Source organism: Sphaerodactylus townsendi, linkage group LG06 (genome assembly GCF_021028975.2).
Source record: "Sphaerodactylus townsendi isolate TG3544 linkage group LG06, MPM_Stown_v2.3, whole genome shotgun sequence".
Lineage (NCBI taxonomy): Eukaryota > Metazoa > Chordata > Lepidosauria > Squamata > Sphaerodactylidae > Sphaerodactylus > Sphaerodactylus townsendi.
This window is the reverse complement of record NC_059430.1, coordinates 59,800,442-59,872,530: the sequence shown is the minus strand read 5'-3', so window position 1 is coordinate 59,872,530 and position 72,089 is coordinate 59,800,442. Positions and strand designations below refer to the sequence as shown.

Sequence of the window (72,089 nt, the reverse complement as noted above, 5' to 3'; positions counted from 1 at the left end):
AGGCACCCACCAGCGGCCTCCACTGGGCCTGATGGGGTCTGGCCGAGGGGCATCAGGTGGCAGAGCAGCCTTGTGAGACAGGGCCAAGGGGAGGGGTGTGGGGGTGATTTGTCGCCCCCCACATGACCCCCTGGCATGCACCCAGGGGCACGTGACCCCCCATGTCCCTATGAGCTCTCTGCCCCAGATGTGACTTAACAGTAGAAAAAGTGGTCAGACAAAAACTGAAACCTGATTTGCTTTTAAAACTCTTACTTGATATGATATGATTAAGCAATACTAAGAATTCAATAATTTTAGCATATATCTTCACAGTAATAGGGTTAACTTTTTCATGACTGTATTGTTTTTCTATTTTGCTCAATAAAAAGAATATTTTCTTATCTCAATACAAGAAAATGTTTCTACAGGTGTTCTGTCTGGTTTGCTGGTTAATTGTTCAAAGAACCAAAATCAACCCACTTGCTCTTTTGTATTATCAAAATTAAAAGTTATTAAATTCTGGAGAACTCTGCCACTAAACAGTTTTGCACAGGCAAAACCTTTAAAAGTATTTAGTGCAAGTCTTCCAAGAGGATGCTGTGGGGGGAACCTCTTGTTACAAAGGGATGTAGATGTTTTAATAAATAAATATAAAATCAATAAGTCTGTAATGACAGAAAGCATCTGAGCAAGATTTCTAGATCTTTCAGGCTTCTGCAGGGGCAGAGCTAGGAGGAGGGGTGACCAGGGCAAGTGTGAGCTCCACACCCCAGCCCTGCATCCAACCCCACCCGTCCTGCTTCCGCACAGGCATGCGCCCGGGGCGTTGCGCCCCACCCATCCCCATTGGCGCTGTGCCACTGGGCTTCTGTCATTGTTGGTGTGCATGTGTGAAATGCAGAAAGGTACTTCTTAATTTACCTGTGCCATTTACCTATTGTCAATCACAGCAATGTTGACTAAACAAGTCTTTTTTAAAAAGCCCAATCCAGCAATTAAGATTTCTGACTTAATTGAGTCCATGCAGCAATGTTAATTTGCAGTCACATTTCAACTTTTCTTTGCTTTATAATACTTACATAACATCAGTTCTCATGACTAGAAATAGTGATTTAGTGCTTAGTTATTAGTCTCACCATCCATTCATCTCTCCATCCATAAAAAGCAGTATAAGTTAAACAGTATAAGCTTCACAAGTGAAGGGTGTCAAGTGTGAATACAAACAGCAAGTTGTACTTCTGAAATTTCACTGAAGTTGCTCTTTTACAAGTGGGCACAATTGCTATGGCTGTGCCATTGTTAGTAGGGGTGTAATACTTTTTATATATTTCAGTGGAAACTGCTATTTGTTCTGCCGCACAAAAGACAACAATATAAAAGTGTTACCATACCACCCTGGCATAGTGTGGAGAGTACCTATTCACAGGTATCCCTGCCCAAGTGCCAGCCTAAAGAGTGATGCTGGCATTGCAGAGATGGGGCGTCCGTTCTCTGGCAATAGCCAGGTCTACCTACAAGAAGCTTCCAGGAATTGTTTTTCTATTCTCACGCTCTCAGTTTGTTTACCATATCAGCACATTTTCAGCTCCACAGCCAAAGAAAAATGTATCCTCAACATGATACAGTAGTCCTGCTGAACGGATACTCATTTCCAGCCACAAGAAGATTCCTGATGTCATTGCCTCCCCTGACTATCTTAACCCAGATACTCCCTTCTGTAACTAACTTCTTCTGACCACCTTACAATACACTGTTCCTCAAACAATCCATCCGGGCAACTTCCAGAGGTTGTCCTAACATCTACCAAAAGGTTGTCCTGACACTCCCAGAGGTGGATCTTCACCCTATAAATATCCTACTCCCAAAAGGGCCAATTGCCCAGTGCCATTGACATCTTTCCATCTTTGTCACTGTGTCCAATATGTTGCCTCCTGGAATCAAATGCTGGCCATTTGGCTCTGAACCCTCGATCTTCTTCAGGTCACTATCAGGTCATATTGCTCATATATCCCATACCCCTTTTCTATTTGAAATCTATTTTCCAACCTATCTATATCTTAGGAACTCAGTGTGTGCATGTTTGCACACACAGTGATTATAAACCCCTTATCCCTGCAATAAAGATTGTGAAATTTGCATTATATCCTTCTCTGTTGATTTTCTTCTAAGAGCTAATCTCCATATACACTGGTAGTAAAAATTCCTTACCTGGCCTCTCACAACATTAATAAGCAGTCTGCTCTAAGCTAATATTCCCCACTATATTGAGATACTCTGTCTCCACTCTGGGTAACAAAAGCATGGCACAGAATGACAGATTTGATTCAAAATTCTGAAGGAAATTCTTGAATGTAGTGAAAAAGGTGGCTTTGCACAGTCATTCTGCATCAAGAGTTTCTTGCCAGTGGTCTCTAGTGTTAAGGGCTTTTGATGGGATTCTCTACTAAACTATTGTCATTCACAGCAATGATGACTAAGCAAGTCTTTTTTTAAAAAAGCCCAATCCATCATGCAAACTAAGACTTCCCATCTATGAATAGGTGAGAAATGCAGTCATCGTTCAGTCCAACCACCAGTGACATTTTAGAAGAAACCAAGCTTGGTAAAGAATTTCCAGACTCTCGCTGAATTTTAGCAGCAGAGCAAGCTTGACAAGCTCAAACTGCTCTGCATTTTAGATGCTCTGCAATTGAATATAAGTGTAATTGTACACATCTGATCATTTGTGCCCCTGCTTTCTCTACTTCTAGAATATTTGCACAGAGTTCCGTGCCAGTGTGAATGTACACATGTAGGCTCATTCATACAACTAGAAAACCCCCACAAAAAAAACACCCCTGACGTTAGAGATGGTATCAAAGCTGACGGGTTCAGCTCAGTGCAAGATAGGGCTTACCGTTTATAAATTCACTTTAACCTGGGTTCAAACAGTTGCATCAATGAACATAGCCTACAATAAATACACTAGGAACAAGCAGAGTTTATACTGTAGTCAATTGCCTCTAGATGCTGTGATGTATTCCAGGGGTCTTCATATGAGCAAGCTTCTCTATCACACTGCCCTTCCATTAAAGAGAATGGCAAAACCTTCATAGGGTACAAAGATTCCCAACAATATATAATTAGGAGTGTTTAAAAGTTTGGGACTTTTTGGTTTTAAAAAAGACAGCTAAGTGGGACATGATAGGGATTTATAAAATTATGCAGAGGACAGAGAAAGTTTAGAGTCTGCTCCTTCTCTCATAATGCTAGAACTTGGGGGCATCAAAACCTTATGAAGTTAGTAAACATTCAGGACAAATACCCACCGAGGACATAATGCTGATCATAAACACAGAAGGCTTCAAAAAGGAATTGGCCAGATTCATGGGGAATAGATCCATCAGAGGCCCCTAGCCATGGTGACTAAAGTGAAGCTCCACTTTCACAGGCAGCAAACCTGTGGACACTAGCAGGGATGTAGCTACAGAAAATGGTTCCTATGGAAAACATTGCTTCTGGCCCCAGCTGCAGAGAGTGAGTACTTCCTTTTTTTACCCCAAGGGAGAGTTGCAAGTTTGCAACATGCGGCTCAGCAAGATGCTGCTGCTACAGAACCTGATTGCTCTGCTAAATGCTCTGGAAGGAGCCCCCCTGCCCTATGGTTCCTCAGGGAGAAAGCGAGGCTCTGCTGTGCCTTCATTGCCTACAGGGACTCTCAGAGGTGCTTGCTCCCCTCCCAGCCCATCCCCATGAAGGGACCAAAGCAATGAGTTGTGATGGCCTGAACAACAGGGTGTGCAGGGAGTCATCCTTGCCTGGATGAGTTCTGTCTCTGCCGCAGGATGGAAGGCCCTTGCCCCAGTGGGCTCAACTGCCAGCCTGCCCACTGGCCTATGTTGTCTCTGCCATTTCCATGCTGTTCTTGTGGCTGTCTCCTCCTCCTTTGCCCCTATAGGCTGCTCACCTGTTGGACTCCACACCTTCATGCTCCACAGCAGCCCACCTGGCCACTTAGAGCCCCTCTGGTGAGCCATTGGCGTGAAGGCAGGGCAGGCACCATCACCAAGAACAGGTTGAGCTTGCCACCCCCAACACATGGAGGCTCTCCTATTTTCACTGGCAACTCTGATCAGCCAGAGGACTTTCAAGAAGGAGTTTCATCCTGTCCACTAGGCCTTGCTGCCTCAGCACAGGTGTCAGCATCTGTTGGGTATTTGGAGTGCTAATGCCATTCCTATCACATCCTGGACAGACCTGCTTCAGCCCTGAGTGCCCCTGCAGATCACCCTGCCTTCCCAGCAGCAGTGCAGACCACAGCACCCCCTTCAAGGGGCACCTAGGGCAACCGCCATGCCTGCCCTACCCTAAATATACCTCTGAACACAAGCACAAAGAGGCAACATCAGAGGATAATCTTGGTCTCTATGTCACATTTGTTGCCTTCCAGGGCAACAAGTTGACTGAACTGTGCAACAAGATGCACCACTGATGGACCACTGGTCAGATCTGGAAGGGCACCTCATCTTTGAGATACTCTCTCCTTTGAAGCTCTCCTGGCCCTTACTTTTCCTTTATGCACCAGTCAAAATTATTTCTTTATCCATGCTTTTAACTAAGTAATTATTTTTAGCTGTTTTACGATATGCACCTAGCTGGAGGACTGTTTTATCAATACCATTTTTAGATTTCTGTAGTTTATGCATCTTTAGACCTTGGTTTGCTATGTTTGAGATTTATTTTCATTGTTTTATTGCATTCCTGGTTTTGTTTTCTTCTTATGAACTTTTTTGAGCAGGTTCAGTAAACACCTGTTTTCCAAACAAATGTTTATAATCCAAATGATGATATTGCAAAACTGTGTTTCCCCTCATGTCCACTTCTTTTTCTAAACATCTAATTTGTGTGTTAAGGGGGGGGGGTCTGATTTTGAAGTCAACTGTAGAGCCAGCTTGTTAGTGTAGACTGGAAAAGTACTACAGATGTGAAGGTAATGAAGCCCCTTTGATTCTCTCCCATACATGAACAGGTTTTAACTGTCAGTCTTCGGAGTGTTGAAGCTTTCATGGGCAGAATCAACTGACTGTTGTGGATTTTCTGGGCTGTGTGGTTGTGGTCCGGCATCTATGGTTGGCGTCTGGGATCTGGGAAGGAGCTGATTTGAAGCACAGTAGGAATGCTGGCACTGGCAGCAGGTGAGACAAAGACTGCACTGATGCAGCCGTTGGTCTGTGGAGTGGAAGAAAGCTCAAGAGCATTACATTACTTTACTTTGACTTGTTAGCCATCTTTGATTTTTCTTTTGACAAAGAAAGGTAGGATATAAACATAATAAATACAAGTTCTGAAGTAAAATATAAACATATAACACTAAGTTAGGAACAAATTGAATATGTTATAAATATGGGCCATTCATTTGAGACTGAATAACATATTCCACATTTTGAACACGAAATAAAACAAGATACGGTATTTCTTTTAGAATAACATGCTTCCTGCTCCTGGGTCAAAGGCCAAATATTACTGTGCATTTCCTCTCATTTGAGCATGCAGCTGAATGAATCCATTATTCCAAACAATATGCAAATATAGATCAGAAAGCACCATTGCTTACCTTTTCCGTTGACGCAGCATGTTGCGGTTTCTCATTGGCGAAGAGTTTCCCTTGAAAGAAAAGGGTTTGCTTCCCAGTTGATTAACAATGGACTATTTTGCGGTTTATTGCTGTCACCTTTTGTATCACTTGGAAATAATGGTTTGTAACCCTAGAACATTATGCAGAAAAAATTATGTTTTCTTGACTGGTACATTTTAGAAATAGTAACTTGGTTCTGTGTCTGTGGTTAGGCATTAAAAAAAATTATGACAAATGCAAATCTGTTTCTTCTTTTTTTTCTTTCAGGAGGGCAGAAAATGAGAAAATCACTCGCATTTCGTAGTATTACAATACTTGTGCTGTTAGGTGTCACTATCAACCCTGAGGTTCCAGGATTTCCAAAAGGGAAAGGGAAAGAGAAAAAGCCCACTGCATTTACCCATCTTTTCCTTTCACAAGTGGTAACAGAAACCCTATGCAATTTTCTGCCTCATATCCTGAGATGCTGTACAGTGACTCAACAGCTGTCACTGCTGTTTTTTGACAATCACCACTGCTCATGAAAATCAAAAGAAAGAGACAAATAATTAACAATTACTTCTTATTAGTACCTCTTAGTTGTGACGAGACCGTTCACAATCGTTAAGAAAAATTAATCAGCATGAATAGAGGCCTAAGCAAGGGTGTTGAAAGCCTCTGAACATTAGGCAGCAATGTTTAGCTGTTCGTGTATAGAATGCAATCATTTTCCGACTTTTTTAAAATGATAGCAGTGCGTTTCAGTTCACTTACATTTAATCCTGAACGCTTAGTTCCTCAGTCGTAATGCTGGAAGTTGTCTTGATCCTCCATTGGAAATATTAAGTTTGGGGACAATCCAGTCTATCTTGCAGTCTCTTTGCTCAAATCATAAAGGTGTGCATGTACATTGGGGTGGGGGCTTCCTCAATTTTCCACACATACTGTTGTGTGAGTGCATCATCCAGACAAAAAAAAAGGACTAGTTTGTGTCTGCAATGTTAAATAAAATGTCTTTTAAAATGCCAGCTTAGGCCCCTTCCGCACACGCAAAATAATGTGTTTTCAAACCACTTTCACAACTGTTTGCAAGTGGATTTTGCTATTCCGCACAGCTTCAAAGAGCACTGAAAGCAGTTTGAAAGTGCATTATTCTGCATGTGCGGAATGAGCCTTAGGCCCTTTCCGCACGGGCCATTTACAGCGCCCTAGGAACGACAAAAACACTGTCCCTGGGGAGCTGTTCGCATGGGGGGCGCAGCTGCATTGCAACCGCGCCACCCTCGCTCCCCCCTAGCAGCGCGAAACTGCCATTTTCCCACCTCGCTTCCCAAGCGAGGTTTTTGGAAAACAGCGGCCGCACGGCAGCGACTGGAAGGTGCCATCCCCCCCTTTCCCAATTGACGTACCTTCCCTTGACCTTCTGGCGCGTCGCCTGGGCCTGGGGCACGCCCCCCTGCCGTGCGACTCCAGAGCGGTCGCGCAGGGCAGGGGGTCGTGTCCCCTGGCCTGGACGATGCGCCGGAAGGTCACAGGGAACGTACATCGATCGGGCGACAGCACAGCACTGCGCCGTCTTCCCTGCCTTTAACCGGGACCATTCATGCGAACGGTCCCGGGGGGGTGTCAGCGTTGTAAACGCCGACGCACCCCCCCAGCGCAGCTGTGCAGAAACGTTTCTAGAAATCCATAGAAATTTTCTCAAGAAAGATGTTCTCATGGCTATTGCTATGGGGTAGATCAACTGTGGGAGTCAAAGGAAAGAAGGCATAGGAAAGAAGTGCTTAGTTCTGAATACTAGTTCTGAATACTCTGAACCAAACCAGGTAAGATGGAATCACTTCTGCGATAAGAGCTCCTGGCAGTTTTTAAAATCTAGTTAGGAGGTCTACAGAACACTAATGCAATAGTCTTGTTCCTTCCTCTTTCCAGTTACTGCTGCTTTGAAGAAGGACTGATCAGTTGTTCCCAGGTACTGCAGTTCTCAAAGATAGTTCAGTTCTTCCAGCTAACAAATTAAGCTCTTTCTGTTCTATCTTTTTCAGCTTCAAAGCTTGTAATAAAAGTTTTGCCCTTCAGAAAAGACGACCTTCAGTACTTCTCAATCAACTCTTTTTTGTTCTTTTAGCTAGTCCAGTCCTTCTTTAGACCACCTTTTAGTATTATGGTGCTCATTTCAACAGCATCTTTGGGGGGTTTTCAGTTTGCCTTTATTCACCATGGCTATACTCTGTTCCACAAAAAGATAATAGTAGGATTGTATATTCATCTGCCATGTGCTGGATTGTTGTAGAATGCTCCACCTGGGTTCTAGTGCCTACATAGCCATGATCCATGCACCCCTCAATTCAAAAGTAACAATACATTTGGTATTCAATTTAATTATACAATGTTATACAACATTGCCACCCAACTCAGTTACACAACTTTACTCGCTTGCCACACTGATGGTGCCTGAACACCTGCCCATCCGCAGTGAGCCTGGTTTCCATGCCAGTGCAAGAGCACCAGGCTGTAAATCTACCATACTTTGATCCCTTTTGCTGGTCATGACCAGCTGGGGCTAGAGGTACAGAACCCCCCGTGGTGTGGAAAACTGCATAATTTTTTTTACAAGGCAGCTTTTTCCTGGTGGAAGCAAGCAGTGGAGCTGCAGGTTTTTCTGGCAGCCTGTGTGTGGCAGCTGCTATGTGTCTTCTTTGGGTCTGCTCTAGAGGAAACAGCAGGCAGATGGCAGCATTGGCGGTGACGACCCCTTGATAACAGCAGATATGGGGGCTTTTCATCAGCAGTCCCCCTTGTAGTATCAAGGCCTGCTTTGGGGAGTGCTTTGTCAATGTGGAAGGGACAACTGTAACAGTGAGGAAAGTTCTCTCCCGAGGTAGACATGAGCCATTTGGTTAAGAAAATGTATGACGCAGTTTGCAAAAGGCAAGTATTGGTGATAGTCATTCAATGAACTATAAATGCTCTTGTATCAAAGCACCATATTCAATAATGCACAAAATAATGGTTTTGACAAAGGCAGCACATAAAACTGAATGATAATTCTCATATTCGTTAAGGACTATATTCTAATGCAGAAACATACAATTTTCTCGACAGCTGCACCACAACTGACCACACTATTAACTTTCTGTGGAACAGAGTATAGTAGTTATTGCTGCATATTCTCCATGAATATATTTAAGCTCCTTTTAAAGTAATCTAATTCCCATTTGGACTGGGATATTTAATTCTCTCTTTGCTTACAATGTCACAGTGGCTATTTGCCACTTCTCCCACAAGTCATGTATGCAAAACAATCAATGTGAACAACCTATCCATCTTACATAACTTGCAAAGTTTATCCTCCACTGGTTGATCTGAAGATCAGGCCTAGCAAAACTGTTAAAAGCTGTCCTTTTAAATGAAAGGAAAATAATAAGATCCACCAGACTGCTTTGGACACCGACATGAAGGGAATCAAAACAAAGCTTGTTCTCAATCCTGCTGTTACTTGCCCAAATAAGAAAGTAAGCCATTCTTCCTGTAGGAAGCACTGTAGCACCTGTCCTAAGGAGTCATTCTGATAACTCTACTAATAGCTTTGGTAAGTGGGACAGCAGTGGAAGGTATGCAAAGCTTAGACCAGAGGCGTGGGGGGAATGGCAGCCGGGACAACCCCTGCTCTGGGTGCCCCCCCCCCACGCCCCCACCCATGTGCCTCCCTCCACCACTACCCCCGTGCCCCATTTGCCTTAGCTGGTGGGAGCCTGCCACAGGCTGACCCTTGGCCCAGCCCCATCAGGCTACTCCTTCAGCTGGCAGAGCCTCCACCAGCTGAAGGAGCAGCCTGGTGGGACAGGGCCAGGGGGAGGCCCCCCACATGACCAGCTAGCATACACTCAGTGACATGTGACTTAGACACATGGCCTCTGGATTAGACACATTGCCAACTACAGCTTTCTTTACAGGAGATTGTAAAGGAGGATGGTTTTAGCCTTCCATGTGCAAAGCACTGAGTCTTGATCACTCCCAATATGAATAAAATATTTTTTTAATTTTTACATTTAAAAGTTACATTTTGAAAAGACCCAGATCTCTATTTTTTAGCAAAACTATGTTATATAGAAGCTGAAAGATGATGATACCAGCTTTACTGACATTCATGATTGCTCTTTGTTTCTTTAAGGCAGTGGTGGTGAACCTATGGCATGAGTGCCAGAGGTGGCATCAGAGCCCTCTCTGTGGGCACAGACAAACAGAGTCTCCCCCCACCTCCCACACACACACATCTAGGCTGGCCTGGGCCACTGGGCTCAATTATTAGCATTAAACCTAAGACCTAGTTTTGGGGAAGCAATGTAGGTAACCCTGTCAAGTGCTGTTAAACCCCACTGATTTTCATGCGAAGAACTAAAGCGTGATCCTTTACCTGGGAGTAAGCTCGGTTGCTGGCAATGGGGTTTGCTTCTGAGTAAACCCTCTTAGGGTCGTGATTCACCCGTTGGAAGAGCTGCACGGTTGCTTCAAAGCAAAGCCACCGACTACCACCAAGCTTACTCCCAAGTAACACACACCACAGAGACAACCTTTTTTTCTAAACGAAAATTTTCAGGTTAAATTGCCGTGTTGGCACTTTGCGAGAAATAAGTGGGTTTTGGGTTGCAGTTTGGGCACTCGGTCTTGAAAAGGTTCGCCACCACTGCTTTAAGGCATTTCTGCTAGATTGACCTGGTTCCCAAATAGTTATAGCAGGATCTTTCTACAGATCCTGTACATGGAGATTCTGTACATGGAGAAAAACTTCTAATGAGAGCAGATTATGCTGTTAGCAAAATAAGCAGTCTGATTTAATATGGTGCAGATTATATGTTTGGTTTAAGAATTAGGAAAATGTTGCGGCACCTGAAATGCTAGCAGATTTATTGCAGTCTTGTGACACATGATACCTGGTGAAAGTGAAGGTTGCCATCTAGCGGGATAGGGGGGAACTGCATGAGTTTGTTATTGGAATCTGAAGTAATTTAGTCGCTTGTGCTTCATTGTGTTTTCCCAGTTATTTCTATTGCTTGAATCTTTTAATGATTGATACTAATTGTTTATAACATCTCTAACAATGAACACAGACGACTGGAGGAAAAATACAGTTAAGCAAATCTTACTGGTTTGAACTGGGAGGATTTTTCTTCTTTCCACAGATTCAAGTGAAGTTTGAACGCCCTGAAACAGCCATGTAATGACATCAGAAATCCATTTTCATATTCCAGGCCTGGAATGGCTATAGTAAGAGAACACCAGTCTGGAAATCATCTGGATGGCACTCTTAGGTGAGAAAGAAAATACTAGTAATACATGAAGCCTACTTATATATAAGAATGCCCAAATTGGGATGCTGTGTGGTTTCCAGGCTGTATGGGCTGGAAACCACACAGCACCCCAGTGATTCCAGCCGTGAAAGCCTTCGACAATACAATGCCTAAATTCCTGCACGTTTGAATCATGGTGTAATTGCCAGCAATTAATATGTCATCTTTTTGTTGATTATTGGATTGCCAAGCTATTTTGGGGAGTTCACTGGGTGGCTATACACTGGAGGAGGAGGAGGAGGAGGAGGAGGAGGAGGAGGAGGAGGAGTTTGGATTTAGATCCCCCCTTTCTCTCCTGCAGGAGACTCAAAGGGGCTTACAATCTCCTTGCCCTTCCCCCCTCACAACATACACCCTGTGAGGTAGGTGGGGCTGAGAGAGCTCTGAGAAGCTGTGACTAGCCCAAGGTCACCCAGCTGGCGTGTGTGGGAGTGCACAGGCTAATCTGAATTCCCCAGATAAGCCTCCACAGCTCAGAGCTGGGAATCAAACCTGGTTCCTCCAGATTAGATACATGAGCTCTTAACCTCCTACGCCACTGCTGCTCCTAACACATAACTGCTACTCCTAACACACTGCTGCTCCTAACACACAACAGCATCCATGCTTGCACATTATAGAATTTGATGCATTGTTCTTACTGCTGCACAGGCATAATTCTTTTCTGTGTGATCAAAATTAAATATGGCATGACTATCTTGCATAATAAATTGGTTTTTAAAGGAAACATGCCTTTCACTGTTCTCATTAATGGTTTCCCATTATAGTTGCCAACATGTGTAGTTTACATAGTGTGTGTGTGTGTGTGTGTGTGTGAATACATGGTTTTGCAAAGGACCATAGTGATTAAGAACAGGTGGACTCTAATATGGAGAACTGGGTTTGATTCCCTACTCCTTCACATGAGTAGCAGACTCTTATCCTGCCTTCTGCCTTATTTGCCTCATCCAAATACATATCCAAGTTATTCCACCCTTTACCATCTCCTTTATCTGTTAATAAATCTTTAATATGTTTAAGTTTTAAATCTGCCTCAAGTATTTATTTTAGAGTGCCTTAATGAGAGGTGTGCCTGGAAAGGAATAAAGTCAACGGGCATACTTCACCTTCTGGGTGAGTTACAGGGCTATGGGGATGTGATTTCAACCAAAATCTATCATTATTCTGAAGCACCTCAGTCCCTGAAGGGAAAAAGGTGGGGGGGAAACTGACAGGACAAGTCAGTGAATAGTTCCCTGCCTGAAGAAGATAAGAAGGGGGGGGTGCCCGTCACAGCTGTTTTTAAAAGATGGTCTTCATTGTATGTTTTATATATTGTTCTTAATATGTGGCATGAACATTTCAAATGAAAGGTGCAGAAAAGAACTACCTTTCATAAATGAGCAAATAAACTTGCTTCATGTTAGATTACAGAAGTATCTAGTTCCATCTACAAATGTGTCAGTTTCCTTCAGTTACAAATTGTTTTGGTCAATTGAGCTGCACAAATGTATATTGTGAGAAGCTGCAATATTGTCACTTTTAGTATAGGAGGAAGTGAGATTCATCTCTCTACTCTTGTCAAATTATTGTATTCAATCAATGCCATTTCTTCAAGAATATCAGCCTCTCTAATTACAGAGTTTGGGTTACTTTTTCACAGTAGGATAAAAACACCCCTCTGCTAATTGCATGCTGAACCACAAACTAATGTGACATGTACCATTATGTTGATGGAGTCGTATTTTAGTTTGCTATTCTTTCAACTATAAAAAAATAGGGTGAATGGGTTTCTAGATTTCAAGTGATTTCTAGATTTGTGTGATTTCTAGATTTCATGTGACAGAGTTATGTATTGACATCTGAATAAAAATGATAAATACACGAATTCCAAATGCGGAAAAGTTAATACATTTATATAGCTCTTTTGTCAATTAGCAGTGGATAAACTAGGATCCCCATGGGACAGAGCGAAAGCTGCAATACTGCAGTCAAAGCTCTGCTCATGAACTGAACTTGATCCTGATGAAAATCAGTTTCAGAGAGCCAGCTCCAGGTTGACTTAGTCTTCCATCTTTCCAAAGTTAGTAAAATTGTGCCGGGGGTCAAGTGTAGATGACTGAAAAAGGCAATGGCAAACCACCCCATAAAAATAGTCTGCATAGTAAATGTTGGTCACCCCTTAGGTCAGTAATGACCTGGTGCTTGCACAAGGGACTACTTTTACCTTTATAGTAAATAAAAACAGCAGCCCCTCTTAAAAGAGATTTTGCTTGCATCATTTACACAACCCCATCTTTTTTTACTTGTGCAATTGTTATAAGAAGACCTCGATCCCTCTCCAGAGGAGAGAGCTAAATCCTATGGTGGAAGCAGCACAGGCTTTCACCAGTGGAAATGTCATCCCTGGAGCATTTACCCCCATGGAGGGTCAAAATTGCTGACAGGCACCCACTGCCAGCCTCCCCCAACACTTGGATGCGTGCAGGATGCTGCGCCAGAGTTCAGGGTCTATGCTGCTGCCGGCCAGGGGTGTGGCTGGGGGAGGAGCCAACATTAGTTGGCTTCCTCCAGGCTATTCACCTGTTTATACCAGCAGTGGCCAATTTGGACTTATGCAATCTTTTTGTGTCATGGAAGTCTATGTAGCCCGATAGATGCTTCTTGGCAGCAGGGAAGCTGTTTCAGCTTGCAAGCCTCCCCATGCCACCAAGAAGCCTCTCTGGGAGTGAAGCGGCAGCAAAGTCATTGTACAGCCACCACCTGTCTTGCTCCTTGGATGGGGCTGTTTGTCACCTTTCCCCTACTAGCTTTCTTTGTTTCTGATCTCAGTTTAACATCGAAGAAGAAGAAGAAGAAGAAGAAGAAGAAGAAGAAGAAGAAGAAGAAGAAGAAGAAGAAGAAGAAGAAGAAGAAGAAGAAGCAGGAGGAGGAGGAGGAGGAGGAGGAGGAGTATGGATTTATATCCTCCCTTTCTCTCCCGCAGGAGACTCAAAGGGGCTTACAATCTCCTTGCCCTTCCCACCTCACAACAAACATCCTGTGAGGTGGGTGAGGCTGAGAGAGCTCCGAGAATCTGTGACTAGCCCAAGGTCACCCAGCTGGCGTGTGTGGGAGTGTACAGGCTAATCTGAATTCCCCAGATAAGCCTCCACAGCTCAGGGGGCAGAGCTGGGAATCAAACGCGGTTCCTCCAGATTAGATACACAAGCTCTTAACCTCCTATGCCACTGCTGCTCCTTACCTATTATTACAGTGCTGAACCAGCAGAGAATTCATATTTAACTTGATTTCCACATTCTCCAAACTAATTGAGTTGATGATGTTATGGAGATAAAATAGCAGGGTCTCCAAAAGGTTCTTACTTTTCTCTGGGTGACAGCAGGGCTGCATTCTACTTGTATATTTTTTACTTCATATCATTATAAAATGTCCGGCATGCCTGAGGGGCAGCCTCCTTCTCTGGGAATCCCTGTGTCCTTCTTTCAACTGTGGTCATGGACAACAGTCCCTTTACTGAAATGAAAATTCAAATAAGTTGCTAGATCAACAGCCACAAAGATACTTGCCACAAAAGACCAGTTTGTATCTGCAGGAAAGTGAGTTCAGGCTTCCTCAAAAGAACCTATGTGATATCCTCACTGGCCATTAATCCTGGGATAGTCACCTGAAATATCCAGGTTCCCTCGAGATCTCCTCACAGCCGAACCGTGAAACACAGATCAGTCCCATTTCTGGCGCTCCTCCCCCCCTCTCCCCATTATCACGGGATTTTCCTGGACCTGCTTGTATATGCACCTTTTTGAAAAAACACTCCAATGGTAGTTAATAGATGGGCTACACATTTCAGGGTCCCTAACTTTGGCCCCCACAAACCAAACTTCACCAAACCTGGGTGGAATCATTGGGAGGGTCTCCTACTGATACCACCCAGGTTTTGTGAAATTTGGTCCAGAGGGTCCAGAGCTATGTACTCCCAAAAGGGGTGCCCCCATCCCCCATTGTTTCCAATGGGAGCTAATAGGAGATGGGGGCTACACATTTGAGGGTCCATAACTTTGGCCCCCATGAACCAAACTTCACCAAACCTGGGTGGTATCATCAGGAGGGTCTCACAAAGATACTCTGAAATTTTGATGTTGCTAGCTCATCAATTGCACCCCTGACAGCAGGCAACCCACCCACCCACCCCCCAAGGGGCAGGCCTAGATGTCTTCACTAAAAACATGCTGCAGTGAGGATGTTGGAACCTGGATGAAAAGATGCTGATTCTTTTGAAACTTGGTTGTATCTAAATTAAATTTTCAGTGTGAATTCGGCCCTATTTTCAATTGCAATCAAATGTATTTGTTTGTTCTTAAATTTCATTTGGTAGTGCAATAAAGAAAATATAATGCATTGAAGCAGCATCAGCCAGCTGAAGAGAGGTTCCCCAATGGCAAGGAAAAGGGGCCCCAGCAGAGACGTTGCCCCTTGCCACTGCAGTGGTTGTAGTAGTGCACTGCCGACCCAGCAGTGCCGTAGTAGAACGTTGGGACGCCAACGGACCTGCGGCCTTGCCGGTCGCATCGCACCCCCACTCCTCATCCCCCCATGAGTCACGGGTCATGAACTGTCTGGCTCAATCACCGGGCGCAGGGACAATGGTCTTGCCCCCAGGTGAGGATTAGGCTCAGACGCGTACGCTCCTCTCCGCACGTAGCCAGATGAGATCATGCATCACATGATGATCTCCCGGCCTCCCGCTCTCCCGGGAACTCCCGCAGTCCTCCCTCCTACACTGATAGAGTAACAATAAAAGGTGCCAGGAACCGGCAGACGGGAGATTCGCTAGGAACACGGACCTCCGGTCTCCCGCTGCTGGCGATCTCCACCAGATGTTATCTCCGCGTCTCGTCTCGTTCTTACGCTGACCGCGTGGGTCGACTACAGTGGTGATACAGGTAGTGGCAATGGAAGCCGCAGATGGAGGGTAGATGTGCGGAGGCCTGGGGAAGATAGCTGCAAACAGGCAAGCCAGCCGCCAAGCGGCCCAATGCCATGGCACAACTCAGAAATGGGCAAGTGGGCTCTCAGGCTGGGAGACCAAACTGCAGTCTGTTAGGACCTGAGGGATGTCCTGAGAGCCAATAGGTGCCTGGAAGCAGGCCTTGGCCTACTGGAGGGCCGCTTGGCAGCTGGCTTGCCTGTTTGCAGCTGCCAGCTATCTTCCCCAGTAACAAGGCAATAAGGAGCAGCTCCAGGGAGGCAGGGGTATCCCCGTTGTCACTTGGAGCTTCCAGGACTGGCTTGCTGGTGGTGAGTGGAGCCATTGTGGGGAAGTCCAGGCAGGCGGCAGGGGCCAGCCTTCATGGGGTTTTCCCACTTTTTTGTTTACCCAGGGATTTTCTTCCTGCAAAATCTCCCTAACTCAGCCAATATGCCATTTTGCCCACCTACTTCTTCCTTCTTGTTTTTTTTTTTGCTATTTTTGTTCTAGTGTTTTGTTGCTAGACCATGACAATTTTATGGTAATTTCAAAAGGTCTATTGCTCCAGCAATAAACTTTGAGCATTAAAGTTTTAAAAAGCCCTTCTGATCATTTAGAAATGGTGGCCCTAAGAGTGGGAGGAACTGCTGTGGTGTGGGTGGGGAAAGGCTGGGTGGAGTTAGAAAACCCAAAGAAAACCTAATGCATATGGTTCTCCTTCACTTTCTCTGAGAAAGGTGAGAAAAAGTCACACATATTACATTTCCTAAATGTGAGATAGGCCTACATGTCTTCAGTGGAAATATGCTGCAGTGAGGAAATTGAAACCTCAATGAAAAGTTGCAGTTTATTTTCAAACTTGGTTTGATCCATATTGAATTTCCTTGTGGGATTCTTTGATCTGAGGGTGGGGTGACTGCTGAAGAGCAGGAAATGTATGTGTTACCAAAGGAAATGTACACTCAATGCAAAGGAGACCATACATGTAAATAATTCCTAAACCTCTGGACATTTGGCTTTAGTATAAGGGAAAAGCTCTTTGTCAGGCTTGAGAAGCCAAGCAGGTGTGACTGAGTAGGTAGACACTAGTATCTGGTGAAAAGTTCTGTCCTTGGAAGCAGAAGCACATAACATGTAGTTTTTAGTTGATTTTCTGTATGAATTAAGGCATCTGATTTATGTTGCATTTTTAATCAGTAAAGGATGGTTGGAGATAACCAGAGAGATTGTAATATTATGGACTGTTTCAATAAAATCAAATTTAATGAATAATAATAATGAGAGATGAGAATGCCATGAGTTGGGATTACCTTTGGGCCTTTGTTATGTGGTTTTACAAAGATATAGATGAAGTCTTATTTTCATTCCATTTCTACAAAACAATTTAACTTGAATAAAAGTTGGCATTGAAGTGTTGCCATTTCATTCAGGTGAAGACCAAGTACTGGCAGGGTATCAACGTAGATGAGATAAACCATGTGGAAAGTCTGTGGCTGCAAGGCAGGTTATAAGTGTTTTAAATAAATAAGAAAGAGCTCAGACTGTGTCAGCAGATCCATGGGACAGTTTCAATCCCATACAAAGCAAAGGGTAGTGAGCCTGATAGTTGGTGAGAGAAGAGAAGCTTCCATTCCAGTTCTCTCCCCGAGGTCTTCCTCCAGTTATGCTCTTTGTATTTCAGCCAAATTCTGATACTGGAAGGAAGCTTGCGGAGAAGAAATTATAGGTAGGCAAAAGAATCTGCTAAGAAAGCTACAGGAATGTAACTGGTTGTCCAAGGGAGGGTTCAGCCATTTGCCTTTTGCTATAGGGAGTATTTATGCATCACTTTTGTCATTGTTCTATGGCAATTATTCACAACTGGATTTCCCTGTGTGCACAAAACAATCCAAGAGATGAAATGGTGTGTACTCTCATGTCTTTAATGTGATTGGGGTCAACCAGTTTTTAAATTTAAAAAATCTGCCACCATCATATCTTGGTTAGTCTTAAGAGAATTAGGAAAGTGAACAAGAGAAAGACGCCTGTGAATCACCACCAGGCGCAGTTGCTGCTCGGGGTGGGGGAAAGCAAGATCAGCTGATGCCACCCTGGTAGGGGCGGAAGAGGAAGGAGAACCATACTAGAAAAGGGCTAGCGTCACCGGAAGAAAAGAGGGACGCGCCGAGACTTTAAAATGGCTCGTCTTCCTTTGTCCGGGTCATGTGCTCGCCGGCTGATGATTTGCCCACCCACCTCTCCCTATTTTCTATGTTAATGCATGATTATTTTGTCATAGCCTAGATATTTGGCAGTTTGGCGCATGGGTATGACTCTGGAAGGGCAAGGAGAAGGAAGCTAGGGAGCTACGCCTTCCCCTCGAGAACGGCAACAGCGGCAAGAGGCGACCGCCCCTGCTGAATTGGGCCGAAGGGGAACATTTCTGGCCAGGAGCATCCGCCCGGCAGATCCCCACAGTGGAATGAAGCTTGGGACGGGGCACCCGCCCTGCTGAGCTGTAGCATGTACCCGTATGACCAGATCCAGACCCACGCTTAGCCTCACTCTTTTGCTCAATAAAATGGCTATGGCCAATTTATTACCCCAGCAATTGAGTAGTGTGTATTATTGGTAAAGGGCCTCGCACAAAAGAGATCCACCTTCGGACAGCAACAAGGACATGAGGAAATATTTAGATTAAGGAAATGTCTCCTGGAGCAGATCAGATTGGCCATTGTTGCATGCACTACTTACCTCGAGACTGTGAAGTATTCGATTCTCTATCTTTGCTTTGCAGTGGGATTTTCTTGTTTATGTCATTATTTTTTCCCTGTAGTTTTTTGTTTACATAGGTTACCCTCCTGTGGCGTGTCCCTATCTGAGCAGATTCACCATTTTACCCTCCTGCCCCATCATTGTTTCCATGTAATTTCAATTGGGGAGGTTGCCTGCCACCTTGTTGTTGTTGTTGTTGTTGTTGTTGTTGTTGTTGTTGTTGTTGTTGTTGTTGTTGTTGTTGTTGTTGTTGCCGCCATCTTTGGTGTAGTATTAGTTTGCAGACCTGACACAATTAAACGGGACGGGCAATAAGAAAAAGTGGTGAGCAATAAAAACTTGTCTTGCATATGTTAGGGTGGGGAAGGAAGGAAGGAAGGAAGGAAGGAAGGAAGGAAGGAAGGAAGGAAGGAAGGAAGGAAGGAAGGAAGGAAGGAAGGAAGGAAGGAAGGAAGGAAGGAAGGAAGGAAGGGAGGGAGGGAGGGAGGGAGGGAGGGAGGGAAGGAACGAAGGAACGAAGGAACGAAGGAACGAAGGAACGAAGGAACGAAGGAACAAAGGTGGCAGCAGCTGGGGAGGGGAGAGAGAAGGAAGGCTGGCAAGAGCTTCATTAACGAACCCAGCCTTGTCAATTTCACTGGGTTCAGCACTTCAGTGGCAGACCTTTACCATGAACATTTTTTTAAAAAAGAAGCCCTTCTAATGGTTCTGAAATAGTAGCCTGAAGAGTGGGCCTTCCACTGGGGTGTGGGAGGGCAGGGGAAAGCAAGAAAATCCAAGGAAAGCTTAACATGATCTTTTTTGCTTTCCCTACAAAAGGAGAAAAAATATCACATTTAAAGAGCTTTCAGAAACCATTGGAATTTTCTGATCTGAGGCTGGGGTGACTACCAATAAGGGAAAACATGTATAACTGAGAATCAAACCACAGGCAATGTTAACTCAAAGCAAAGGAAACCAAAATGTGTACAAATGTGCCTTGTCTGATGCAGACACCCCACCACCTGGGATCTAAGGAACAACAGTTCTGCAACATTTTGGCTGCAGAGGTTTATTAGAGCAATAGAGAAGAAACAAGATAGCAAGTACCTGTGAATCAGGGAACAAGAGCTGGTGTTGCTGCCCAACCCTTCCAGCACTTCACTGGACTTCAATACATCAAAAATATCTATCTTGCCATACACTACCTCCATGTTCGTGCTGCTCCATCATTCTTTTTCTGTAATCAAAAAATCATAATGTCCACAGAGTGGGACATAGTGGGATAAAAATATGATGGATAGATTAATATTTTCAATAAATAAAAAGTTAACTTGTTCTCCCTGCTATTCAACCAGATTATCCACTTCACTCTTCATCTGGCATAAAAATTCATTCCTATTCTTCTGACAGTTTCTACATTCAGCAGAATTATACTATGAAGCTTTTTCTTCATGTAGGACTGCAAGTGCAGGGGAAAGTACTTTTGAATATTTACTGAAACAAAACGAAGAAAATAAACCAAGCACCTTTCCACACATGCAAAATAAACAGAAAACCTCAGTCTTGCCCTGTCCACAATGTTTGCAGAGCCATTTTAATTATTTATTTGAGTAAGCAAATTCAAACAGGCAACTCCCTCCAAACTGTTTTAACAAACTTGCAGTCTTAAGAGGTGCAGTCCAGAAAATGTATTACCAATTCTATTAAATATATAAATGGGTTCACATGTGCTAAAGTCTTCCAGATCCTGAAACAAAATGAAGAAATATCAGAACTGTCACTCACTTGAGAACTTCAGAAATGTCATAATAATGAAGGGGTTTTTTTATGCTGCCACCTACTCAGCAGGATGTGGGATTTCTGTTCCATCCATTGACCTTGTCTGCATCTCAAAACTGAAGTGTGTACTTTTTTAAAAAAAAACCTTGTTCAAGTGAGGAGCAAGAAAGTATAGCAGGAAACCATGCATGCAATGTGTTCGTACCATCATTTTCTGCTCTTCAATGCTTTAAAAAGGTGGCTTAACCCAGGGCAAGACTTGTTGAGGATAAATCCATGCTGACTTCCCGGGATAACGAAGTTGTCTTTCACACAGAGGCGAAGTAAGGGGAAACTGCACCTGGGGCGCACGCACGCCCTGTGCCCCCGCTGCGGCGGCACCCCCCACGCCATGCCCCGGAACGCCTCTGCCATGTCCTTGCCATGGCCCAGCCATATCTCCACAGTGGCTCCACCCGGGCGTGTGCCCCCCTCACTCCGCTGGTGCTACACCACTGCCTTCATATGCTCACAGACTGACCTCTTTAAAATCTGCTCCAGCATCTTTGCTGGGACTGAAGTCAGACTGACTAACCTGTAGTTTCCTGGACCATCCCTCCTCCCTTTTTTGAACACTGGGATAACAGAGATATGCTCTTCACTCCACTTGCCTCCATTTCTTGAACATTTTTTTTTCTTTTGTGGGTCATCATGGAGTTCTCTGTTTATTCACATTGGCTTCTTGGATCTCCAACCATCTTGTTGAAATAGTGATTACATGAATATGCAAAAGCTCTTCTTTTAGGAGATCCCACCCATCACTTGCTCCATTTCCTTCAAGCATTCTTGACAGTAGAATTTTTCATCATGCTTCTGAGTTTATCAAAGTCTGCTCTGCTAAAATCTAACATATACAAACAGTAAAAGGAATTCTAGCATCACACAGTCACTTCCCGTAAAGTTCCCCACCACCTTCATCTCATCTACTAATTCTTGCCTATTGGTTAATATTAAATCTAGTGTGGGTGAGCCCTTCATGGCTTCCTCGATCATTTGAGAAAAGAAGTTGTTGACCAGGTAGGTCAGGAAGAGAGCCAGAATAGTGTAGTGGTTAAAAGCGGCGAACTCTAATCTGAAGAATCAGATTCCTTACAAGAGAGAAAAACGGGGTAGAAAAACCAACTCTTCTTCTACTACTACGGATGCTTGGCAGAGTTTGTTGCCCAGCATGCATCAGGGAAATTGAAGACACCCATAACTATAAGGCAATGTCACTTGAATGCACTGTCAGGCTGCTCAAGGAGGTCAGCATCCACCTCCCCCCACTGGCCAGATGGTCTGTAACAGACTCCAACCACAATACTGTTTGTCCTTCCTTCCCTGAACCTCAACCAAATACTTTCTACTGCGCTGTCAACAGCCTCTTCCAGTATTTTCTGACAAGCAAACCCTCTCCTTGCATACAGCACAACTTCATCTCTTCTTTGACCCTTTTGGTTTTTCTTGAACAACTCATATCCATCCACTATTACATTCCGCTAATGAGAATGAGCTAATGAGGAAGGAGCTATTGTTAACAGAATATGACCTATTGTATGTATATTTTACTATGTATGTTAATATATTTAGAGGGACATTTATGATGATGCATTAAACATTGCAAAAAAAAATTATGTGATGGCATTTATCAGTTGTGGGTCTGTCATGTTGTATAAGCACTTGTTTCCCCTTTGGCTGTGCTACAAATGGCATGCTTGACTAGAGGGACCCTTGGTTTCATCCAGCAACACTTATGTTTTTACCCAGAGGTCTGTGGGGCATAGTTTCTCTTCACTCCGCTTTTGAAGCTCCCCCGAATCTCCAGGAATTTTCAAAGATGGATTTGGCAGCTCTAAATGTAGTATGCATTCTGACCACATGTGTGATTCCTACAGTTTCACCTTTAAGCCAGTGCAACAACAACAAAAACCCCTTTTTGGTTATAAGGTTTTCAAGGCTGATCTCAGGAAAACATGGAGCCAAAAGTGATAACTCTAACTGAAAGACATAGCAAAGCAAAAAATACAGAGTGAGATGGCAATAGGAGGCTGGTGGACTATGACTTGATTACTGTCATACTATTGCCTTATACTGCTTACACATGTGATGAAATCAAGGTCAAGAAACTATTTCTGAGTTTATTTTTTGATGAATACACGTGAAACTGTATATATTTTTAAAAATAATGTATTTATTGTAATAAATAGACTGTAGGTGCCATGAATTTAGCAAACAAATTATCCTTAATTTAAATAACAAAAGTGTCCTAGAATAAGTTTTATAAATAAATCTTTAGTCATATAAGTTACAACCACAATGTAAACAATTAGTTTAAATAAATTATCACTAAATAGCAGTATTGGCTAAAAATAACATAATATAAAATAAAATTACAACATTTCTAAAATTTTATGGATGATCCTAGAGGGAGAAGCTGTACATCTGAACAGACCCTTATTTCTAGGTGAATGCATTTGTCACATATTCTTTAAAGAAGTATGCAACTCAAATCCATTACTCCAGATAAAGTGGTTTGAGAATTGTAGCCTAAATCCTTTTATCATCTGTAGCAACAAAAAATGTTCTTGAGCCCTTCGCTAAGCAGAACAGATGTGTTAAATACCAATACTCTGTATTTTTCCAATATTTTTCCATAGTTTGAAGAAAGTTTTGGTTGTCCTGATAATCCATTCAGTTCTGGTTGCTTCTCTTGTTGCTGCTAATTTCCTTCCGTGCATGAATTTTCCAGGTAATCAAAAAGCAAATCAAGTTCCCCAACTGCTTTGTTTTTTCCGTTTTCTCCTAGCTATAAAATCAAGGCAGAAATAAGCTTATTGATAGACTGAAGAATCCAGATTGCAGAAGGCATCCTTGTTTTGCAGCTTTAAAAACATGAAGAACATATGCCCTAAATACTGTGACCACAATTCCCTAGGAAATTCTCCTGCACAAGCCATATTAAAATGGATGGGAGCCATGAGGGAACATCAAGGTATAGTGACCTGTACCATAGAGATTGGTGCTGTCTTGTAGTTCCCATGGAAACAGAGCAGAAGAAGTTTGTTCCTAACTAATAATTGTAGAAAAAGCCTATGATTTAGCCTCTAACATGCCATGAAGTCATTACCTTTTTATTAAAAAAAACACTGGCTGCAAAATTATAAAATGGTTAACTGAACAATGGGGGCAAGAAATGGGATCAACTCCTGCTCAGGCATGTCCTTGCTGAGGTGTACTAATCCAGATGGCCTGTATAAGCCTCAGTGACAAACTCTGAAAAACTCTGGGCCTTTCCCCACTCTCCCCTATCCCCACTATGCCGCGCGCTGCTTTCAGTGCGCAGCATCCCTGGCGCACACCTCGGGGTCATCAAAAGGCACCCTTTGCAAGAGCGCCAGGGATGCCGCGCGCTGAGGGGGTGCGACAGCGGCAGCGTCGGGGCGGCTGCACTGTCGCTGCCCCTCTCGTGGGGAGTGCCGGGGGACCCCACGCTACTCTCCTCAAGTAGCGCGGGGCTTAAGGTAAGTGGGGAAAGGCCCTCTGACATCTCACCTGCTAGGTATGAGACTTATAAACTGCTGATTGAATGCTTGCTAATACTAAAGGACCGTCTCCAGTTCAGCGTGTTCATCTTCAGGTAGGATTTCTTAAAGACTATCAATGATTAATGACTTCACTTATATTTTGCACAATTATTTCCAGAATCCATACACTCTGGAGAAGATCAGGGTTCTGCATACATTACAATATTAAGCACTGACTCCTCCCTTTACAATACATTTGAAACATTATTGTTCAACCAGTTAACTGATAATCTTGTTTTTTAAAGAAAGATCCCACCTCAGCAAAAGTGGGAGATTACATACATTAACTGAACTTTCATATTTTAAAAATTTGGCTATGTGAAAAATTGGGTGCCTAGCATAAAAGGAACAAATCTGTTATTGATGTGGCTCTTTTTGTCATACCTCTCCCTCCCTGTCCCATGTTCATTTAAGCAGGGATGTCATAGCTCAAGCTTCTTTCTGTAAGGAATGTCAATGATCTTGTATGGTTTGTCTAAAGAATATGTTCTGTATTAACTGAGAAGTTCTGAGATAATTAGTTGATAGTGCATATCCAACTGGCAATAAATTTGTTTTGTAGACTAATTATGCACAGCTGTATTTGTGAAGAATCCCTTTTCTGCATTCAACTGCAAGCAACTGCAATAGAAAAGTGCCATATTCACATAAAATGTGTTGCCAGAACTTTTTGTGTATCTACTTCGAAGTTAATCCCCTTCAGTACTATTTTAACTCCTTTACTTCTGCTGCTTTTAGTCTATTTAATTGCTTTCTGTTTTCTTTGTGCACTTAAAATCAATGGGTAATACTCAGTTATTGTTCCTTTGAAGGAATGGGAGGGGGAGGTAAGTACAGCTTTTCATCTTGTAGCCACAAAAGTTACTAGTCAGAATTCCTTTTATTTTGTCACTCGTGATCATAGTAGCATGATTACAAGATAAAAATCCTAAAGAATAAAATATGAACAGGGGCTTCATTTGTCTATATGGTTAAAGACAGTACTTAAGCACCCCCACCACCCCCAAAAGCAAGAAATGATCATTTAAATTTGATTTCTAAACTCAAGGAGAGAATAGACTGAGCTGAAGAAAAACAAAGTATTTTGAAAAGAAAAGGTAGGAAGGAAAATTTAGAAACTTTTGTGCTGCTTTGACTGCCTCTACATATTATAAAGAAAGAAAATCTCCTTCCCACATCAAAAAAAACTTCAGAAAAATAACAGAGAAAACACTGGAATAAACTGGGTTATTTACAAAATTACTAAAATTGTTAACAATGGTAAGTAATAGAAAAACCTTTTTAAAATGTGCAAACTGTGTGAACCCGTCATTCCAGACAAAATAGTCTGGCCCGGCCTCAAATCTGCACTGAATAAGACAGGGCATCTTCAATTTTTACACCACCACCAGAGGTGGGATCCAACCAGTTCTAGAGAAGTGGTTACTAATTTTTTCTGAGTGCTGAGAAGGGGTTACTAAAGCAACCTCCCTGCCCAATAGGGACTGGAGGTGCGTGTGTGCAGCAGCGCCACTGTTTGAATCTCACCACCATCGGAACCTGTTTTTAAAAATTTTGGATCCCACCACTGACCACAACTAATGTGTATGATGATTGACTAAGTACTTAGAGATAAAGAGAGAGATCCTTTTTCTAAGACCTTCCACTTTAAAATTATTCAGAGGGGAAATGAGAGCAGGCAGGATAACAAGGAATGAATATGAGCAAACAAAGTGACAGAATCTGTCCTATGCACTATGCTGGATCCTTCTTTCTATTGGGTCACCTTTTCTTCACATGATGGATTATATTGAACTGTGCATTTCTGCATGTGCAGTTTGATGGCATACAGCCTGTAAAGACTAAATTGTATAATTTTCCTAGACTTTTGAATCAGTTATTGGGGGGAGGAGTTTGCTGTTTGCTTTGCTTTTTACATCTTACTTGCTTTATTTTAATCATGCCCTTCGCAGTTATGAGCAGAGGAAGAAGAATGCTCTATTTTGGTCTTGTTAATGTATGTATAGATTTTCATATACCTGTTTCATCTTGTCTTTCATTTTTTCTAGATTACGTTCAACAAGTTCTTTATGTCCCAGTGGTTTCTGAAAAGAAAGAAAACAATATATAACAATGTGGTTTGCATTTCACACCTTTCTCTTGATCTACACTTCAGAAGCTTGGATTATCTTGATTTGAGGTTTCCTTTGTTATCAGAACTAGTGATTTGATATCTTGCCTTGGCTACAGGATCTTCCTAAGAATAAGCCATACTCGGAGCACTCTGGGAGACTGAAGACGTGGAGTGAAGAGAAGTAAGGACAGGGTTTCATATCAGAGGGGAAGGACAGTGTTATTTGATGCTTACACAATTGCTCAGCTCCGTATGTAAATGGCCCAAGAAATTTGCCACTTCTTCAGCCATGGGATACTGGTTCTTTAGTTCAGAGAGGACATTTTTCACCACAATCTCTGTCACTCTCTTCATTAGATAGCAGTGATTTTTCTCCTGCAGAACAAGATATGGAACTTAAAGTGAGCTAGAAGAGAATAGGCAACGCTTACGAGAGAATAAAAAGCATACTGTATTTGCATGTGAAAAGTAGGAAGCTCACCTTGATATTAATGTACAGATGCTGTCCCACAAACCTATTATCTGTGTCATTGTCAGCAAGTCTTGCCTTAAAAAAAAGAAAGAAAGACCTTTGAAACAGTGGTTATTTACCCTCTGAAAAAATGGACAGACCTTATGGACATTTCATGGTTGATTGTTCCAAAGAACTGGAACACTAACAGAAAAATTCTTACAGAAAATGTTTGAACCTTCCAGAATGAGGAGACCACCAGGAGCAAGCTCTGGAAAAATCTCAGTTGGTTCATACCAACTAATTTTGAACAATTCCCCCCCCCCCTCAAAAAAATTTCCAAACTCTCAAAATATATAGGTAAAGGAAGGGGGAGAGAGTGAATAAATAATATATACTAAATTATTTAACATGTGCTACTTGTGGCTTTAATTCCTAGCCAATGGATTGCGATTTCTCACAGCTACACAAGTATGTCAAATATATGGTAAGCACATCTGCCTCTATAGTCACTATTATAGCTTAGATATTATAGCACAGATTAGTGTTTCTTAACAACAACAAAATGGCAGCAAGCAAACACATGGAAGAGAATTCATGCAGATATGAGTGTACTGAAGAGCCTAAACCTATTGGTTTTACCATTCTGGCCAAGGTGTATGTCTGGTTCCTGAAGTAAAATTGCTGGAAACTGGTTTTTTTGAGCCTACAAGAATGATTAGCAAAAGCATCTTTTCCCTTCAGTGGCAAAGAACTGGCAAGGAAGAAGAGAGGTAGGCAACAGAAGCAGACCATCCATAGGAAACCTCTCTTCCAATTCTGCAGAGAAGTCATCACTTCCAACAAAAGGCTGTGTTTTCGATCAAAGCTTCGTAATAGTCTTTGAATCTTCAAAATACAAAAGATATTACCCAATCAAAAACACATTATAAAAGTAACATATTTATGAAATTACACATCATCTGTAACACAGATACAGAAGACTGAACATATTACCTGCTTGAAGTTTTTTACTGTGCTTTGATGGAGCTGAAGGCTCTCTTATATATACCTATTATCATCTTGTTCATGATAGTTAATGATGTTAAATGACATCAGCAATTCTCTTACTTTCCACTACCGATTCTGAGAATCATCTAACCACTATGTAAAACCCACAAGACGCAACCTCATAAGGTTTCTACTGTTCAGTTTCTTATAAAATGACCCCACTGATAATTCCTGGGACAGAAAGGGTTTTTTGTTATTTTAACAGTAGCAATTTAATATTTATAAACCTCAATGGGTTTTTGAAAAATGTAAAGTCGCTGTTATGATTTGAATTAGACCATAAATTGTAAAAGCTAAATTTTGTTTATTTCCGTTCTACAATTTTTTCTAAATTGTTTTATGCTGTTTGTGTTTGCATATTACTCTTAAATAATAAATATAACTGTTCACATTTAAAACATTTATAAACTTACCTTTCTCTTAAATAACTGGGACCCAGGGCACATAAAATAGTGCAGATATGAGTGTACTGAATATCAGTTTCACCATTCTGGTAAAGGTGTATGTCTGGTTCCTGAAGTAAAATGGAAACTGGTTTTTCTGAGCCTGGAAGAATTCAAAAAACAAAATAAAGCAACCATCAGAAAAAAATTATAATTCAAGATATCCATAAAACAATCATCCTAGGGAGACAAAACATTTGTTTTACGATACCTCTGAAAAGGCTAGAGATATGAAAATAATCTTAATTTCCTCTGGAAGATTATTTCATAATATTGGAATAGTCACAAAAAAGACCACAATAAGGCAGCAACAGAATGTACTCTTGAAGAAGTTAGAAATAACCAGAAGGGAGCGCTGAGGGAAGCTGCCACATAGGCTAGTAACAGCTGAGGCAGTCTTTGAGGTGAATGGGATTCATATACCTTTACTGTGTGAAGGAGATTGTGTTTTTCTTGCCCTGCTAAAAACAAATGATAGCCACAGCCATACCAACAATAAGTAGTTGTGTGAACCTAAAAGTAGGCCCAAACATTGAGGCCTAAAAATACTTAATAAGATTGATAGAGTATCAACAGCTGTCCTTCACTTATACCTGTGTCCAGTGGTGGGATTCAGCAGGTTTGCACCACTTTGGCAGAAACGTTTGTTAAAATGGTGCTTGTAAATAACCAGTTGTTAAATTATTTGAATCCCACCACCGGAACTGGTTGTTAAATTATTTGAATCCCACCACTGCCTATATCCTTACTTGTCCATGATACAATGCAGGAACACATAATAAAAGACCATACAAAGACCACAAACTGGAATTCCAGATATACACCCCTGTCATTCAGTTGTCAGCTTTGGGTTAGGAAACTCCCATAGATTTGGAGGTAGAGTCCAATGAGGGCAGGATTTGGGGAGGGAGGACCTCAGTGGGGTATAATGCCAATGCAGTCATTTTCTCCAAAGGAACTGATCTCTGTAGTCTGGAGATCAGTAATAATTCAAAGAGGTCTCCAGCCCCCCTCCCTGCCTCTCTGGAAGTTGAGAAGCCTACCAACTGACCAAGTTGTTGGTTATGGTTGTCAAAGTTCTGCAAGTGCAAACCATTTCAAGACCCCCAAAAGGAAAGTTCTTGCTTGAGATCATTGAATTTATCTAAAAGAATCTAACACAGTGCTTCCCAAACATTATCAGGTCACTGCTCTTTTGGTTCTATAGGCTCATCCTCATTGTTCCCTACCCTACCCTGTAAAAAACATTATTCAAAATAGTAGTTTGAATGACTCACCAAGAACGATAATAACAACAAAATTTAAAACAGTAACAATTAATTCCACACCTATTTGAAATCAAATTCAAACTTTTTAGTTTCATTTCTCAAACAAAATTGATAAACTTAATCCAGTGATTCCAGCTTTTCAAAGTCTGAGAAAAAAAAATCTGAAATTTTTTCCACCAGATTTGGCAACATGGTGACATAGCTTGAACTATTGTAAATAAGTGAACAACAGTTATTTTAATTATTTATTTATCTTTAGCTCACGATTCTTATTTGCACATTTAAAAAACATTTATGCAATTCATCTTAAAATCCGTTCCTAAAAAACACTACACAATATTGCCCAGTAAGATTCAACAAAATAAAGCGCAATAACTAAAATCATTACCCCAACAATATTGCCACGTCATGATCTATAAAATAGGACAGATAAATACATTTTATAATCTCAAATCTAGATGAATTATCCACTCAATCTCTGCCCCTCCCCACTACCCTTTGCCTTTTAGTGCCCCCTTGATCATTCTAACCTCCCCAGGGGGTGGTACAGCCTGCTTTGGAAACCACTGATCTAACTCAATGTCATCCAGTCCACATTTTCCAAGATGGAGGCATGAGTTTATTGCTACTCATACATCATTTGCAAACAGCATAAATTCAACCCTCCTTATTCTAGTGAGGTGCCTATGCTAGTCTCTTGCAGCAAAAAAATTATCTTATGGCATTTTATAGACTATTATTTATTATTGCTGTAAAATTGTTCTACTGCAAGAAAGTACTCAACAGGCATATACACAGTAGAGACTCAAAATGATGGACTTGGAAGTGACTCCAATTCTAATTTAAGTATGGACTTCAGTAGTTTGAGATGCAACAGAAAACATTTTTAAAAGGTGACTTTTAAATGGGTAACCAAAATTATGTGTTTCTAATATAATATCCTTTTAGGGAACCATATGTTGATCTCAAACCTAATGACAGGATGGAGCCAGGTTTAGTAATAATATCCATGTGCTCAGATGACAATAATTTGCAAATATTTCAGGTTCAGATCTGAAGAACTGTTTATTTATGAAGAACTATATCAAATTTTAGTCAATTGTATAACCAGATGAAGGCACATATTTTAAAATAATTCACACTAGCAGATGAAGTGTGGGGGTTCCTTTGTGCATTATTACTTCCTTGATATCCTTGCTGACACAAATTGTATTATCTCTAAAGACCAATTCATGCTTACCATTATAGCATGGGATCCATTTCCATATAGCAGAATGCCATGTTTCTCTGATGTCATCTGTGAATAAATGAGTTTCATTTGGAGGTTTGAAACCATGCAAAACTTTCACCTTTAATTATAAATGGGTTTTCTTTCTCTTAGCAGAGATCAGGGAAGAGGGGGCAAATCAGGTCAATTGCGCTGCAGCCTTGCCCAACCCAACTCTTTAGAAATGTTAATTGACTCCTTAGAGAGCCAGCAAGGTGTAATGGTTGAGATCAGCAGAACTCTAATCTGGAGAACTAGATTGGATTCTCCATTCCTGCACATGAAGCCTGCTGGGTGATCTTGGGCCAGTCACCTTTGTCTCTCAGCCTCTGTGAACTCAGACAATGGCAAACCAACTATGAATGTCTCTTGCCTTGAAAACCCTATGGGGTCACCATAAATTGGCTGTGATTTGTTGGTGCGTGCGCATGCACAAACACACACACACTAACCTCCTCAATGAATGTACTTATATGTCTTTATGTTCATATGTCTTTATGTCTTTATGTCTATATAAAGTCCTATATCTGTAGAAGTTTTACTATGAAGTCCAGTTTCATTAAATCAAATTATTTTAAATAATGTGAAGTTATTTAATCTGAAGGACTACAATGATGTCATAAATTATCACTTGCTTCATTTTTCTGGGGGAAAAAAGTTTATGACTAAATGATAAAATTGAACAAGACACACTAATATCCAATTGACCCCATTCAAGTTTTATTATATTTGGTGATATCACAGATTAGCCATTTTCCATTCGCAATCTCTGGGGGTAACTTTTCACACATAAAATTTTTACTGAATTCCCCCATCTTATGAGTAATTCAGTGGTTTGATATTGACCCATATAAACTAAGGAAGGAAATTTAAAAATGGAGAAATAGCAGGCACATCAAAAGCCACAAAGACTTCCTCTGTGATGTTAATCTTCTTTCATATCACCTTACCCATATAACACTTTCTTTTCATTTTTCTTAAACATGCTCTTATTTGTTAGTCTTTAAGGCATTAATTGAATTTGCATTATTGTGTGATAAAACTGTAATAATACTATGAAAAGTACATTTGACACTTTTCAGGTTCTTGGATCTGATTTTCTTAGGGCTATTACAAAAATACACCTCAAGGATGTATTCAAGCATTACCTGTTGTTGGGTACACATTTGTAGTGCTTGCCACACTTTCCCATTTGCTAAAATAAAGCTGCAATCCTGTGCATAATTTCCTGGGAGAGAGCTTCTAAATAAACATGCACAGACTTGAACTGGCATTATACCCCTGTAATTTGGAGATTTCCCCTCTATGGAAATTTAATTCCAACCCTAACCTGCCTGGCTAGGCATACACTTCAGGAAAGCCTGGATTACACCAAGTTTATTAATGAAATTTTTGGTCTTACACTAATGACTCTTAACAAACAATTTTTAAATGCAAATACTTACAAGAAAAAAGAAAAAATGGCCACCAGGAAACGTTTAAAGAAGGGGAGTGCAGACATGCTTCATTGTAAATGATGGGAGTGAAAACACTTTGGAAATAGGGTAAGTGGGGTGTGAGAGAAAGTCCCTAAGAAGAGTTATACTCTCCTAAATCCATTGATGTTCACTGACTGCAAGTGAAGATGTAGTGCTTTATCTCTGCACAATATTTCTTATCTTTTTTGGGGGGTGGGTGACTTTGCCAGGAGACCTGTGACCCTGTTATCTGTCCAGTCTTTCTATTTGCAACATCAACCAGGGAACAACACTTACAGGGGCTGACAAGCCAAATGCAGCAGCTCTCCCCAGCCAGTATGCCATAAGAACATAAGAACTAGCCTGCTGGATCAGACCAGAGTCCATCTAGTCCAGCCCTCTGCTACTCACAGTGGCCCACCAGGTGCCGTTGGGAGCTCACATGCAGGATGTGAAAGCAATGGCCTTCTGCGGCTGTTGCTCCCGAGCACCTGGTCTGTTAAGGCATTTGCAATCTCAGATCAAAGAGGATCAAGATTGGTAGCCAGAGATTGGTAGTCCTACCCCTTCCTGCTCCCCAAGCCCCACCCCCGGCCTCAGTGCTTATAAAAGAAGGTATCCGAGACTGGGACTGCAGTCTCTTCTGGCCTGCCTGGAGGGGAGATCAGAAGAGACTGCAGGCTGCTGGCTGGGAGCCCAGCTGGCAGGGGGAATCTGGGGGGGAGGTGGGCACCCTTGACCCGTGGTGGTGAACTTTTGGCACTCCAGATGTTATGGACTACAATTCCCATCAGCCCCTGCCAGCATGGCTAATTGGCCATGCTGGCAGGGGCTGATGGGAATTATAGTCCATGACATGTGGAGTGCCAAAGGTTCGCCACCACGGCCCTAGACCTTGCTCATGTCCATGGTGACATGGGTGGGGTCGAGGGCAGTGGGGGTGGAGCCTGGGGGCAGAGCAGGGGTGGGGGGGCAGAGGCCTGGGGGGCGTCCCGGAGACAAATTTACCCCTGGAATGCCTCTGCCAAACACCAATCACACATTGCGTGAAGAAGTGTTTCCTTTTATTAGTCCTAATTCTTCCCCCCAGCATTTTCAATTAATCCCCCCTGGTTCGAGTATTGTGAGAAAGAGAGAAAAATTGCTCTCTGTCAACATTTTCTACCCCATGCATAATTTTATAGACTTCAATCATACTCCCTCAGACGTCTCCTCTCCAAACTAAGAGTCCCAAACGCTGCAGCCTCTCCTCACAAGGAAGGTGCTCCAATCCCTCAATCATCCTCGTTTCCCTTCTCTGCACTTTTTCTATCTCTTCAATATCCTTTTTGAGATGTGGCGACCAGAACTGAACACAGTACTCCAAGTGCCGTCGCACCACAGCTTTATATAAGGGCATGACAATCTTTGCAGTTTTATTATCAACTCCTTTCCTAATTATCCCCAGCATAGAGTTTGCCTTTTTCACAGCTGCCATGCATTGAATTGACATTCCCATGGAACTGTCAACTAAGATGCCCAAATTATTGCTAGTTTACTTTTTTACACACCACCAAACACCAAAAATACATATATCCCTGCAAAACTGGCAATAATTATGGGGTTTATTTAAAATTTAAAACAGCTGTTTAAAATCTACTCCATATGCAAAAGTATATTTACTGACCATTCAGACACTGGAGTCTGGGCCTGAGGTGGATCTCTACACTGGCAACATACTGGGTCTTGACTTTATGCCAATAGGGACATTGGGGTAGCGCCTGTGAGGGAAACATTTTGCCTTTTTTGTTGCATGACTGTGAGCCACGTTGTTTTTGGATGGCAAAACTTTATGCTAGTTCTAGAGGGCATTCCAGGTTGGGATGCCTTAGGGAGCTGACTAAGATCTGCCACACCCCTGTACCCCACCCTGGTCCCCACCCTTTCCCCAGGTCAGAGCATAGGGTTGCACTGGCAGAAGGGGTCAGCAGGGATGCTACAGGGTGGCCAGCTGTAGCACAGCTGTATCAGAATGCTATGCCAGCATGTTTCTGTTACCCACTGCCATGGGCAACTTAAATAGTGATTTCAGTGATTTCAGCTTGGCAGCAAATAAAATTGAAGCCACAAAATTCAAATTGAAAATTAAAATAAAGTTTTAATGCGGTCCAACAGAGTTTCGTTCAGGAAGACGTGAATTCAGCAGCTCGGTCAGCACCAGGCAAGGCACATGGCCAAGCCTGGCAAAAGTCGCACCCTCAACACAGTAAGTGGTAGTTAATTTTTACCACCCTTTCTTGTCAAGGATCAGGGAACCTTTGAGAATGCTATAAACATCTGACACATTGCATCTCCAAGTGCATGCATGAAAATATTGTGCCTTTAAAGCAATTGATAATGAGCAGACACGTTTTTAGAGAAATCTACTCATTGGGTCCTGAACCGAGAGAATAGATTTTGTATGTTTTATATACAAATCAGAGATTCAAACGTTAGATGGAATGAGACCATAGAGAAGTGCAAGCTTCATGGTTAAATTGAATTCACATATCTTAACTGCTAAGCTACAGTTTGAGATTTGTTTGTGCTATTTTCATTTAGTTCATCCTCCAAGAAACTCTGGGTTGATAAAATGGGTTTCCCCTTTCCATTTGATTTTCTCAACAATCCTGTGAGAAAGATGGGGAAAGTGATTTTTGTTCTTGGAACAACTACAATACCACTCTGGCTTACAGAGATAGAATTGCTCTTAATATAAGAGTCAGAATAGGAGTTTAGAAGACAGAATTTTGGTAGCTGTGGGTTTTTTTCATAACAGTACTACAGTTACAGAATATGCTAGCCATCTGTCCTGATAAAGTATTAAAATTTATTTATTTGTATTTATTTAAAACATTTTTATGCTGCCTTTCTATCCAGTTAGGATTTTCAAGATGGGTAATGATAAGAACTTTAAATGTTATATAGATACAGGTATATAAAACAATTATTCCATTATACTTTAGAATTATTCAACCACTCCCTACAGCAAGGTAGCAAAAAATCAAATACATTTAAAAACAAAAACAATTAAAACAGATTAAAATCCATAAAATACAAATAAAATGGCACCCTAAGTTCTCAAAAATTAACAAAACAAACGTGAAAAATATCGATGAACTTAAACGAGAAGGTTGGGACGTGGGATGGTGGTTATATCAATAACTATATAGTATTTTTGTTAAAGAAATTAAACCATTCAAGACTTACAAAGAAGATAATATGTTAACTCTAAATTTGTTAAATAAAGATAAGTTGATAAAAAGAATGTATGAATTTGGCCTAGAATTAGAGATGGAAGAAGTTATAAAAGATTATATGGTAAAATGGGCCAAAGATTTGGGGCACCCGATTCTTTTAGAAGATTGGGAAAAATTATGGCATTCAGGTCTAAAATTCACGAGAAGCAATTATATTAAAGAAAACTTTTACAAAATTAGATACAGATGGTATCTTACACCCAATCAATTGGCAAAAATTTCAAAACATATACCAATACGTTGGAAGTGTGGTTAAAAGAATGGGTCATTTTTCCATCAGTGGTGGACCTGCATAAAAATTAAAAAAAATTGGAGTATAATTCATAAAGAGATTCAAGTTATTCTTAAATTACAAATAAAATATAAACCTGAAATACACTTATTAGGGATGTGTGATGTCAATATGGATAAAGACAAAAGAGTATTACTTCAACACTTCGCAACAGCGGCTAGACTGGTTCTAACAAGAAATTGGAAAACATCAAGAATACCATCAATATTTGAATGGCATATGAAGATGTTGGAGTTAGTTAAAATAGCTAAAATTTCTGGATATGATGAACTAGAGGAAAATTATAATTCTAATACTAAGTGGGTTCAATTGGCAGAATATTTAGACAAAAATATAAAACAAATAATAGAATATTTAAAATATTATAAGCTATCGCATTTATTGTTAATGTGAATATTGTCAATGTTATTAATTATAGTTAGTATGCATTAATGGAAGTCAACATACAAAGTAAGGTAAAGTTAACAATCTAACGACGAAACTTGCTTCTTCTTTTGCGGGCAAATGGGGAGAGCTTGCTCCTGGGTTCCAAAAAAAATCACACAAATACCAGTTGTGGAATAAAATTGGGCTGCAGCCCGTTTTATTATAATGAGAAACTAGGGCGAGCAGAAGGGATCACATCGGAGCCTTCGGCCAGCACCCTTGCTGGCCCCCTAAAACCATCCCCAATCCCTATTGGGGCATGGGACAGGGAGTTAGTGGGTGCCACCTGGGCGCAAGTCCTATTCGTGACACCCACCCCCTGCTGGGGTAGCGGGTTCGATTGCATAGCCTCCACGGCTTGTGCCATGAGACCCGCCCCACCCCAAGCCTCATACAGAGGCCCCCAACCATGAAGAAATCCAGCTCCCAAGCTCAATTTTCTTCCCAAACAACGTGATCCCCTGCCCTAACCCGCCAGGCTGTGACAATAAAATACATTAACAACAACTGAAACACTAAACAGACATCAACTTTGCAAATTGAACCGTTCCCACAATAGGGTGGGGAGGGTGGGTGTTGCTGTTGCCTTGGCCGTTGGAAGAGACCAAGGCAAGCTCGCGCGCCACCTTATAAGGTGAGCACGCCCCTTTCCCCCTGCATGTGACCGCGTTTCAACTCGTGCTCGCGAGAGCGGGCTTGCATCCGAGTACCATGTCAATCCTTCGACCAATGAGCTGCCCATTGAGCCTCCCCACCTCCTCAACGGTGACCCCCGGTGAGTCTGGGGCCGCTATTTCTTACTTAAAGACAGGACTGTTGGTACAAATTTTGCCACTTTTGCACTTTTTCCTTTTCTACTTTCCTTTTTTCTTTCTTCTAAAATTCAATATTTTCTTTCTTACAATGAAACAATGTAATGTGTTATATAAGAATATATGTTAATGGAGAAATATTGTATTACAAGTTGTATTATACGATAAAATATAATTTTTTAAAAAATTAACAAAACACACTAATGGAAAGACTGATCAGTGGGAGAACACCAGACAAAAGAGAAGAGTCGTCACCCACTGCAGATGGGAAAGACAATTCATCTGGTGGAGTAAACTTCCTTATTTTTGTGCTGTAACCATGTAGTCTCAGCTGATGAAGATACCTGAAAATAGCCCCTGAATATGATTGCAGTGGTTGGGCAGGTTCACGTGGGACTAGACAGTATGACAGTTCAAAGCCATATAGGACTTCAGAGATTAATAGTGATACCTTGAATTATAAACATGATATAACATGATGTACGATGCATGGCCATTCAAGCTTAAGTGAGATTTGCAGGTTATTTCAATGGAATCATCAATCTAACTACAATAGGGTTTTGGTTGGTCTAACATATCATATATGCAGGGGTTGTGGAATGGTATGGTATGGTCCAATATCAGTGTTGGTACTTGGATGGGAAAACACCAAGGAAAACTATGCAGAGAAAGCCAATGGCAAATCACCTCTTGTTTATTCTTATGCCTTGAAAACCCTATGGGATTGCCATAGGACAGGTGCAACTTGACAGCACTTTATACACACATATCACACATGCAGTTTCACCTCTAAAAGACATGTGGCGTAAAAAGCAGTTCTCTACACAAGAGAAATTACTGAACTACAGTGTACATACCTACCTACCTACCTACCTACCTACCTACCTACCTACCTACTACCTACCTACCTACCTACCTACCTACCTACCTACCTACGCCTTTATTGGCATAAGAACTACTGTGTACCAAGGACATGAAGTATTGTTTATTGACCAACAAAGTCCTGAAAATGAGGCCATGAATAAGCCAGAGAACAAGTAGAAAGGAGTCTCCAAAAGGAAATTATGCATCAGCATTTCTGTTGATTTGTGAGTCTTCCACTTTATTACTCTTGGGGTTCATCACTGGGATTGGTTCTAGTTTTGCTGGAGAGAAGATTTTTGATGTGCAGGATCACCATTTTCCATTTCTGACATATCAAGTAAAGTATTTCAAGTAACAGATGTCAGGAAAAACTGTTTCTGACTGAGACTCTGGGAAATAAGTGTAAAAGCAGATAGTAGAGGTAGATAGGTCAATGAGTTGACTCCGTATAACGCAACTTCATAGACAGAAGGAAAAGCTAAAATTAAAAGTAGTTCAATTTTTATCCACCTTAGGACAGATGATTCATTGACCACATTGGTTCCCTAGTCATACTGAAGTACGTATGAATTATGTACCTTTGAATTTTTACAGTAAAGCATTATCTATGCTGTGATATTCCATTTAAATGACCTACTTATTCAGTTATTGAGAAAAGTCGGTGAGACACAGCAGCATTTCTGTATTTCCTGTTTTATAGTGGTGTCTGCTATATGCCTGGTAATGATTGCTTCTCATTTTGACCATGATTTCTAATGGGTCTGCGGTCATGCTATTGAATCCAGGAGAAAGCCCTATGCTTATCTTGTTTAAAAGGGAAACTGCAATGTGGCTGAGAGTAGAGTGCCTGTCTAGATGCTCCACCAATATGAAAAGGGGGCAAAACTAAGCTCTGCTTTCAAAATGGTAGGGGTTTCTCTCCTTCCATGTGCCATTTCCCTTCCTAACATATTAAAACTGCTTTTTTAAAAATTGCTTTCTCTGCCAAGTTGCACTGTGACTCAGTAGGGAAGGTGAAAGAAAAAGATGGTTTCTGAGCTTTGTGCGTAGGGTCCCAGCAAAATAACTGTCATATTTGTGCCTTTCCTCAAGTGCAATGGGGAAAGAGGGTGGAGCAGCACCAAGGTGTGCAAGAATGGTTGTGTGTGGAAAACTATTCCTGCTGCTACCATGCTGCTTGCTGCTGTTACTGTGGCAGAGGCATAAAACATGCTCCCATCTGGAAGCAACCATTAACAGCAAACTGGTAGCATAAAATTACTGAACTACTGTGTCCTAAGGACAAGGAAAACTTTCATCACCACTAATGAAGGGAATTAATTGTCAGTTTTCTTATCTAAGGGAACAAGTAAGCCCCTTTTCTCTGAGGGCCCTGGCCAGTCTGCCCTGGCATGGTTCCCCCTCCTGACTTCCCCATCACTTAGTCATGTGATTCAATCACCTACTGCCAGCACTCTATGTTTGGGTGGCACTGTTATGGCGGAAAAGGCACCATGCTCACCAAAAATGAACATGCATTAGCACTCTCCGTCTGTCCCACACCACCTGGATGGCTTCCACCTGGATAGGGTATCCATCAAGTCCTGTGCAAGGAGTTCAGGCCAGCTCTTGAGGGCTGAATTCCTCCCCCCCCCCCCCCCGCAAACCATCCCTGTACTGCACAAGCCGCTGTTTTCCATCTGATTCTTTGCCACCAGATCCATCAAGATGTGGCTGAGGTCCTGGCAAGCTGTTGTATACGTAGCTTTCTGGATGCCATGACAGTCAACCTATAGGACCATATGTACTTCTCCACAGAAGAGTCAGAGCTGGCATCCATCCAGACATGATTTGGAACAGTCACAGCTTTTCCTGATGTGACTGCACACACACTGCCCTCATAGACACACACACACCCCTCCCAGGAGGAGCCACAGGCGATCAAAACTGCCATTGCCTCTACAGTCTGAATGTTCAGGCATCCTACATCAGGGCATCTTCACGGACCTTATAGCCAAATTCCTGGGCAGTATCCATTAAGTGCAGGCTTTTGCAGCATCCAGCTTCAACCACCTGTTGGCTACATGGCCACATGTCAAAGATGACTGCTGGATCAGTAGTTGGAGAAGGGGGACGGCGGCGGCAGGCAGAGTATCTCAGTCGTGATGGTTGCTACTCCCTCCATGCTAGGTGACTGTGGATATCCCCTCCTCCCTTATTTGCTGACACTATCCTGAGGACAACCTGGCAGACTGTACAAACTACAACCAACCCACTGCCAGACACATATGCTAACTGAATGGGCATTTGTCCAATTGAAGATGTGCTTCCACTGCCCTCCATTATGCAGAATCATTCAGTCCCTGTTGTCTGTGCTATGCTCCACAAAGCAGCTACCCGCCAATGACTGCTGTCACCCTTTTTAGAGACCTTGTAAAAGGGTCCCGGGAGTAGTAGGATGACATACTGTCAGAGACAGTTGCAAAACGGCACGTTAGAGTTCACATTGAACATGAGTGGATGCAGGAGCACATTGGACAGAGCACCAAGCATGCCTTTTGGAATCCTCTACACACTGCTGTTCTTGGAGGATGACCCATCAGCTGCGTTGTGTTGATGGCAGTTGTAAGGGATCTGCTCCAACTCACAACATCTGCCACCCGCCATTGTGTCAAGGCCCTGTCAAGATTTCAGCTCTTTCCTGGCTCCTGCCATGAAACTGTGGGGTGGGGTGGGAGAAGGTACTGTGAGAGCCAAGCTTGTTATGCTGTTATCCTTGTGTTTATGTACTTTTGCTTTTGGTGTGCCGTAACTCTTCTCACCCTTCAAGGGACCAGCACCTGACCTTTATCTCTTGCCTTGGTTTGGGAAGCTTTGCATGGCCTGGGAATGGTTTTAGTGATTTCACTCTGCTGGAATGCTAAGGGAGGAGCTGGAGATGTGTTTGGGAAAATAATATTAACCAGAGGTTGTGTAGTGGAACAAGATTTGTTAGTATCCTATTGGCAGTGTTCCTGTTCAGTAAACCAATTTCTGAATACAAGAGTCTGGTTATGGCAGGGAGATCAACAGATCCTGACACACTGGCATGCTTGATCTCATGCTGCACCCAAGACAATTGAAGACAGTAGCCATATGTTGGGAGGGATGTTTTTGGCAATGCTTCTATGACCTCAGCATGACACTCACACAGCCTGGCTGTAGCTGCTTGGCTGAGGTCCTGGCGATGAGGTAAAGAATCCAGGAGCTGTTCCCTCCAGCCATTTGCTGCTGCGCCAGGCAGGCAATGAACAGCGGGGATGGCCACTGAGACCCCTGGAGACAGGGAGAGGAGTTTCCAAGGTTTCCCTCCAGAATTTTGTGTACTGCCTTTTACTTTCGTTCACCTGAAAAAGGGCTGGGGAAACAGAGTCATGAGAGCTATGAATTTCCACCTTCCATGAACAGCAAATATTCTGTTTCAACGGTTTGCTTGATGTTATCCTCAATCTTTATGGTTATTGAATTTAACCCATCAACAGCAGTTTCTGTTGTCAAGGTTCTAAAGAAGTTCACACTATTTTCGTGCTTGATTCCCGAATTAAAGTAAACACAAGACTACTTCTAATTAAAATTCCTTTTAGACAGAAACACTTGATCTTTATTTTGTTTTTAAAAACATACAAAACTTCATTTTTTTCATCATACAAATCTAACAAGCTTTTATATTTTTATTTCGGGAATTTATAGGAAATTGTAAATTTTCACAAACACCCCCCCCCCCCAAGTCTACCACTTTTTCACCCACAATAAAATATTGCCAGTGAACTGAAAGAGATGATTGAATAATTAATACCAAAGATTGTGGTCAAGTTAATAGTATGTTGTGACATTATTTAATTATCTTTCCATTGATATGGCTATTTTTGACAAGCCCAGCAATATAAATATACTCATGGTCTACCGAGACGAAAATTGGCTGTAATTCTTTAATTGGTTATTACAATCCATGTAAATAAGGATTCTAAAATGGTAGGAAAAGACAGAAGCAAGTCCTGGATCAGCTAATCAGGTTGCTGTTGTGTGAGGTCACAATATCAGCACTTGTGAATATAGTTTACTTCGTAATTTTAGACTACAAATAGAGATGGTTTGACACTACCCGGGAGGGAGTGATAGACATAGTATAAATCCCATTATTACTGATGCCTGAGCAACCAAGGTAGGTCAAAAGTGTTTTAGGGTCATCAACAAAGTTATAAGTAGTTTGTATTGTCAAAGGTTTTTACAGCTGAAATCAACTGGCTGTTGTGGGTTTTCCAGGCTTTGTGACCATGATCTGATTTTGCTCCTAACGTTTCACTTGCATCTAAAACTGACATCTTCAGATCCACGTCATGATGAGAAGTGTTTCTCTATGACTCTCAAACACAGAGTGAAACATATCTTACCATGATGTGCCTCTGAAGATGCAGCCATAGATGCAGAACAAAAACTATCAAATTACAGCCACACAGCCTGGAAAACCACAACCGCCAGTCACAGCTAACTGGTTGGGTAGACCTGAATGAGTGCCAAGGCTGTCCTGGAGCAAAAGGATTAGTGCTAATGGGTTCAGTGTAAGGAATGTGAACTGTGCATATAAATATTCCAGGAGAGGTCTTGGAAACAGTGACTGGCAACAGAACAGCTGGACAGATCATAATCGTAACAGAGGCTACAGACTGCTTAGACCTGTTCCAGGCTTACTTTACACTTTGCCAGTGTTCTGACTGTGTCCTATCTACTGTTTGTTGTACTAATAAGATGATATCATCTAAACCTTGGCACCATTTTACTTCCATACTGCCATTTAAAACAGACACTGAGTCCAACTAAAATTCCATTTAAATTGCACAAGGAATGGAAACATTCTGTATCATTGTATTGTTGAAGGCTTTCATGGCCGGATTCAACTGGTTGTGGTGGGTTTTTCAGGCTGTGTGGCCGTGGTCTGGTGGATTTTGTTCCTAACGTTTTGCCTGCATCTGTGGCTGGCATTTTCAGAGGTGTATCACAGAGGGAAGTCTGTTACAAAGTGTGCAACAGACTTTCCTCTGTGATACACCTCTGAAGATGCCAGCCACAGATGCAGGCCAAACGTTAGGAACAAGATCCACCAGATCATGGCCACACAGTCCGAAAAACCCACCACAACCATTCTGTATCATAGCTGAAAAACAGTATAGTGAGGTAGAGCTCAATCCAACTTTTCTGCATTCCCATATCACATCTAATACAACTAAATTTGTTCAAAGTGGTATTAAAATTTCCAACTGAAAATAATTTCCAAATGTAGCAGAACACATCACATCTTGCCCCAGAAGTTCTCTTTTCTTCTTCGAGCTCGCTCTAGAACTTGAGATGCCAGGGAACTAGAAGCAGCTGACCGAGCAGAGATCTGGGACAATCTATCATCTATAAACATATCAAGATATACACAATGTATTATTTTCTGCGCATAGTTAGGAGCCAGTTAATAGATTAAACAGATTTTGAAGATAGTTTTATGTTAAGTTTAAGAAATGTTTGAGGCAACACACATGTGATATCTTTTGAGCAATTCATTAACTATAAAGTCCTTAAAGGTCATAATTTTAGTTTTTAAGAATTAATTTTAAACTAGAAGCACAGGGGCAGACCTCACCTAAGAACAAGGAAAGTTTCTGCTCCCATGCTGTTTTTGATTAAGGATGCTCAAGTCAAAACTTTGCAAGGGTCTACATACAATACTTATAATTTTAAAAGATTTATATAATCAGTATGCATAAGCAGGGTGAGATTACATGGGATTTTGTAGTCCTGCAGTCATTTTTGTAGTCCTGCAGTCAATTTTTCTAATAAAACCAAATATGAGCCCCAAAGTTCTTCTGCAACACAGCAATGGAATTTATGGATCAGATCTTGATTCATGCATTGCTTTCAGAAAAAGGGAATGAGGCCCTAAAATGCTCACTACATCACTTCCTATAATAACCATGTGACTAGTGGACTGCTTGTAACAGGAAGGAAGCCTTCCCAATAGCAAGTCATAAAAGCTGACAGATGGCAACATATTCCCCTTGGATGTGGCTATTAATCTTTCTATTCAGTTCCCAAAAGGCACTGGCCCAAAATGCCAACAACGACAACATGAGGCAAACATGTAAGAAAATGAGAAACTTTCAGAATCTGCTGTGCATCCAACAGCTCACAAGCCAACAGCTCATTTAAGACAACTTTGAGTGCTTTTTCTGATCTCATGATTGTTTTTAGTAGCAAAGCCACAGTTTCGTAATGCTCTGTCTTCTCAAAAAGTGTGGTGAGTTTGCAGAGGATTGCTGCTTGTTTTAAAATGCTTTCTATCTATAATAATTTATTGCTGCTCTGCTAAGCAATTTACACAGTACACATGTTTTTCAGTCCTGGCAGTTTTCTCAAGTTATGAAAACAGCAAAATATTAGGTGACCCTTCTCAGTTGGTAAAATGGCAGAGTGTAAGTCTAAGCACTTAATCTTTCTTAGTAATAGAACTAAATGTCTGAATCTAAAGTGATAAGGTACTTCAACTCACACCTAGGCAACTTTACCTCTTTGTGTTGATACAGGAAGCCATTTAAATAAAACTGGAGACCACACAGAAAACTGCTAAGTTACAAAATTATACGGATAACGTATTTTAAGCACTTATATTCAGTTTATATGATTTATTGGGCTCATATGAACATCTTCTCATGTGAAAATAATGTGGTATACTTAATAGTCTTTTAGTCACAACAGAGCTTATAAGCCATTCTGTACTGTGGAATAATGTCTTCATGTGCTCAACATCTTGTAATGCTATAGCTGGAGATGTCACAGTCATGAAGCCTATTCCAAGGCAACCATCTTCCAACACAAGCCACTTCTGACCAAAATTTAGCAATAATCAGTCCTGAAAGGAACTATTGGCAGAGATTTCCACAACCTAATTGTTAAATTTTGATAGATCTACACATTCCTTTTTAAAATTCAAAATAAATATACATGGCTATTGCACCTACTTTCTCAGTGTTGGCACTGACCCTTCCTGCTGATCTAAAAATACAATTAATTTACTCTCTTCTCATGCAATACACAACTTGACAGAATTCATAAACATTTGTATTTAGATACTTAGTAGAGTTCACAAATGCAAATTTTCTATTTCAATGTTGCCAGCAGTTCAGAAAAGTTGATTATAAACAGGAATTTCACTTCATGTATCTTATTCTACTATTTTGAGCTATTCTTGAATATCAGTGGAATACACGAGCAGAAAGGGAATTTGAGAAACAGATTAAAGTAAGAGGAGAAAATACCTTCATCATTATAGTTTCTCTCCTGGAGAGGTAATTGCAGCCAGCTCCTTTTTGGGCTTGCCACATTTCCTAAAAGAAACAGCATATATATGTTGCCCTTCAACAGTCAATAAGTTTTATCTCTTAACAGGACAGTAATATGAAATTTAACTTATAAATATCTAAATATTTAATAGCCAGCAGTTTAATTAATAGATAATTTTGATCCCAACAGAGCCTTTCCCCAATGGAAGGAATCTTTGCTTATGAGATCAGAGTAAAATAAGCATATTGTATGGCATTATCTCAACTAGTTTTAAAATAATGTTGCCATAGGTGTACAATAAAGACTAAATTAATTATAAATTTATAAAGTTTTGACAATATTCATTAATTTAAAACATTTGTATGCTGCCTTTCCGCCTAAATAGGCCACAAAGGCAGGAAACAATTTTAAAAGGTACTGCAATATTAGAAGAAAAAAGATGAGTTTGGAGTTATACCCTGTCTTTCTCTCCTATAAGGAGATTCAAGGTGGCTTACAAACTCCTTTCCCTTTCTCTCCCCACAACAGACATCTTGTGAAATAGGTGGGGCTGAGAGAGCTCTAATAAAATGTGTAGGAGTGGGGAAACAAATCCAGTTCACCAGATAAGAGTCTGCTGCTGATGTGGAGGAGTAGAGAATCAAACCCAGTTCTCCAGTCCACCGCTCTTAATCACTGCACCATGCAAGCTCTCATCATATTAAAGCAAATCAGCAATGAAAAGACAAACAAGAAGGAAGTCCAATTATGGAATGCCCTAGAGAATCTACACCCACTTGCAGAAGATCAAGAAGGACAGATGAAACATACTGGGGACCACCCTTGGAAGTTGATTATAGTGGCTGCGTAGGTTGGGTATTCTTTCCATTCCAAACCCAAACTGAATAGCCAATTTCTGCATGTTGAAATAAGTTAAGTAAAATTCCATCCTATTTTTGTTGACTTCTATTATACACTCACAAAAATTGAAAGTAAGAGGAGACACTAATGTAACTTAATGTAGCTTTCCACCAATTAGAACATTATCAGTGCTATGCTATGTGGATTTACTCCAGTCAAAAACTATCGAAATCACTCTGCAAACAAGTGCACTGCTACTGCTGCTGTCATCAAGAAGCAAGAACCATTAAATTAACTTCAAGTGAAAGGTATGCCTGTTTAAAAGAAGAGTGAGGAAAGAAAACCAACCATTATGCTGAAACTCTGGATCCCTGAGAGTTCCTTGAATTCGGCGTGATGGACTCCAGTAGGATGAAGCTGAGTCCTTTGCTGTCTTTAATGCAGGCACTATAGGTGTATGCTGTGAATGAATTGTAGTTGGAGGATTTCTTGTACAACAAAGAGCTAGTCTAGGAGACTGATCTTTCTGTAGTAGTGAAGTATCCTGAGGTTTTATTCCAGCAGCTGAGGAAGAAGGCAGCAGTGCAGCTTTTATCTCATCCTAAGAAAAAGTTGTGATACAGTAAAGAAACTGATGTCTGAGGTACAACCTAAACACCACTGTGCCAGTGCTGTTCACAGGAAATAAAATTCAGCATCTTAGTGTTTGCTTAGACCAGGGGTAGGGAACCTGCGGCTCTCCAGATGTTCAGGAACTACAATTCCCATCAGCCTCTGTCAGCATGGCCAATTGGCCATGCTGGTAGGGGCTGACGGGAATTGTAGTTCCTGAACATCTGGAGAGCCACAGGTTCCCTACCCCTGGCTTAGACTGATCTCCAAATAGTTTGTTGTGTATCTGATTCTTCTGTACGACACATTAAAGTTATTTTTAATGACGATCACATCACCATGGTGGCTTACTCAAAAGAATACAGCGAATCTTTAACAGGAACAGCAACAAGTCACATTTCTGCATTTTGCACCTTCTGGGGCTTTTTTCAGATGTATTTTTACCATAAATCCAGTCTGAAAGCAGCCCACAGCAACTTATCTTTCACATACAAACTCTAGAAATGTTTCAAACAGTCATGTATAAAAAGTGACACAGCTACTTGTGAATGTTTTGGATCTCAGGCCACATGGGATGAACCTTGTATCCCCCCCTCCCCCACCCCCCCAACACTGCTTGAATCAGCTAGGAACAGTGACAGGTTATAGGACTGACTGCACTGCCATATGGCCAGTGGAGAAATGAATTTTCACTCACATACAGCAGCCCCCTGGTTATCTGAATAGAAGCACAAATGATAATAAAGTGAAAGAAAAATAAGAATAAGTTGCATAGCTATTATAAATAGAAATATAATCATATATGGTTCCCAGCTCTACCTTTATATGTTTCTTGTTTGACAAAAATTACAACTCCTAGAATCTCTTTAAAAATCATTAGTGAATAAGCTGTGTTTATCCTAACCGTATAAACAAAAAACACAGGAGAGAGAGAGAGAGAGAGAGAGAGAGAGAGAGAGAGAGAGAGAGAGTGTGTGTGTGTGTGTGTAAAAGGAGCCTGTCACGCTTTATAGTTAGTTTTCACAGATCTTCCATAGATCTACTACAAATACATTCCATGTCGTACTCTACCACTGTGTCTTCTCTTGATACCGGATTGTCTGAAGGCCTCTTCTTTATTTGCACTGAGGATGAAGCCTTTATTTTGGGAGGCGATACCAAAACAGCACCTCCTAAAATAACAAAAAGAACATGTTAATGTTTATGTCAATGCAAAATCTCCAGGAAATGCATACATTCATTTTTTTTTTATTAGTGGAGGGCGGGACAGTTATTGTAATTTCTTTTACCAGCAGCAGGTGTGGTCAGGTCATGATGTGTTCTTTGGGCTCCACCAAGAACTCTTAGCTCTGGAGTAGAAACTCTGCCACCTTTTCTTGAAGACACTGAAGAACAATCTGAGTTAACACCTGAGGGACTCACAAGTGACACATTTACTCTGAAAAAAAAATACAAACACATAACCTGTTAGGCCACATCATACAAAAATATGCACAGAGAGAGAGAAAGCCAAAAGTAATCTGAATGGGCTAGAAACAAAATAGAAGTCACAAGAATCTGTTGAAAATATGTACAACTCTGTCTTGACCAATGTGATGTGTCCCACCCTCCACCCGCCCCCCCCAAAAAAAAACCCAGTTCCAGAGAGATGATTTGATATCCAGCCTAAATTACTGCCAATTTGTAGTTTTCTTCTTCCTGGTCATGCTTCTTTGAGTCCCTTTTCTTAGGAGAAAAGAGGGATATAAAAATTATTAATAAGTAAATTTAAAGAGTCTTATCATCTCCTGATAATGTTACCTGCCTATCTTCTCTCTACTATAAATACTATAAATATAAATACTATGGTGGTATCATTTACAAATTAGTCACTATGCACCTATTCATATGTGCCAGCATAAGGAGTGAAATTTGCCCAGGCAACTTTCCCACTTGTAATTTTCAGACACGTGCAAAGAAATAGCTTGAAAATAATCACAAATGAATACTTTGTAACGTGGGAAATTGATGATGGACATACTTTGAAAAATTTCATACCACGAAGAATTTCACGCAGCAAGTCTTTGATTATTCCCATACTACAAAGACATGCATCTTCAGTCATTTTCCAGATTATCCTGTATTGGCCACAAAAAACTTTTATGGAAGGGAAAGTATCACAGAAAGTGAATTTTATGGGCGCTCAGAGGCCTTTTCCACACATGCAGAATAATGCCCTTTCAATCCACTTTCAACACACTTTGAATCTGGATTTTACTGTGCAGAACTGCAAAATCTACTTTCAAACAATTGTGAAAGTGGATTGAATGGGCATTATTCTGCATGTGCAGAAGGGGCCACAACATAACTTCTGGTGTTTAATGCAAAAAAGCCCCCCCCCCCCAATAAATATGAATTCATCAGAGCATTTGGGTAGATTCTCTTTTGTATCCTCCCTATGTAGAGGTGCTCTATGTATACAGAGCACCTAACATCTTCAAATCAAATGACTAACAGTTTTGTAGTTTCTGAATGAATAGTCCTCTCTGAAATTTCTCCTATGTCTAAACAGAAACACATAAATTCTTAAATTACCGGCAGTTTATTAACTATAAATTGACCTGGGGGAAAATCCTAACCCCCCTTACATTAACTGATCAGATTTCTCAATAACTACAGTGGAAGTAGAATTGGCCTGCTATACTGGTACTGCAAGCATGCTTGAGGAAATGGGAGTTGTTCTGAGTGGGAGGTAGAGCAAGCTGGACAAGGTTTAACAAAAAAAAAACTTACACTTGCTGGTTATTTATATTGCTATCCTTACTGTTTCCTTTTTCAAACTTTTCTAATTCCTGTTTATTTGATTTTTCTTCTCCTTCTTCCAGTGGCAGATCTTCCAGTTTCTCAGGAGTGCTTGGTTCACCCCAAACTAGGCGTCGTTTGACTGGAACAGTAACAGCATCTGATAGACCCAATTTCTCAGTGTTGTATTTGGTTAGCTGTTCTGACATTTCAGGCTGTGGCAATGCCTTAGGACCTGGAGAAATTTGCTTCTCAGACACCCTGTAAGAAAAGTAAGTGGGCAGTGCACTGAGCATTATATTATAATCTGTGTACCCAAAAACATGCAAACCTTTACCTTTTTACAGAGCTATATTTAGGGGCAAGTATGCCAGGTTATCTATTCAACAATGCACTTAACAAGAAATACAAACTGTTCAACTTTACTGATAAATCTGGCAGTCTGCATGGCTAGTCCTGCATTAATTTTTTTAAAGAATCCAGAATACTTTACATCAATGATCTCTCAATAAACTGTGCAACTGAGTGACTGAGATACCATAAAAACAATCACACATCATTACAACAACACAATGTTCATGTATTGTCATTGCAAGGAAAAAAGAATGCATAGAAATCATACATAGTAGTAAAATGGGATATGAATGCAAACAGACACAGTTTGCAAAAGTTAGAATAGATTATATGCCATTTGGACCAGAACCTCCCCGTGCTCAGGTATAAAGCTGAGAGTGCTGTACACGTAAATCCAACTGGATTTATGGCAAACCACATTTATCTTGGTTTCCCTTTTTAAATATACATCTTCTTCAGCAAATATTTCAGAAAACAAACTTGCAAGAAATCAATACAAACAAACTTCCTCACTATGCTTCTCCTTCTATCACTAACATGGCCCTGTGCATCAAGTAGGCCACATCCTGGATTTGATCTTTGGTATGGGGGTGGATATGGGTCAGATCTCTATTGACAGAGTGCCCTGGTCGGACCATTTTGCCCTGAAGGCCCATTTGCAGCCCCACCCTGTATAGGCTGCAAGCTGATTTATGTTTGCTTGTGAAGATGTATGGATCTAATTGGTTTCTAGAATGCTCTGCAGGATCCAGCGCCTCACAGAAATTCATTAGATGAGCTGGTAGAGAATTGGCATAGCTGTCTCTCTGAAGCCATTGACAAGATTGCTCCACAACATCAGATGAGCTGGTAGAGGACTGGCCTAGCCATCTCTCTGCCATAGACAAAGTTGCTCCCTGACAGACTCTTTGCCCCTGTTCCAAACTAGCCCCTTGGTATGTGTTGGAGATATGGAGGAAAAGGCAAGTTCTTAGATGACTAGAACGGATTTGGTGGAGAACTCGTGATGAACTTGCAATAACATCTTACAGGATGCTTATGAAAGCCTATGAGATGGTGGTGAAGGCTGGGACAAAGGAGTATTGCATAAATATTGGTGCATCTGCTAGCTCTCGCCCAGTAGTTTAGGAAGCAGAAGGTCACTGCTTTCACATCCTGCATGTGAGCTCCCAAAGGCATCTGGTGGGCCACTGCGAGTAGCAGAGTGCTCGACTAGATGGACTCTGGTCTGATCCAGCAGGCTCTTTCTTATGTTCTCATGTTCTAATCTAGGGTGATTAGGTTATTGATTGCCTTCATTGAGGGATCTTCAATTATTAGGAATTCTGAATTAGTTATGAGGCATTTGCGAGCTTTTTTGTGGATAAAATCTTATAGTACCACCAGAACCTGCTGTCAATGTTGATACGAGTTCGCCAGCTGGAAGCCCCTTGGCTGTCTTCGGATCCTACACTAGACCAATTCACCCGTCTCTCCCAGTCTGATATTGATAGTATCCTGGCAGCTGTGAAGCCTACCACCTGCCCGTTAGACCCATGCCTGTCTTGGTTGGTGAAAGGCAATGGAGACATAGTGCAGACCCGCCTGGGGGCCATTATCAACCTGTCCCTGAGTTCAGGGGTTTTTCTGGGGATTGAAAGAGGAAGTGGTAAGGTCACTCTTGGAAAAAAATATTTGGATCCATTTGACCCTTCCAATGACCACCCAGTGTCATATCTGTTCCTGAGTAATGTAGTTGAGCTGAAGAACAGTTCCAGATGACACATCAGCTCTGGATCCATTTCAGTCCAGCTTCCAACCTAGCCATGACATGAAGATTGCTTTGGTCATTGTTCCAGATGATCTACAGAGACAACAGCACCAGGATGGGTCAACGTTGCTGTTATTGCTTGACTTGACAGCAGTGTTCAAAGCAGTTGATCATGATCATTTGTCTCACCAACTTGCCGACACTGAGATAAACGGGACAGCCTTGTCGTGGCTAACCTCATTTCTCCAGGGTTGGGGACAGAAGATAGCACAAGGGAAGAGAACATCACCATTGGTGTGTGGAGTCCCACAAGGGGCAATCCTCTCTCCAAAGCTATTTCTTATCTATATCTGCCCTCTTGCCAAGTTGGTCCAGAGTTTTGGGCTGGGTTGTTACCAGTATGCTGATGACACCTAGCTATATCTGTTGATGGGTGTCTGGCCGATACTGCCCTGGATATATTGACCAGTTGTTTGGAGGCTGGGTAAAATGGCCAAAACAGCTGGCTGAAATTAAATCAATCAATGGTGAAGGTCCAGTGGCTGGGTCAGAGTGACTCAAAAGGGGATAGCCAGCTCCCAGCTCTTGACGGCATGCAATTAATCCTTATGCCAGCAGCCAAGAGTCTGGTGGATGTTTTGGATGCCTTCTTGTCTATGCAGAAACATGTCAAAATGTTGCCAGGTTGGCGTTTTTGCCATCCTCACCAGGCTAAGCAGCTGGCACCCAACCTGTCTCAGCCACAGTGATCCTTGCAACAGTCACCTCCAAACTAGACTTTTGTACCTAACTCTATGTAGGGCTGCCCTTGAGACTGCTGCGGAAACTTAAACTGATTCAAAATGCAGCTGACAGATCCTTACCAGGATGCCGTGGCAGCACATATTCAACCACTGCTATGCCAGTTGCACTGGCTCCACCAGGTAGAATGCTGGATCAAGTTCAAGGTTCTGGTATTAACCTTTGAAGTACTTAACGGTCTGGAAACTTCATAGCTGTGGGACTGCCTGTGCCAATACGTTCTCCAAAGAGCCCTTCACTTGGCGAGTAACAACTTACTGGTGTTCCCAGGCCTATAGTTGAGGGTTGCAGTGGTATCCAACTAGCTAACCTCCCTCTCCCTGTCCCCTTTTTGTTTGATGGCTTTATGCCTGTGTATAGTTTATTGTTACATCTCTAATTATTAATTAATTCCCTCTCTGACTGGCTATTCGTAATTATGACACCAGGCCACTGTATGGAAATTGTTGTTTTATTGTGATTGATTGTTGTAAGCTGCCCTGAGCCTGCTTGTGAGAGACAATGGTGAGAAAGAGAAAAAGTCAAACAAACAAACAAATAAGGGGGGCAGGTGAAAAATTGGATGTTGACACTGGCAGGTTCATCATACTTCTCCTGGAGCAGTTCCAGCTAGAGTCAAGCTAGTTATTCCAGCCTATATAACTGAAAGGATAACAGCACAATTTCATGCAAAGTTACTCCAGTCTATGCCCATTTATTTCAGTAGGCTTAGACTGAAATAGCTCTGTACAGAATTGTACTGTACCAGAGATTAACACAATAAATGTTACACTGTTAGATTACAACATTGCAAACTTTTCGGCATCCATGAAGACTCACTTACCCAGCCAGATCTAGAGCTCTGACATTGTTGCTAATGGCTTCTTCCGTACTTGATTCAGAAGACAAATCCCAAAGTCTGTTGTTATCAGACAGAATCTGGTTTAAATGGTCTCTGGAGAAGTGGGTTCCTCGTATCCTCTGCCTGTAAGTCTCTGCTTTCTCTCGCAGTTCTTTTACCTATGTAAAAATTTCATACTTTTAAAAAAAGTATTTGTAATGTTTTTGGAAACTATTAGTCAGTTAAAGCTACAATTAACAGCACAGAACAGCATAACACAGACAATGTGTGACTATTCACGGCAGCAATGCTGTAAGGAGCAATATTGTGAACAAGAGGCAAAATGTAAGCATACATTCCTACTGCTCTAAGTAGTCCGGCCAAAGCACAGTTAACAGTAAAATTATTCAGCAAACACAAAAAGCACAAAACTATGCATCTATATAGTAGTACATTTTATTTCTTTTCAAAGGTTTATTAATTCTATAATTGCTCCAGAAAAAAGAACTTAGATGCAACCAACCTCCATATACCACATGTAATTTAGGGTGTTTCGAGAACCCTAAGGAATATAAAAATAATATTTGTTTAAATAATACAACATATATACATTCACCTCAATCTAAATAAGAAACAGTCTATTTCATTTTAATGAGATCAGTGTTATCCTGCTTCTCAGAGTTCTGATTTTTAAAATGTAATAAAAATCTCCATCAGGCTTCTTTTTGAAATATGACATCCTAATCTACTTAAAGGAAAGAAGGCAGCAAGGTATAGCCCAATCTTGTCAGATCTTGGAAGCTAAGCAGAGTCAGTACTTGAAGAACAGGCCCCCAAGGAAGGCTCTGCAGAGGAAGACAATGGCAAACCAAGTCTGCTTCTCATTTGCCATTTAAGCCCTTCCGGAACCAGTCTCTGCAGAATCAAAGCATCCAAACAGTAATTATTGTATCAGTCATCTGAAGTAGTAAGGCACAATGACAGTCCATAAACTATTACCTTTCAGTACGGCTAAAATGATTTCACTAAGACACTGGAATCTTAGTATGTATGCACATTCATCTACTCAAAGTTTAAAACAGGATGCTGAAACATATTCTTCTTGTGTATTTCAGAGAATAGGGTTTTTAGAAGATAGCCAAGATGAACTACCCATTGAAAAATCACTACCCATTGCAGTTAGAACTGCAATTATCAGAGAATTCAGGACATTCTCTGTAATCAAAGAGGACATAAATGTCCTTTCTCCCATTACCTCCAGTGTGCTTGCCAGAGATCCAATGTGGTACATATAATGCAATGCAAGGAGGAGTTCATTCTCTCCAACATCAGGGAATATCTGAGCATGAGTATCACTGAAGAGAACAAGGCAACACCTATTTTTAATGCACTCATACATCAAAACCACGCAGAAGAACTGATAGCTAGATAAAGCCAAAAAAGATGTTCAGTCTGCTATCACAGATTCAAAATGGCACAAGGGGTCACTGGACTTAAGAGTTCTTACAGACCTCATTTGGACCTGTTTTCATAGTAAAGTCAGCATGATATGGAATTATATTCAAGAAACACCGATTACCACTCAACCTAAATCCCATACAGGTGGACATGACCAAAGTTAACCACCCCTATGCTAGAGGACCAAAATAAATGGTATTTTTGTGCATCTGAAAACCTGCACGAGATTTTCCTATTGCATTCTGTAAATCCCTAAGGGCATGATGGAAAAATCCTGCTCTAATATATCATCCTAACAAAGACACTGGAATAGTAAAACACACAACCAATTGGACAATGGCATAATAAAAACACTACCAATTAGACATAAATAGAACACAGTGAAACAAAGTAATTGAATACAGTGCTCTTTATTTTTAAAAAGCTTTGGAAATTTGCCATTTTAAGATGGTTCACTATTGTACAGATATTTAACCTTCTAAAAAACAAAATCAACAATGAAAGGCAAGAAAATGTCCATAGAAGAAGATATGGTCAGAAGAGCAACCGGACGTTTAATGAGAGGAAATGCATTGAAAATTCCTGTGATGGATTATGGAAAAGCAACAAAGAACCCCTAACTTTACTCAATGAAAGAGGAAGCAGCATTTATGCCAGCAGGGTGCAGGCAGCTGAAACTCCTGCTGTGACGATGCATTGTCACATATTATTTTTTCAGAAGTCCAATTTAATATGGATTTCTGCTAGCACTAGAGGAGAAAACTTCATAAAACACAGTACATTTTAAAAACATGATTACGGTACCTTGTCTTTCTGTTGTGGGGAGGGCTTCACCATTACTTTTTTAGAAAAATTTCTCTTAGAGAGGGCATAGGCCGTTTCATACGCCCGCGACCTCCTTAGCATACAGCTGCTAAGAGTGCGGTGAGGCGATGAAGCCATAAGCCCGTTAGCATGCTGAAGCATCTCGCTTGAGCGAGGAGAAGCGGAAGGCCGGCAGGCGAGCAGAAGAGGCGACTCCGCCGCCGGAGCATGCCTCTTTCCCTCCCGCCCCACTCGGTGGTGTCCTCCTGGCCATTAAGCCTGCGGCATGCTTAGCAGCCCGCCCACGCTGCCCTCAAACGGCCCTGGAGGCCGAAGGGACAGTGTGAAGCCGAGTCTGGCTTTGCTCGCAGCTTCCGCAAGCGAAAAGGGCTACAAATGATAGAATGGCGGAAAGCGACGAAGACAGCATCTTCCGGGCCTTGCGATTAAGCACCCATCCGCAGAAACCCCATCTAACAACAACCCACTAAAAAAGGTTGTTGTTTTAGAAGCGGCTTAGCCGCCCGTAGCGCCCAGGGGAGGAAAACTGCGCCGCCTAATTGGCGAGCGAAGCTGACCTGGAGGCGCTGCTTTTGAAGCCCCCAGGCCGTCATCATCAGAGCGTCTGGAAGCTTGGCCTAAGAGTTTTTTAGAAAAGTTTCTTGAAGATGAAGAGCTGCTATCCTTATGCCAAGCTAAGTATGTAGAATATTTTATGCACTAAGAAAGCCACCCTTTTTGTGTTTCAGTTTTATTTGTTCAGAGATTAAACAAGCAAACAGGTATTCAGCTCATTATTTATTTATTTCTGTTTGAAGTGGCCCAGATGTGGCAAACTCAGACCAATGTAGAGGTATTCCAACTAGTAATAATTCTGTTTCCTCTACATGAAATAGCTTGTAGAAATTACGGCAAAGGCAAAGAAAGGGATGTTAATGTAGACAGGACAGTTGTGTACAAACCTGAAAAAGACCCTGGACATCAATGATCCCAGGATCATATTTGGTTCAAATGTAGGATGCAAGAGGAACCGAAAAGATCTGTAAAGCACTAAAAGTCTTGAGTCAATGATGGATGAAATGACTGAGAAAGCAGTTTAAACTTGCCCCCCTACCTAGCCACTACCCAATTCAGACAAGCAAGAATTTTAAGATAAAACATACGAAATAGTTGCAGCACAAAGAGGCAGCAAGATAACAGAGAATGGTTTAGTTCAGGATGACTGTGGTTGCCAGAGTGGTAAGAAAACCCTATTAGAAACAGAAAGCAGTATTTTCTAAAAAGCAGAGGGGAGAGAGATGCAGTGATAGCAGATAACAAAGTGTTCCCTAAGGCAGTGCATGGAGGGAAGCAGTCTGGAGAAAGTTGATGGAGAACTGAAATCTATAGCTGCAGGCACTGTAAGCCAGAAAAAGCTGCACAATGTGAAATAAAGTTGTTTTGCTCTAAACTTCAGCATCCTAGAACCTCAATTTATAATTTTTATGGTTGAAGAGACTGTATCATGAATTACCTTCAGAAGGCTCAAGTGGAAGAGCTCAGCACCCTCAGAAACTACAGCTACATTAGTAACTCCAGAGTGTTTTACTGGGAAGGTATAAATAAATACTCACTTGACTAGGTATGTTTCTCCTGATTCGCAACCAAGCTCCATCTTTGTATATGTACTGAGTAGGAGACAAAAATTTTGATCTGTATTCGGTGTTCATGTTCCTAGGAAAAGGAAGTTGGGAGTGGAGGGAGACACACATTAGTTCATAATTGCCTAGGAAATTGTACTATTGATTTGGTCTTTAATTCTTTCTAAACTTTAATAACCTAATAATGTAGGATATAAGTTCATGCAACTCAGTGGGAAGCAAACATTGTCTGTAATGTGGGAGGATGAACCATGAATAGCAATTAACATCTAAAAATAAAAAACTAGGTTTCAAGCGCACTTAGAAGCCATGTCAGCTACCTCCTGTTAAATTTCAGCTATTGAGCAGGGAGCACAATTCCATTCAGTGAATGAAAAGTAGAAGAGGCTTTCTATTCTTTAGGACAGTGATGGTGAACCTTTTCGAGACTGAGTGCCCAAACTGCAACCCAAAACCCACTTATTTATCGCAAAGTGCCAACACAGCAATTTAACTTGAATACTGAGGTTTTAGTTTAGAAAAAACGGTTGGCTCAGAGGTGTGCGTTACTCAGAAGTAAGCTTGGTGGTAGTCGGGTGGCTTTGCTTTGAAGCAACGGTGCAACTCTTCCAACGGGTGAATGACGACCCTAGGAGTGTTTACTCAGAAGCAAGCCCCAATGCCAGCAACCAAGCTTACTCTCAGGTAAAGAATCACGCTTTAGTTCTTCACATGAAAATCAGTGGGGTTTAACAGCGCCACCACTGCTTTAGGACATTCTTCCACATACTCTTTTATGTACACTGAGAGCATATGCACCGGAGACAAATTCCTTGTGTGTCCAATCACACTTGGCCAATAAAGATTCTATTCTATTCGATTCTATTCTATTCTATTCTAAAGCTGGCAAACAGAACAGATTCTAAGGAAGAGCTCTTAATGACTCCTGGTTCAAATTAATCCATGGACAACAGAACAAAATGCCTCTGGGCATAATCCACTCTCTACACTTTTGCACATCTTCCTCTAACTTCAGGAAAGCCTGTGTGGAAAAGCATCCTGTTAACTGCCGTAAACAACCTGCCATTAATTCCGATTTGTTTAGTTTCTAAACTGATTTGAATACATCTTCAAATTTCCCCCACTAGATGCTAAATAAAATTAATATTGCTACACAGCTCTATAGGAGCCCCATGACATGTAACGGTAAGTGGATCTAATGGAGAAAAATCATCTTCTTTCAACCTCCGGGGGTTGGGGGGGGGGGGAGATGGGGAGGAAATGGTGGAGGGGACTATTTCTTTGCCATCTGTTTTTAACATCTATGTATAATCTTGTATAATCTTTGTATTAATATTTTAAATTTTGTATTGTTTTAGTTATTGTTTTTATGTTGTGACCTACCCTGAGTCCTGCAGGGGTAGGACGGGCTAGAACAGGGGTAGGGAACCTGCGGCTTGAGAGCCGCATGCAGCTCTTCTGCCCTTGCACTGTGGCTCCACGAGCCGAGCCGCCAGCCCCATCCTTGCCCGCCCTGCAGGCAGCAGGGCGGGCACACCAACTGCCCACAGTCGGCTGGGCCGCGCCGCGCGCTCCTTCCCAAGCTCTCGCCACGCCCCATTGGAGCCGAGGCCGGGTGCTTTCCCGGCAGCCGGCAAGGCCGAGCCGCCGGCTTCATCCTTGCCTGCCCTGCAAGCAGCAGGGCGGGCGCATCCATGCACTTCTCAGAATGAGCGGAGTAAAAGGTAAAAAAAACCCTATATATATAGTGTTATCTTTATTTTAAGTGTCCTCAACAAAATTGATGACTACGGGCTCCCAGAGTGTTTTCTTTTCCCGAAGAAACTGAGGTCCAAAATGGCTCTTTGAGTGTTAAAGGTTCCCTACCCCTGGGCTAGAAGTTAAAATAAATAAATAAATAAATAAATTGCAATATTGCATTCAAAGCTCTGCTCACAACCTGAGTTCAGTCCTGATGCAAGTTAGTTTCAGGTAGCTTGCTCAAGGTTGACTTAGCTTTCCAATCTTCCAAGGTCAGTAAAATGTTCTTGGTTCTGCTGGGCTTGCAAAAGTGGCCTCCTGTATTTCAGATCATTGTGCTGGATTGCTCTTGGGTCTTTAAAAAAACTGCTGGGATTTCCTGTTTTGACACTGGTTCTGTTGGGCTTGCCTAGTCACATTGGCCCTGGATTGTGTTGAGCTTCTATTACACATTGGTTCTGTTGGTCTTCCAAAGTTCTTCCCTGCTTGATTTTGTTTTACTGGGATTCCCTAGTTGGCTTCCCACATTGGCTTGTGGTTCTGCTGGGATTCCTCAGCTCTCAGCTTTGCTTCTGTTGGGCTTGTGTTAGTTCTTGGCATGGGAGATACTGATCGATGGTTGCTGAAGGCATGCCTGTTTGCTTTTGCCCTGAAGAAAAGCAGGCTGTTTTCCCCCATTGGAAATAATGGAGGATGTATGAGGGCACCTACTTTGAAGGCCCATAGAATTGGACCCCCGACCCACTCTTCTTAAAAGTTGGCCATCTTCTGTGATCTGGCACCAGTAGCTCTACTGCCAAGTTGATTCCTCTAACTTAACAAACCCCTACTCTGACCCCCAGATGTTACCATAGCATATAATGGAGCTAAATAAACTCAGATTCCCAAACAAAACCTGAACCCAAATACCATGCCAATACTGGAATTTGGGGTTAACAGGAATACTGCTATTTAATGGCTCCAAAAATACCATTTTTTGTTGATGCAGACTCCTAACACTGAATGAGATGCTTCCATCCATGCTACAATAACCATCCGTACCATTTTATCAAATTGAGGATCACAGCGAGCAAACAAGTGGTCAGGAATTCCAGTTTAGCCTTCACTAAAAAATCCTAGTTTGTTAAGCAGCCTGCATTCAGACAGCACAATAAACTAGAGGTATAATGGTTTATAAACTGTGGTGTACTGTGATGTCTGAATGCAGCCAGAGTTTCTAATGCTACAGAACAAAACATGGTTTAGGTGGTCCTAATTAATTACACGTACCTAAAACTTCCATGTAAGCAGTGTGGTTTATGTTTTTGTTTCTGTTCTGTTTCTGATTTGCTTTCTTTTGGTAGATCTTGAATCTTTGAAAGTGATTCTTTTTTCTCTTTCTAAAGCAAAAATAATTACAGAAACACCTTATTAGTTTATTTTATCTAAGGACTCTAAAAAGATAACTGCTGGAAGTTTAGTTTTAGTACAAACATTTCTAAAACATACTGGCTGCTTGACCATAACTCTACATACTACCAAGTCCAGGAGGACATATTTCTTAGTAAAATTGTAGCCTTAAAAAGATATACTACAGTGTTCTTTCTGTTTGGATTTCTCTAACTAATGAAAATAAAAATCTTAATTAAAAATGAACACAGTGCATCTTATATAAATACATACTACACACATATACATATATACTACAGTTAATTTTGGAAATAAATTCATGCAGAAATTCAGAAAACCTTAAAATTCAAATTTGCAATGGATGCTAAGATTATTGCCAAAACATATTCCAAAAATTTCAGAAAAATTGTTTCAATATTTGATAATAGTAACTAGAGAAGTACTTGCAATAGTAACTAGAGAAGTACTGGCAGAGTAATGGCCAAACCAAGAAAACTGGGAAAATAAACCAATGGAATATGCAACAATGGCAAAACTGATTAACTTTGTGAATAAGTGGCCAATCAAAGAAGTTCATGGTAAATGGAAAGCATATTACCTATACTATTTTTTAAAAATGCTGAAAAGTGAAGGACATTGTTGAAATTATGTATATAAATCATCATTAAGGTTGATGATAGATTAAATATTAGATTAAAAGAAATGTAAAGGGAAACAAAATTATTAATCACATTATGAAAAATAATATGTCAATAACTTTTATTTTTGTGAGAAAAATTTTAGCAAGTTATATTAGAAGTCATTTATTAATGTTCTTTATATATTTTGGATTATTAGAATTTATATTAATGATAGCCATCACTAGTAATTGTTTTTTAAGTTTTATATAACTTTATATGTATAATCTGGCTTTGTCTCAGGCAGCCCAATCCAAAGAGGCAAACAGCACTGAAGAAGAAGGAGAAACTTCTTTCTCTCCTGGGAAAACCCATGGAGAGATGAGTTACGCCACCCTTTTTGGTGGCATAAGTCTAAACCACTGAAGGAGGGTGTTCCCGGTTCGAAACTCCACTCCTTGGAATGTGTCCTTCATACCGGTGTTGCCTCCTGTAGCATAGAAGTGATGGTGTGGGGAAAAAATTCTGGTTTCCAGTTGTTTGCCACCCCACTCCCAAGGTAAGTCCCTCTGCAGTGATGGCACTGGCGTGTCCACCGCTTCCAATGTGGCTTCAGCCCCACCTCCTTTGGTTTGCACAGTCAGTCTCTAAAACTAACTGCAACTGATTTAATTCTGGATTTTTTAATCTGTTTTGTTAATTTTTATTTATTAAAAAACTACAGTTTACTTTTATTGCAATGTAATATAGTTAGCCTACTGCAATTCTAATTACATTGCAACACTGGAGAGAAACGTCCAGGCCGCCTCCTTCAGGCTATACTGGGTCAGGGAGACAAGTTGCCCTATGAAACCACCCACCCCAAGCTTGGAAGGCTTACGGCCACAGGGTCTACGGGCCTGAGCATCTGAGACAGGCCAGGGGGAGGGATCAACAGCATGTCTACAGCAGGACGGGGCTGGGTACAAAATGGACAGATAGCACAGCAGTCTCTCAGAGGATAGTGGGCAGAGCTAGACAGAGATGCAGGGTTGTGGGTTGGTTGTCTGGGGGCATGGATGGAGCAACCCCTAAAAGATTGGAGGGGACAAGAAAACCAGGGGGAATGTTGGAACCTGCAGAACAAGGGAATCAAACCACCAGGAGTGTTGAGGATACCTCCAGCTTCTTAGGTCAGGGGACTGGAGACAGAGACAGGGCACACAACCGACCATGGCACTGACCAGGGGGAGCCTAAAATGGCACTGACCAGGGGGAGCCTAAAATGACCATAGATTCCTACCACTCATAATCAGAGCCTACAATGATCATAGATTCCTACCACCCATAATCCCTGTTGTATTTCACAATGAAAAAAAAATACATCACTCATTTCATTCAAAACTGATGCATGCTTATTATTTGTTTGATAAAATTTTCTTTACTATCCATTTTAGGCACAAGCCACATTAAGTGTGCCACTGTAACCTTACTATAACATTGAGAATGCACCAGGCATATTTGTTTAAAAGCAAGAGAGAAAGTGATAAAATATGGAAAATAATAAATGCCATGCTATAGGATGGCTGCTAATCATTTACTTATCAGTAAATGACAACCTCAAATTATCCTGATTGGACATTACAAATGTAAAAATTAAGTGACCAGGTAAACTTATTTTTAAAATTTCAGCAGATACCTTTTCTCCAGGAGATGATTCTGCAGGATCAAAAATAGGATGTTCTTTCTCTTCCAAATGACTTTTTTCTTTCAGTTCTTTCATAGGGGGAGAAGCTTTAAAACAGCGTTCATATTCAGTTTCAGGAATAATGGCAGGAGACTTGTATGGAGGAATGGATTTACTTGCATTGTGAATAACCTTGAATTTACAAAATACATTAGTGTGATTATTTTAAAATCTAAATTAATGGTACTGGTTAAACAACAATTTTAATTATTTATAAAGTGTCTGACAGTTAGATGCTATGTTGTCTTCAAAAAAGATAAGCCCTTAAAAGTTACCTGATCCGCTGCAAGGATTGGAGAGATTTTCTGAGGGGTCTTCCAAATAAATTGTCTTTGATACTCAGAACTTCTTGGGAAGCTACTTGATCGTAAAATATTCATCCCTGCTTTCCTCTGCAAGACTCTCTTAAGCTGTCAACAGACATTGACAATGAATTCAGGAAAATATCCATTTGCTGGTTTCATTTACCAACATTTAAAGTTTTACAGTTAGCATGAGTAATCTTAACTTGGATCAAGTGAGTGAAGGCTAAAAGATGAAGGCAAAGGCTGCTCCATTCTGCAAGCAACTCTGAAGCCTAACTCTAAATCCTTCGCTTGTTAATTTCAGTTATAAAGCTACCACATTTTTCTGGAAGGGGGGCAGGAACTTGTCTTACAAATATAGTATACTCAGCATAAATATTAAACTACAAGTCATAGTAGAAGTTACCAAGGATTTTATTGGTTAGCTCACATCAGAATGTGAGCTCTAACTTACTTTACCTGTACCACCTCCTTTCTCCCAGCTATAGTTCCTCAGATTCCTTTCACCTTTTCTCTCATTTAGGCTACCCTACTTCCAATGCTCACTCTGTAGGTGTTCCAACCTCCTCCTTTACTGATTATCTACCTTCCTTCTTAGCCTTCTCCCTTACTAAAGTCAGAGCAGCTCAATTGCAGCCAAAGGTCTTCCTGTCTAGAACACCTCTCTGTCATGTAAGTGAAACTCCACCAATTCCCTGCCAGAGACTTCCCCTCCTCTGTCATGAGATCTCATAGCATATCTAACAAAGACTGACACTGAAGCCCTGTTCACTAGTTACAGTGAACACACATATAATCTGTGTACAGTGTACAATTCAATTTTTCATTATGCATCTGTTGAGCAATTATCATGTTACATTCAATCCATGCACACCTGAACATGTAATACAAATCCCATATTTATACAGATACTGGTCATTGGTTTCAATTGCAACACAAACATGCCATTGGCTCTTTCTTACAAACAGATGGACCCACAAACATGAAGGATGCACATGTGTTCGTAGTAACATGCAAACAGGGCTTGAGTTACAAATGTAAACAACTTTTTAAAAGTCAGACACAATTTAACCACAATACATATATATAAGCTTTACCACATTACCAAAATCAAATAATTTTAGTAACTCCCTACCCCATTGTCTATTTTTCCTAAGTCCTTTTCTGTAGGTGCTAATATTCCATTTTCATGCGCTGGAGTTTTGGGAGATAACTTCTTCTTGTTTTCTGAAAGAACTTCAGTTGGTTCCGGTCTAGAACTTGCAGAGTTAGGATGCATTTTTTCAGGAAGTCTGGGAGCATCAGGTGTCTTAATGTTTTCCTGGATTGCATCATCTTTGCTGTGATTTGTATGCAACTCCACTGGTGGAGGAGCTTCACATTCTGATAATTTTTCGCAATCATTATCCCTGTTCCACTCAAATGACTTTGAAATCTGTGTGCTGTAATATGGCACTCTTCTCTTGGAAATAAAATTTGGTTCTCTTGCAATTCCTGTAAAACATGTGACATCAGATCTGTGTAGCCAGGAAAATTTGCAGAAGGGTTGGTTCCCAAAATGTCCAGCTGTTTCTATTCAGCAGTTAGATGCATAAATAAGATGCAAATACATACATAGATACAGTGCTAAGAACCCAGTCAACAACAGCCTATGTGTTTCCTTTCCAAACTGCCTCCAGCAGTATCTTCCACAATATAGGGGCAATAATACTTCAGTAATGGTATTATACATGCATAGCAGCTAAGCCTTTTCAGTAAGCCAGTGGCTGTATTCTGCACTAATTGAGGTCTCTGGGTTGTTTTCCAGGCAGTTCCAAACACAACATGATGCAGTAATCTAATCTATAGGTTACAGAAGTGCAGATCAGAGTGACTGGGTCAGGACAGTCCAGGAGAAAAGACAGTTTCTGAATTCAGTGCAGAAGAAAGAAGGCAATCATAGCAATAGCTCCAACACTGGACTTTTTTTGATGTTACCATTTATATTTTATATTGATGATACAATTTATATCGCTTAATGCTATCTCTGAATGCTACAGAGCCTGAAAACGAGAAGACCTAACTGGACTTACCAAGTTGATCTGATCGAAGTCCAGCCCATTGGCATTTTTGCTCATGCATGGGAATACAAAGTTTGGACTGATCTGCTTTTTTCCACTTGAAGTTCCTCCTGTACTCACTCAACCCCTAGAGCAAGACAAAGCATGCAACAGTGATTAATGCCATATTTCAGTTCCGTTTTTATGGCACAACTTCATGACAACTCTAAAAATAAAAAAGCTTAAGATTTCAAAACACATAGCCAACTCATTCTGTTAAAAACAAACAAGACTCCTACTGGCTTAACAGCTAGAACTAAGAACTAATTTCATTCTTTGTAATAGTTCACTACTGTAAACAGCAACTGTATATTTAAAGTTTGTATAAGGGAAGACTATGGGGCACTATGTGCTACTCCACTGCAGCTCCTGCAGAATCCCTTTAATGAAATTTGGACCACCCAGCTTCGGGGGTATGGGGTAAATTTTGCTATCACCAAATACAAGGTTTTGCTTCTCCAGAATGGCAAACTATGTACAGATGTATTGACGAAGGCTTTCATGACCAGAATCACTAGGGTATTGTGGGTTTTCCAGATTGTATGGCCATGTTCCTGTAGCATTTTCTCCTGACATTTCGTCTGCATCTGTGGCTGGCATCTTTAGACAACCTGGAAAACCCACAACACCCTATGTAGAGATGGATGAGGAGCTAAACTTTCTCTTTTACCCTCAAAACCCCAGTCACTGATAGTCAGTTTCTATCTGCACAGCAGTGTCCTGGGTTCTGGAATGTGACAACATGTTTGGAACTGACTTTCAAATATTTAAATAAAAGTTAATGCTATTATCATGTTCTTTATCATCTCTGTATTCTGTCAGCACAACTCAGAGATAAGCATTATTTCCATTATTTCCATTTTATAAACGGCAAACTGAAGCTAAGATAACAGTAGAGAGTAGTTTTGAAGATTCCAAAAGCTGAGTCTCTGGAACATATTTTGGAAAGAAAACCTTTCTTAGCGTTGAAAATATGAGAACAAATTCCTTGGTGTGGAGTTTATAGTGTCATACCATAACCTGGGAGATCCACACTCAAATACCTACAAAAGTTCCCTGGCTGCCTTTCAGTCAGTCATTCTCTCGAAGTCTACAAAGAAGGAAGTTGCACTTAGGAATTAACATGAGAAGAACATAGATGTTGTCATGTCTGATGACTACACAAAATGGGAAAACACAGAGTAAAAATAATGCATAAGACAACAGACACACTTGGGCTTCCCACCGTTTCCTATGTGGGTGCATTTTTTTATGAAGGATGTTGTGTGAAGGAGCCTTCAGAGTGAAAATATACAATAGTATGTATCTGAATATTATTTTTGTGCTACTTCTATTTTTTTAATCTTTATTTTACCACTTCACTGATTTAGATCAACTATTGTCTATTCTCTTGCATCCCAGAGAATATATTTTAAATATAGTTTATCCTATGCCTTCGCCCAAAAAGCAAGGATCAACAACCAATAGTCTCACCAAAACTATTCTAGGACCCTAGATGGAAAATTCAAATGACACTTTCATATATAAAATTCAAACAAGTAAAGCTTGTATTATCAATGCATCTCCATATGGGGCAATGCACTGCTTACTAATTCCATACTAGGGGGAATGATAGAATATTTAAAACCCCTTTCCAAATTTCTGACGCCAGTGCCCTACTTCCCCGCGCCTTTGCCGCCCTCCAAGGCCGGGCTGGGAGCAGGAGCTGATGAATTCCCTTCCCCGGACAAAGGTGGGGGCGATTTAAACCGGCACCATTAGGAAGCATTAATCCGACCGGTCCTGCCTGCCTGCCTGCCTGCCAGCCACTAGATCTCCTCGCTATTTGTCATTGCGATTGCTCTGAGCCACAACCATCAGCTTCTCAGCACTGCGAGACAGCTCGCGGAGCAGCGTCCCGGGTTCGTCGCCAAGGGGGCTGGCTCCGTTAGAAGTCGCCAAGAACCGCCAGGGGAGCACCAGGCGCTTGAGCATCTTAGAAGCTGCGGAGGTGAGGTTGCATCTGTCTCACCTTAACAGGCATGACTCTCCCGTTCGTCGGCGGTTCTGGCCCCAACCGCCCCGGACGCTGCGCAGACCACAGCAGGGGGAAGACGCGATGGCCGTAAACAAACCCGTCTCCTTAGCAAGGTCCCCGGCCTGCCTCGCATTCGACGCCTGCGCGGTGAGCTGCCCAATCAGCGTCTCATTCAGCGCCGCTCGATCGACCTCGAATGGTTTGGAGGGGAAGAGCTGACCCGCTTGTTCTGCTGCTGGGGTTACAAGAGAGCCGCACTTGGATCCGCAGTGAGCAGATCTTGGATCTGCCTGGCCCATAAAAACCCCGTTCCAAGTCCGTCTTCTGGACCGCAGGGAGAAATCTCCATACCCAGCTCCCTTTGGGGAGATTAGGTTAAGGCGCCTCTGCTGTAGAGGTGTGGGGAGGGGGGTCGTTTTGACAATTTCTTCCTTAAGCCTGGGAATGTTATTCTCCAGGTAAAACTTGGGGATCCCCGCAATAACAGTTCATCTCCAGACAACAGAGAACAATTCCTCTGGAGATAATGGATGCTGGGGTGGGGGGTGGGGTGGATTATATGGCATTGTAATCCACTCAGGTCCCTGACCTCCCCAGGCTCCACCCACAAATCTCCATGAGTTTCCCAACGTGGACCTGACAACCCAACCCTCCCCCCTCATGCCCCACCAGCAAGGACGTAGGTAAAGGGGGGGGGTTTCTCGCCCAAACCCCCCCATGTCTTGGCTTCCAGAAGCCCCCCCGATTTTGTGGATTTTTTTGTATTTTAAAGTGTGTTTTTGGCCTGCAGGGGGCGCAGTTTTTAGGCTAGCCGCTAGCGGCACCTAAATTTCAGGGCATTGTCAGGTGACACTTCTGATGGTATGAGCCAGGTTTAGCGAAGTTTGGTTCAGGGGGTCCAAAGTTATGGACCCCCAAAAGGGGTGCCCCATCCCCCATTGTTTCCAATGGGAGCTAATAGTAGATGAGGCTACCCTTTTGAGGGTCCATATCTTTAGACCCCCTGAATCAAACTTCACTAAACCTGGGTGGTATCATCAGGAGAGTCTCCTGCTGATACCACCCAGGTTTGGTGAAGGTTGGTTCAGGGGATCCAAAGTTATGGGCTCCCAAAGAGGGTGCCCCATTTCCCATTGTTTCCAATGGGAGCTAATAGAAGATGGGGGTTACACCTTTGAAGGTCCATAACTTTGGACCCCCCCGAATCAGCTTCACCAAACAAACCTGGGGGGGTATCATCAGGAGGAGTCTCCTAAAAAGATACCCTGAAAGTTTCAGTGCTGGTAGCTGCTGTACCTCTGACAGCAGGCACCCCCTCAAATTTCCCCAGATTCTCTTTTTAAATCCACCTCCTTTGGCATGGATTTAAAGGGAGAGGTCCCCAGGTTAAACACTGAAAGTGATGCTGTTTCAGGGTGGGGGAGAATCCACCCCAAAACAGCATCACTTTCAATGTTGTTTTAACTGGGGTTAAAACAGATTCTCCCTTTAAGGTGGATTTAAAAGGAGAATCTGGGCTCCCTAGTTGAAACACCATTGAAAGTGATACTGTTTGGGGGTGGATTCCAGCATCACAGCAGCCGCCCATGGCGGGGGGGGGGGGGCGCAAACCTCAGATTTTGCACCAGGCTCCATTTTCCCTAGGTACCCCTCTGCCTGGAGGGGAGGGAGAAGGGACTGCCAGCTTGGAGCCCAGCCAGTGGGGGGGGGGGTCAGGGAAGTCTGCCATCCCTTGCCTCGGAGAGCTGCTTTTATAAGCACTGAGGCCGGGGGCGGGGCTTGGGGAGGAGTGGCCACGCCCCCAGGGTGGGTGGGAGCATGGCCTCGCCCCCAGAACCCCCCCCATAAAAAATCTATACCTACGTCACTGCCCACCAGTAGCCTTGTAGAACCTGATAACCCTTTTTGAAAAGAGTTCCATCATGCTTTAGGCATACTGATCTAGGAAGGGGGGGGGGGATTCCCTAAAATTTAAACTGATTTTGCTTTCATGAGCTAGTAGTTCATGCAAAGTTAAGAGCTTGGTGGATCAGACTACTGGTCCATTAGTCCAGCATCCTCTTTTGTACAGTGGTCAACCAGTTGCCCTGGAAGGCCAAACAAGCAGGGCATAGAGATAAAACTCACCTTGCTCCTCAGAGGATCAAACATCTAGGAGTGTTAATAGACACTCCAAATAACAAGTTGTTTTTCCCTGTGAAGAAAGCTCACAAACTATCAGACCTAGCCAGGAGTTCGTGATATCTTGCTTAGATTTAGTCCCATAGTCTCAACTTCATGCAGAACCTCTGCAAAAGTTTTTTTTCAACCATAGCACAGAAAAGAGACAGAGCATTGATCCCTACCCTGGCACTCAGGAAAAGTATGGTGGACCCAATCCAAGCTCCTAGTTTGAAATCTAACATACATTCAGATGGACATAGTCAAAATCGTTACATATATAAGCTTGACCAAATAGGGAACTTCCTTGCATGACCTACCAGCCCAGGAATCCTGGTTGCAGCAGGAAATGAGGTTTAGCATCAGTGTTCTAGAGTTATAGGTGATCAGGCTGACACTTCATTTTCAAAACCTGATTCACAATGCATCATGATTTGGACAGACAACATCTCAGCCAAAACCACATAAACAAGAACAAAGGGTCCAGGTCTTTGGCATTACACCATGAGGCAAGGAAAATTCTGACACGGATAGAGTCTCCCCTCCTGTTTATATCTGTGGAACATATTCATGGGTTCCTCAGTACTCAGGTGTATTGCCTTAACCAGGAGACCATGGGCAAAAACAACCAATCAGTCAATCCAGAGGTATTTCAGTCACGGAAAGACTCGGAATCATCAAGTTCCACAGTTCTTTTCTAGGTACCATCCTCCATAAGTAGAACAAATGACCTCCCAGTGGCCACGAGGTCTATTATATGCTTTCCACCATTACTGATTATTCTGAAGGTCTTGAAGATAAGACGAGAACCCACCTTGGTCATCTTCATTGCTCTGGAGTGACCTTGGTTTCTTGTACTAGTGGAATTCTTAATCCCCAAACACTGGCACCTTCCATTGAACCAAGAGCTATTTCATCAAGGTTTGTGTTGGCATCAAAATCCACAGTCACTTCAGCTAAACACTTGGCTATTGAAAGGCACAGTTGTTTTTTTTTAAATTTTTTTTATTGTATCATTTGAATTTTACAGTTTATAATAATTCCTTCTTCATACATTTTCAAACAATATATTTTCCCCCTTTTCTCCCTCCCCTCATTTCATCTTCTTCATAGTTTTGTCACACAAACAGAAGTAGACTCTTCTCCCATATTTCTTCATTGACTCGAGCTTCTTTCATCCAGTCCACGTATATTATCCATATCTTCAAAATTTCATTCTGTTTATCTTGCCATGTCTTATTTTTGGTTACTATATCGAAAATATCAAGTGTCACTTGTTCCCAGATATATTCTAGCCATTTGTGAAATGTCCATTTTTTTGTTTTCTTTCCAGCCCAAGGCTATTGTTGCATGGGCTGCTTTAATCATTATTTTATACATATAACTATATTTTTATCCACCCTTCTGTCCTCCATTACCCCCATGAACATTAAGTCATTATTTAAATCAATATTATTCTTTACCAGTTTCTCGATATATAACAATACAATTGTCCAAAAAATTTTCACTTCTGCACATTCTATCCACATATGGCTATAATATGCCTCTTGGTCTCCACAGTGCCAGCATTTGGAGAAAGGCACAGTTGTTAGCTCTGGGCTATGAATCAGGAGTGACAGAGACTATCTTGGCCTCCAGGAAACCTTTGATGCAACACATTTGAAACACATCATGGAATGGCTTCATCAGATGGCGAATTGTAAAAAGGTTGAACTCAGGCCTGGGGCTGCTATAAGGTTTGCTTCAATACCTGAAGGCATCTATCTTATGTTGGCAAGTTGCAGAAATAGTGAGTATTGTCTCACAAATATCCAGTTTACCTCAACTAGACATTTGCACATCATCTCTTTACTCAAAAGGGGTCACCCAAACCAATTCACTGGTCATTCACAGATTCCCTTCGTGGTGACTGCATGTGGTGCTCTCTGCCCTCACCAAATTTCCTTTCAAGTCACTAAGAGAAGTTCCCCGTACGTAGTTATGAATGAAAACCCTGTTTTTGACAGCAGTTACTTCAGCCAGAACAGTTTCAGAGCTGGAAGCACTTTCAGTCAGAAAGGGCTTTTATGTCTCCCACAAAGACAAAGTAGTCCTAAAACGATCCTACATTTATTCTGAAATTATTCTGAAAGAGATCAGATCATTTATCTGTGATTTGTTCTCATTATGACTGAGGCGTTTTCCCCACGGCCAATATATCCTGGGATAAGGAAGTGAACCATCCCGTTTTGACCATGAATTCCGCAAGGCTTTCTTGCCTAAATCGGGCCCGCCCCGTGAGATTTGCCCTATCCAACGGTTTTCAAACACCGCGGGAGATGAGCCTGTTTATTTTTCCGGTGTCGCTGCATACTGTCCCCACATCTTAGCTACAGCCAATCAGAACATTGGGAAAATGGAATCTACGTAAACATACACAAACTACGTAAATGACGTAAGTGTAAACGTTCGTGTGGAAAATGAAAACAAACCGGGGGCTCATCCATAACTGGAGTTTTTCCTCCAAGCCTGAAAGCGCTGATGGGCAGCCATGCGAAGGGAGAAACCGGCTCTGGCCCCGGCCTGGTGGAACACTCTCCCTCCTGCTGTCTGGGCCCTGCGGGACCTTGGTGAGTTCCGCAGTGCCTGTAAGACGAAGCTGTTCCGCCAGGCCTTTGGAGGGACCAGCCACTGATAGTGCCCCCCTCTTTTTTAGGCCCTTACATCCGGGCCTTTTGTCATCTAATAGAACTCGCCGCTCCTCCCTCTAGGGGAGGGGACTTTGAAAATAGAGCTGCTGGACGCCACTTATCTTTAAATTTGTATTTATTATATTAGTATACTTAGTCTTATTGTTCTTATCGCTGCTTTTAAAGGTTTTAGTTATTTTACGATTGTACCACGCTACATGTTGTACACCGCCCAGAGCCCCTCGGGGACAGGGCGATATAAAAATCCAAAGTATAAATAAATAAAAATAAAAAATAAAAACACCTTGGGATATATGACCTTGGGTCTATTCTAGGATATCTTGTATGTGGGGAAAATGCCAGTGTTTCCACCTATTTACTGTTCTCTCCGTTCTATGTTGTTCTGTTGCCTATAGTTGCTTTTAATCCTAGTCTTTAAACCAGGGGTCGGGAA

At 41.6% G+C, this 72,089-nt stretch overlaps 3 protein-coding genes across 5 annotated transcripts in view; all 3 read right to left on the bottom strand.

Annotated features, from left to right (window-relative positions):
* The window catches only part of LOC125435373 (interferon gamma-like), a 15,192-nt gene extending 9,597 nt beyond the window's left edge, over positions 1-5,595 (bottom strand). The window contains exon 1 of the mRNA XM_048501560.1: positions 5,576-5,595. Coding sequence (XP_048357517.1) covers positions 5,576-5,595 — 20 coding nt within the window. The remainder of the gene's footprint in view (positions 1-5,575) is intronic.
* Positions 5,596-22,678: 17,083 nt separating this feature from the next.
* On the bottom strand, positions 22,679-35,664 carry IL22 (interleukin 22). Its single transcript, XM_048501768.1, has 8 exons — positions 35,552-35,664; positions 30,557-30,613; positions 28,019-28,151; positions 27,198-27,443; positions 26,586-26,651; positions 26,339-26,479; positions 26,010-26,075; positions 22,679-23,213 (listed from the first exon to the last, which is right to left on the bottom strand). The coding sequence occupies exons 3-8, from the start codon at positions 28,049-28,051 to the stop codon at positions 23,127-23,129; spliced, it is 639 nt and encodes a 212-aa protein (XP_048357725.1). The 5' UTR covers positions 28,052-28,151; positions 30,557-30,613; positions 35,552-35,664; the 3' UTR covers positions 22,679-23,126.
* A 7,110-nt stretch (positions 35,665-42,774) lies between these two features.
* Positions 42,775-66,932, bottom strand: MDM1 (Mdm1 nuclear protein). 3 transcript variants are annotated; one of them, XM_048502062.1, is made up of 15 exons: positions 66,801-66,932; positions 64,763-64,877; positions 63,826-64,184; positions 62,661-62,795; positions 62,338-62,517; positions 59,923-60,032; positions 56,887-56,986; positions 53,535-53,573; positions 53,015-53,190; positions 49,278-49,547; positions 47,795-47,943; positions 47,598-47,677; positions 46,242-46,494; positions 45,029-45,097; positions 42,775-43,127 (listed from the first exon to the last, which is right to left on the bottom strand). In XM_048502062.1, the coding sequence occupies exons 1-15, from the start codon at positions 66,810-66,812 to the stop codon at positions 43,018-43,020; spliced, it is 2,157 nt and encodes a 718-aa protein (XP_048358019.1). In that variant the 5' UTR covers positions 66,813-66,932; the 3' UTR covers positions 42,775-43,017. The 3 variants fall into 3 exon arrangements, with proteins under 3 accessions (XP_048358019.1, XP_048358020.1, XP_048358022.1); XM_048502063.1 differs by lacking the exon at positions 53,535-53,573; XM_048502065.1 differs by lacking the exon at positions 63,826-64,184 and having other exon boundaries at positions 66,801-66,931.
* Positions 66,933-72,089: the final 5,157 nt, after the last annotated feature.

Coding starts and splice junctions, on each gene's coding strand:
- IL22 (XM_048501768.1), bottom strand. CDS start 28,051: ATGTGCCCTGGGTCCCAGTTATTTAAGAGAAAG. Junction 27,444..28,018: donor CCCAGTTATTTAAGAGAAAG/GTAAGTTTATAA, acceptor TGTATTTTGAAG/ATTCAAAGACTATTACGAAG. Junction 23,214..26,009: donor TGAAAGACAAGATGAAACAG/GTATATGAAAAT, acceptor TTGATTTTATAG/CTAGGAGAAAACGGAAAAAA.
- MDM1 (XM_048502062.1), bottom strand. Junction 47,944..49,277: donor AATATAAATAACCAGCAAGT/GTAAGTTTTTTT, acceptor TTTTTTTTTCAG/AGTAAATGTGTCACTTGTGA. Junction 45,098..46,241: donor TCCAGAGTTTCAGCATAATG/GTTGGTTTTCTT, acceptor TGTTTCTTTTAG/GAAATGTGGCAAGCCCAAAA.